This window comes from Phyllostomus hastatus, unplaced genomic scaffold (assembly GCF_019186645.2).
Source record: "Phyllostomus hastatus isolate PE091 unplaced genomic scaffold, TTU_PhHast_1.1 phas_scaffold_317, whole genome shotgun sequence".
Classification (NCBI taxonomy): Eukaryota; Metazoa; Chordata; class Mammalia; order Chiroptera; family Phyllostomidae; genus Phyllostomus; species Phyllostomus hastatus.
The window spans coordinates 9,489,224-9,561,312 of NW_025334023.1; the positions used below are offsets into that span (position 1 = coordinate 9,489,224).

Consider the following 72,089-nt stretch of genomic DNA (forward strand, 5'->3'; position numbering starts at 1 on the left):
GAGGGAAGAGAATGCTCCCACATATGCAGATCAAAGGAAGTTTGAGTTGTCTACAATTAAATCCAAAGCACTTTAGGTTTTTTTTATTTATTTGTAAAGGAAATCCCTTATCTATTATACAGAAATATAACAAAATGATAAGAAAAAGAAAAGTAAAAAAGAAAAAAAAATGTCATTATATATTCTAGCACTTCTACATATTTTTTTCAAATTTTCTTTTATAATATTTAGTAGAAATGAGTTTCAGGCTTAAATTTATACTGTGGCCAACATACTTGCAAATCATTTAGTTAAACTTCTCATTAATAAAACCAAATATATTAAAAGGGAAAATGTAGTGAGAAGTTATTTGGAATTTATAAATATTTTTATGTGCCCATCCTCTACTTTCTGTAAAAGTATGTTTTTCTTATGCACATATTTTACTAACTATGAAGTTTGAAGAAATATAAAAAGTAGGGAAGAGTAGCAACAACATTTCAACTAAAACATAACAAGTAATTGGTGATTTTTAAATATAGATATATATAGAGATAGATATATCATGCATCTAGGTGAAACTAGAATTCAAATTACAAAATAAAAAATGTTAAAATAAATCTCATCAAGAATGTACCCAATCTATAAAATTATTCATATGTGTCTTTGAGAATCAACCATTGGTTATGAAGAGGGTGAGTCCTTTTGTAGGGAATGGATGAAGAACTATAATAGTGAGGAAAGGATAGTTGCTTGAAACAGGATTTTTTTCAGGGTTATATTCCTCAGTTAATTTATTCACCTCTCAAATATTTTAATATTTACTGAGCAACTGTTCAGAGCCAGCTACTTACTATCCAAGGAGTTGGAGATTTATTCATTCTAAAACTAAGGTTTCTGGCTTCAAGTGGGTGGGAGATTGGAGAAATATAAATAAAGAATCTAAATTTCACCCAAATGACTAATGTTATAAAATAATTAATGAGGAAGTGCATGGACCTGTAGAAGAAACACCTCAACTCTTCTCAAGATTTTATGTTTTTTAAAAGAGGTGATGCCTTAAGGTGAGGTTTGAACAAAAGAGCAGGAGTGAGCAAGCTGAAGATGGCAGAGGCAGAGAGATGGCAAAGGGGGAAGGTAAATACAAAGACATGAGGAGGAGAGACCATGGCTCAGTGTGGGAAATTCAAGTAGTTTATTGTATGAGTTCTTCAGAAGATCTGGTACCTATATACAATGGAATACTACTCAGCCATAAGAAAAGATGAAACAGTGCCATTTGAGACAACATGAATGGAATTGAGAATATTATGCTGAGTGAAATAAGACAGAAAAAGTCAAGAACATTATGAATTCACTCATAATGTGGGGTAAAAAACTGAACCAAACAAACAAAAATTCATAGACACAGACAACAGTATGGTGGTTACCAGAGAGAAAGGCAGATAGGAGGTTTTGAAAAGAGTAAAAAGGGTCAAATATATGGTGACGGAAGAATATATGACTTTGGATGGTGAACACACAATTCAATATAAAGATAATGTGCTACAGAATTCTACACTTGAAACCTATGTAATTTTATTACCTAATGTCACTCAAATAAATTTAATACATTTTTAAATATAAAAAATAACATAGTTTACTGATTAGATTATAGTGAGAATGTAGATTAGTGAGTGAAATTGATTTTTAATGAGGCTGGAGAGATAAACAGAGACCAGATTATGAAGAAATTTATAATTAAAGATAAGACATTTCATTTTTATTCCAAGAGTATTGGGAAGCCATTGGATTATTTTAATCAGGGGAATTAGGTCTCTCAGTTCCAGAGGGTTGTTGTGGTTTCTTACTGTCAGGCTAGCAGGTCAAATTTCATCTGGACATGGTCAGCTTTCCTAAATAAACTCATTTCTCTCCCTAATTCTGAGATCTTCATAAAGCTGGTGTGAACTATGATTCACTGTTTGGGAAGGCCACCACAATGACAGCCAAGAAACCTCCAGAGCATCTTTTCATACTAAGAGTACACAAATACAGATCTATTATCAACCTGGCAAAAGAAAATTATAGTCATATATCAGTGCACTAAAAATTCAGCAAAGCTAGTTGCAACACCTTTACCCACTTGGCTTTGAAATTCTAGTCCAACATATTCCAGTTTTTTAACTCTGAACTAACAGACTGGATAAAACTATCAGGATACTTGTTTGTGTTTATACTGTATTAAGAGCCTCTTCAGCAAGATGTGAAGCCATGTTCTCCTGACAGCATCTCTGTTATGTAATTCCTGTATCAAGGTGGGTTTGTGAGGTGTAAGTAGTCTATAAGAAAGGTTACTGGAATTGCACTTTTTTAAAAATCCTTCCTCAAGGATATGTATTTTAAAGAGAGAGGAAGAGCTGGGAGAGAGAAAGAAAGAGACAGGCAGAGAGAGAGAGAGAGAGAGAGAGAGAGAGAGAGAGAGAGAGAGAGAGAGAGATTGGTGTGAGAGAGAAACATCCATTGGTTGCCTCCTGCATGTGCCCTGACTAGAACCAGACGCACAACCTAGGTATGTTTCCTGACCAGGGATTGAACTGGCAACCTTCTGGTGTACAGGTTAATGCTCCAACAAACTAAGCCACCTGGCCAGGTCCTGAGCTGTACTTTTAACAAATGATTCTTAACTCTGAATATTCTTGTCTCTTATAACACCTAACCTTATCTATTCCTTTCTTTAGCTGATGCTACCTAAAACTCTTTCCTCTTTGTGCTAAGTCCAGACCTCTATAGGAAATCATTCCAAATTTTGTTAAAACCATCAACTCTTTTTACATCTGGACCACAGGGTACTGGAGGGCAAGGATTGTGTATTGTTCAGAGTAGAGGTACATTAATTGGCAACTGAACATCCCATCAAGAAGCAGGAAGAGTAGGAAGTCAGGCTGTCCAATTAAGGTAAGACCCATTGCCAAGCCACAGGCCCTGGACCTGATTTAGCTCCAGCAATGGCATGCTCTCCTGGATAGTACTTCACAGATCTCTGGTGCCCCAGACTCCATTATTTTCTGTTCATTCATCTCTGCAAGCAACTTATGACACCCCTCACCACTACCAGCACCAGCCTTGATCCCCAGACTGGCTTCTTTTTATGCTCAGCCCACCTGTCTCCTCTCTGTTTTGGCTTCATGGTTCAAGAAACCAGTTAAAACCTTAGCATCTTCCAGACATTTTCTCTTGTTCTATAATTTAACAACTGCAGATGATACAAATATCAGGAAAATCACAGTGAAGGAGAAAATATGTGAAAACAAATATCTGACAAGGCAGGTTATTTTCCATTATATACACGTGTATGTGTTACGCAGCTCAGTATCAAATGGCAAACGCCCATAAAAAGAGACAGGAGTTTATGATTGAACTGAACGAGAGTATGACTTCCAGATGCTGGTGATTTTCTACTTCTTTAATTGGGTGCTCAGTATATGGGTTTGTTTCTTTTATGAAAATTCATTGAGTCATTCATGTCATTTGTGCTTTTGGGTTTGTTTCTTTAATTTAGACAGAAGTGTAAAACTAAATGAAAGTGAATTTATAATATTTCCTAACTGAAAACTGCCGTGCAAGTTCCTGGCCTACAGTAGACATGTGTAAACTATTTTTGGATGAAAAAGGCAAATGATTAAGCATAAGTACTTAATAGATAAATTCTCTCCAAATTTCCAAGTTATACTCATGAGAGTCCTATTTTACTAAGACTTGTGCTCAAGTTACTCTTTCCAAGGGACTAGGACACAAAGATCCAAAGAACTTTTGTTTATTTTTGATTCTACAACAATTGTCTCAAATGTTATTTTTTAAGTTGACACTTGCATTGATTGATTGTTACCATTTCTGGGTTAACTCTTCAAATTGGTAGGACTATGAAAACGATTTTTCTTTAAGGAAACAGGAGATGTAATTTACAATTAGATGTTCTTCATACATGCTTAGTCCAACTCTTGTTGAGACTTTTATCTGTTAACAGTGATTCTGATGGGTCCTTCTTGTTCATGCTATAGTCTATACTACCTTTAGGCTTATTAATAGTTTTCTATATTCATTCCCTCTATTTAAACACTATACAGAGAACACATATCCTACTTTTAGTAAAACTATACTTAACAATGACAACTGAGCCTTAACTGATAATGAACCTTGGCAGAAAACAACAAACTAAATTTAATATCTCCCCCTTTATATGTATGGTAGTTGAAAACTGAATAAAGTCACACAATTACAAATGGGAGACTCAGAATTCAAAATTACTCCTCTATAGAGAATCTAAATCCTCGGCTTTTATTCCTATCACTTTACTTACCAATAGACCCTTACATGGTATGTGGACTTGGCCTTATTATTACTTCAGCTAGGCTTTAATTTCCTCATTTTAAAAATAAATACCTTAACATTGATTCTATATGTATTTTTATGATTGTGAAAACAAAGTCATAGATGTTTTATGATGCATAATAGGTAAAATTAATACTCAAATATTATCTATTATTATTGAACTGTGTTTTTTAACTCCTGTTAACATTTCACTGTATGGTTTAATTATTGTTTTGTCAGGTTTTTTCCCTCCTGTAATCTATGAACTGAAATGTTAGAGAAATTCCAAGGGACACACATTTAAAACATACAAAAAAGATATAGCTAAAATTACAGTCTCTCGGGATTTTTCAATTTTTTTAAAGGATTTTTTATCAGTTCTGTCATGTTAAAAGATGAATGGATGGCTGATTAGTTGATGTGCTTTTCTCTTAAAAACATCTTTAAAAATTATAGCCTGAAAAAATCAATGCCTCGAATCATTGTCAGTTATGTGTGATATCAAGCAGTAGGTAGCCAGAGTAATTGAATAAATTATGCATAGCTTTCTGTATTTGTTAGTAAGCCATGTTGAATCTCTAAAAGTTGAAATAGGCTGAATCTAAGATGATCAGCAATGGGCTATTATAAATAAAAGAAATTTTGCTACCTTTATATTATGTTTAATATTTTTCAAACTCATACCTGGCATAATAATTTATTATATTTTAATGTCCTACTGAAGTCAAAAAGCACATAAATATACAGGAAATACATATGAGACCATTATTTTTAAAATACATTTGTATTTATTATCTTAAAAATTTAAGATTAGTCTTAAATTCATTTTAAAAGTCACTTTATGAATACTATGTTGTGGAATAATAAGAAATATATATGCATATTTGAGCCCTGGCTGGCATAGCTCAGTGGATTGAGCACGGGCTGCAAACCAAAGTGTTGCAGGTTCGATTCCCAGTCAGGGCACATGGCTGGGTTGCAGGCCAAGGCCCCCAGCAACCACACATTGATGTTTCTCTCTCTCTCTCTTTCTCCCTCCCTTTCCTCTCTAAAAATAAATAAATAAAATCTTTTTTAAAAAGTGCTTAAAAAAAGAAATATATATGCATATTTGTCTCTGCCCCTGGTTCCTACTAATATTTGGCCTTTGACACCAGTTTCTGTCACAGAGCTCCTGAAACCCTTATAATTTCTTGAGTGATAGGAGTGTCTGACACAGATGTCCTAAAACCCTTGGGATTCCCTGGGTGATAAAAGCTTCTATTTTTCTAATGAGTTGATAATTCTTAGTGGACTCTTAGATGTGGGCTAGTCACTAGAAAGACTAAGCCATGACTAGAAACTTGTAACTTTCAGACTCCCTCTCCATTCTTCCATGGAAGAATGGAAATAGAGTTAATAATCATTTTTATGTGGTGAAGGCTCCATAAAAGTCCCAAAAGTATGGGGGCCAGGGAGCTTCCATGTTGGTAAACATCACCATGTGCCATGAGGTTGGTGTACCCCAACTCCATAGACACAGAAACTCTTGGACTTGAGACCCTTCCAGACCTTGCCTACATATCTCTTCATGTGGCTGTTCATTTGTATCCTTTAAAATGCTGTGTGTATTAAATCAGCAGGAGTAAGTAAACTCTTTGTCTATATCCTGTGAGCCTATCCAGCAAATTATTGAACCTGAATAGAAGGTGACGGAAACTTCCAATTTGGAGCCAAGCTGGACACAAGTTGTGGGTAAGATAGGAAATCACTACTTATGATTGGCATCTGAAATGGGCGCAGTCTTGTGTGACTGAGCCTTTAACCTATGGGGTCTCTGCTAACTCCATAAAGCTAGTGTCAGAATTAGTTGGTGTGAAAAACCCACATATCTAGTATCAGAAGTGTTTTGAGTACGGCTAGAGAAAAATAGTAAGTTTTCCCCAAATACACATAAAAAAGCTGAGATATTCCCTCCATAAGATATGCATTTTACATATTTCTCTTATTATTCAAATTGTATATAACCATATGTGGGGGAGTTCTGTCTTGCAGAGCCCTCCCAGGCACTGCGGATGAGAATGAATCTACCAAGACATGACCTGCTTGGGGAGGAAAGGTGGCCAGTCTTTCAGAGGAGAAGGGCCTCAAGCCTCTTTCTCAATGAGCTTTTATTGGGTTTAGTTTGCATAGGAATACAGGGCATATACATAAAGCTCATCAATCATTGTCAGGCAGTAATGATCCAGGAATAGATAATATTCAAAAAACCTTATAAGGGTTTATTCTGAGTCAGGGTCACATAGATAGAGTGATGCCAGAGGGCCATAAAACTTTAGGAAACAAACTCATTTTATGCTTGGACTCTTAATATTTAAATTGAGGGCATTCTTAGCAAAGCAGGTTTCACAGGATTTTACACATTCTTTCTTAGGTCTGATTGCCCCAGGGAACCACCCTTTCCAGCACAGGCCTGCACCCCACTTTGGCATTGTTTCAGGCTTGAATCAGGCAGGGGAAGCAAGGCAGCCAAGAGATTAGGAGACATTTTACAGATAGAAAAAGGACTCAGACTATGATAAAGCCAAGGAGTGAGGGTCTTTTGTCCCTCCTCCACAATCCCTTAAGTCCTTCCCTGATGGCCTCTTTGAGACTGTGCCTGTCCCACATTGTTCTTTCCTTGAGGAATCTTACCCATCAGTGACTATCCAGCCATCCTCCAGGGGCCAAGCAGGGTGAAGTAAAGGGGGCAGAGGCCATGCCCTGCCAGTAGAATAAGTTCTATCTCTTTAGTAGCTTATGGACCCAGGGTCCCCTAGCTGTGGGGCCTTTTCACCTGTTGGCAAGGTTACAGCTTCTGAAACCAGGCAGGACGATTCCCAACAACCATCAATATCTAGCATAGATGTCACTTTAAACAAGATGTTTCCTAGATTCTATCAAGTGGAAGCAAATAACCTTTTGTAGAATTTTCTTTTTTACTCTCGCTTTGGAGATTAAACATAGTTCAAATAACACATAGGTTAAAGAAGAAATATCAACAGGAAATTTTAAAAAATTGAACCAAATAAAAGTTAAAAATACAACTTCTCAATATGTGTGGGATTTAGCTAAAGCAGAACTAAGAAGGGAATGTATGGTGTTAAATGCTATGTATTAAAAAAATGGTGAAAGGTTTTCAGGAACAACTATAAAGGACACATGGACAAAACTAAGGTGGCGTGGGATCAGGGGAGTGAGGTAAGAGGGGAAGAGGTTGAGAGAAAAGGCAGACAACTGTACTTGAACAACAATATAATAAAAAATAAAAAAAAATAAAAGTAAAAAATGAAGAACTATCTAAAATTAGTAACCTAAAATTCCAGTTAAAGAAACTAGAAAAAGGAGAGTAAATGAAATCCAAAGGAAACAGAATAAGGGGAATAGTAAAATTAGAGTAGTAATTGATGAAGTTAAAATAGGAAATGTATAGAGAAAATTAATAAAACAAAAAGCTAATTTTTTGAAAACTTTTTTAAAGATCAATAAAATTGATAAGGCTCTAACTGGGTAACAAGAAAAACACAGAGAGAACACAATTAGAAATAAAAGGGATATCACAATAAATCCCCTGGACATTGAAAGAACAGTAAAAATACTATACCTGTAAATTTAATAGCCTAGATGAAGTGGACCAATTTCTTGAAAGACATAAGCTGCCAGAACTAATACAAGAAAAAATACTCTAACTAGGCCTATACCTATTAAATAAATTGTATCAATAATCAATAATCTCCCAAAACACTAAGCACCAGGTTCAGATTGAATTACTGATGAATTACACCAATCATTTCAGGAGTAAATTGTATTGATTTTCTACAGTCTCTTTCAGAATACAGAAACAGAGGAAATACTGTTTAACCCATTCTATGAGGTCAATATTACCCTAATACAAAAAGCACACAAAGAAAATTACAAACCAATATCTCTCATGGTCATCAATGTCAAAATTCTCAACAAAATAGTAGTAAATCAAATCCTACATTACATAAATTTAATTATATATCATGAGCAAGTGAGATTTATTGTGGATATGCAAGACTGGTTCAACATGCAAAAACCAGTAAATGTAATCCATTACATCAACAGGCTAAAAAAGAAAATCACATGATCATATCCATAGATGCAGAAAGAAACATTTAACAAAATCTTACACCATTAATAATAAAATCTCCCAGTAAACTAGGAATAGAGGGGGACTTTCTCAACTTGACAAAGAATATCTACAAGAAACCTATAGCTAAGGCATTCTTAATGGTGAGAAACTAAAAGCGTTTGAACTAAAATGAGGAACAATTCAAGATTGTCCCATGTTATTATTTTTTAAACATCACACTGGAAGTTCTAGCTAAGGCAATAATACCAAAAATGGGGCAAGGGGAATATGAAGTATACAGATTAAGAAGGAAGAAACAAAAATGTTTTTGTTCATAGATGACAAATCTCTTCTCTGTAATATATCTCAAATGATTGACACAAAAAAAACAATTCTGGAACAAATAAGCAATAGATAGCAAGATGGCAAGATACAAGGTTAATATATGAAATACTAAATAGATAATTTTTTCTATAGAACTCAGGCTAACATAAGGTGAGGTATACCTACCAGCTTATACATGAGTTGGAAGAGAACGGGCTGATACTGAAACAATTTTTTTCATTCCCATGTACCACAGTTGGCTGGATGGCTGTTGGACCAAAGTGGTGATTAGACCAAGAGTCTCATCATCTAACAGAAACCTTAAGCTGTTTCTAAAGTAGTAAATTTTTAAGACCAGGAAATGCAGAAGCTACAAAATATTCTGAGGCCCAGGCTCAGAAAGCCACTTCCACTGAGCTAAGCAGAAAGTAGGAAAACCCCTTTCCTACTTTGTTTGAACTTTTTTCTTCCTGCTGTTTTGAATGAATGTTTTTTTGATTGATTGAATGTGTTCCAAATCATTGATTTCATTCTCAGCTTCATGCCTCCTCCACTACTGGTTCCCTATAGACTTTTTTTTATTTACATGAACTAAGGGGAGATTGCTGGAGGGAATGGAGTTTCCGGGTAGAAGGAGACAAAGGGGGTAAATTGGAACAACTGTAACAGCATAATCAATAAAATATATTACAAATAAAAATAGCCTGGCTGGCATAGCTCAGTGGATTGAGCACAGGCTACGAACCAAAGTGTCGCAGGTTTGATTCCCAGTCAGGGTACATGCCTGGGTTGCAGGCCATGACCCCCAGCAACCGCACATTAATGTTTCTCTCTCTCTCTCTTTCTCCCTCCCTCCCCTCTCTAAAAATAAATAATAAAAATTTAAAATCTTAAAAAAAAACAAAATAAAAATAAACAAATAAAGACATGGTTTGATCTAAAATCCAAAAAATTAAATAAATAAAATAAAAGGATGGTAATGTAACACTTTATTTTTTTATTCTCACCTGAGGACATTTTTTTTCATTGTTTTTTAAAGAGAGAAAGAGGGAGAGAGACTGAGAGAAAGAGAGAGAGAGAGAGAGAGACATTGATGTGAAAAAGAAACATCTATTGGTGGCCTTCTTGTATGCGTTCTGACCAGGGATCAAACCTGCAACCTGAGTATGTGGCCCAACCAGGAATGGAACCCACAACCTTTCTAGAAGTCTAAGAAACAGATGATGCTCTAAACAACTGAGCCACACTGGCCAGGGCTATAACATGGTTTTAAAGTGAATTATCTGATATATCCTTACCAAAACAAAATATTCCCTTTAGCTATCTTAAGTGTATCTTTACTTTCTAAAAACAAACAAATAAAAATCCTACACTAAGATGGACACTTTAGTATAGTTTAAAAAAGTTGAAAGACTCAAAACCACCCATTGTCATGAAGGTTAATAAGGTAATTGGAATAGTACATGGCATGTGCTAAGATTTAATGGACCAGAAAGGAATTTAAAATCTTTAGACATGATCAAATCTAATGTCACAAAATAATGGATTCATTAGAGTGAGAATGTTTTAGACCCTTTATGGCTATAATCAATGGATTAGCTGAAATTTACTTAAAAACAAACAAAAAGATATAAAGATTTCTAGCTTTCTTTCTAAAATTGTCTGTAATAGAAATGTAGCCATGTACTCCATATTTTAAAATGACATCCAAGTTGTGGTCATGCATAATACATTATTAGAATCTCTAACCTAATTCAATCTTTCACAGAAGAAACTATTTTTAAAATGCCTTTTAAGAACTTAACTCTGTAGAGGAAAAAAAATCCTTCAAACATATTTAACCATTAACTCACAATGACACAAATTTTGGCATAAAATCTACACTACATGTGTAGACTGAAGAAAACAATAAAAAGTTTAATTTAAAGAGATTTCAGAATGGCAATGTCCTCATATACCTGAAAAGAGCAAATGCAAATTCCCTGACCATATATTAAACTTCAAACTCAAATTACTCCCAAACACAAATTCCATGGATATTAGCTTATAATATTTGTTTAAAAAGTCATAAAACACAGTAGTCACCATTAGCAAAATGAATAGAAAAAAATCACTACTGCTGCCATTAATTAATATATATTGAGTTTGAAATAAATGTACTTAAGATACCAAATAAAAGGGAGATATTATAATTAGAAAGTAATAACTTGTTTTCAAAAATGACTGGGCATATTAAAATCTTTAATAGGACTCAGAAGATATGAACAATAGAGTAAGATAATTTAATGTATAACTCATTGAAGTTTTAGAAAGAATGAATAGTGATAATGTGTTCCAAAAAATATCCAAAAATTATTAATTGAATATATTCCATATTCAACAATACATTATTATTGAATCCAGTAATACAATTTCAAGAAGAATAAATTTAAAAACATCCACCTGGTAACATATATTAGAAAATCTTCAGAACACCAAAGACAAAAAGAAGATTAGAAGTACCCAAGGTGTTGAGATACACTATATACACAGGAATGTCCAAATAATCTGACAATTAAAAATGCAACAGCAATACTGCAACTTGGAAGTTTAATCAACAAAATCATCATTGTGCTGAATGAAAATAATTGCAACTTAGAAATTCATATCCAGCAAGACTACCAAAAAAATACTAGCAACAATAAAATAAAACAAAGAATTTACTATTAACATATTTCACTATTTTCACTAAAGATATTTCTAATAATATTCCATGGTAGCAAGAAAAATGGTTCCAGAGAAATGTAGAAGAAGAGAGAAGAAGAGAAATTGAGAACATGTAACTAAAAAATGTACAGGTAAATAAACATGTAAGTAAAAAATAACCAATGAGGGTTTAAAATAATAAGAATAATATCTGATTTGGCAAATAATCATCACACAACTAAAATACTGCCCATATAAGTTAGTAGAGATGGCAAACTGTCATGAAAAGGCTGAGTGTTGATTGAAGGTAACTATTGATTTCTTTTAAATACATCATATTATTTCTAAATTGGTAGAAAGAAAATACCCAATAACAACAATAACAATGATAATAATAAACTGAACCAAATGAGAATAAAGGAAAAAAAAGTTGAGAGGAAACAAACAAAATAGGTCAAACAAGTGACATCAATTAAATTAATCACAATAAATGTAAATATAGTTAATTCATCAGTGAAGAGGCAAATACATTCTAATATGCCCTTTTTAAGTACAAGTCTGGTATTTAAAAGGAACATACCTCAAAAACGAAGACACAAAAATTTGAATAAAAAGGACTGAAAATATAATAAAAATAAACTTGAAGTAACTATGTTAATATCAGACAAAATGAAGTTCAATACAGGCAGAAATATTATAGATGTATTAATGAGAATTTACCTAACATGTAACAATGTGAACTTGAATGAATAATACAATTTTAAAATATATAGTTAATAAATAAAAATTGAAAAAAAACTAGGTAAAATGAGTACATTGACCATTCTAGTGGAACAATAAAACATACCTCAGAACCAGAAAGATAAATCACTTAAAAAAAAAGATTTGTTTTTAAATAGATAATTAGTAAGTTTAATCTACTAGAATTATAAAGAAAGCTCCAAGCAAAACAGAGCTCATGTATTATTTTCAAATATAGATAGAATATTTATATAAAATATTTTTTGTTGCACATTTCTCTATCAAACCACACAGAGTTTTGTTCCCAGTGACTTTGTGTGGTGTTGCTGATGGCTTTTCACATTGCTTACCAGCCCTGTTTCCTTCCTTCACGAAAACTTCCTGGAAATGTCATCAATTCCATAATGCTCTTTTCTCCTTAGAGACTCTTCCTGGACACTCTTTCGAACACCTTCTAGATTTGCCTTCATATAAATGGCGATGACCTCAGTGATGATGATAACAACTACTACTACCAAAATAACTATCACTTTAATTTAAAATAACCACATTAAAACAATAAAAGTATGTCAAACATTATATTGTGCTTAACCCTGGAGGCATAATACGAATAAATCTAACATTTGTCACCCAAGAACTCAGAGTAAAGTGGTGCTTCTGTGACATTTACTGGGCTCATTGTACCATCACGAAAGATTTCTTAAGGTTGGCATTATTCCTATATCTCATTAAAAAATAGGAAAACAAGGCACAGGAAATAAGTCACTTACTCAGGTTCACACAGGGAGAAAGGGCAATAGTCATAATTCAGATTTCCTTGTCTCATAGTATATAAATAAAAAAAGAAAGAAGCAAGTTTGCATTTTACCACTTTACTACACTTTCCCTCCTACATGTCAGACATTATTCTAGGATGTTTAATGGACCTAGAGCTTGAAGTAAAATAACACAGCTGGGAAATAAAGAGGAAAAAGGACATTCCAAACAGTAGCAGAACATCTTACAGAAAGATATTAAGTTGTGATATGGCCAGATATATAGCCCCAGAAAAACATTAAGTGTTCACAGTGATTGAAATAAAGGGCCCCATTGCACTTGTGACAGAGGAGGCAAGTAAGGAACACATTACAGGTGTGATTTTTAATGCTAAGCTGGAAAATGTATTGGATGTTTTCAAGTAGGAGAGAAGAATGTTCTAATTTGTATTTAGGAGAAATGTTCTATCCTGCCTACCAACAATAATACTGGAAAGAAAATTTAGTAGTTTTGTCTTTGAATCTGAAGCTAAACAAAATTTTATATCCTTATCAATTTGTATAGTACTGTCAGCATCAGTAAATTTCCCAGTGGAAAAATAAATGTTAAGAAATCTTGAGTCCTGACTTTCAGAAAAACCTAGTTTGATATTTAAGAATCTCATCATGTTCTAAAACTTAAATTATTTTTATCAATATATGTTTGCTTTAGACATTTCATCATTAGTTGGCATTCTTGACTTTGAGCAGACATGTCTTATTAGAATGGCCCATAGCACTATTTTATGGTTTCTTCTAGTGCCACTATAAATTAATGGAGTATTGGTGCCTGCAGCATGGATTCCATGTTCAGAAGATCAAATCGAAGACAATGGATGGCTTCTCTAAGGACAAGGTTTCCCAAAGTTTATTCTGTGTTATAAGGGATATTAATAAGTTTTAAGTAATTTTACCAGAGGATATCTCAATGCCTTTAATATGTTTATATTCCTCATATATCAAGGAGAGGCTGCCAAAACACATTTGCCAAGGGATACTTTCATCCTAAGCAACTTGAGACTATACATGAAGAAAATTCTATTGTAACAATGATCAAGTCACAACATATCAGACATTTACTCTGTTACTAACATTCTGGTAGCAAATTTACTTACATAGTTTCATTGAATGTAACACTTAATATAACTCTATACAGCAGGCATGTAATGATTTAACAGTGAGAAACTGAAGTTCAAAGAAGTTAAATGCATACATTTGTTGGCATAACTTGTATTTGGAATTTAAGATGCATAACTGTAAAATTTCTTGTCACTACACTTCAAATAAAAGTTTACTGAACCTGTAAATATACTGACAATTGAAGGAGGTGGCAATACCAAAGGTACAGGCCTAGAGAAAAATGGATCTGCCTTTTGACCCAGCAATCCCACTTCTGGGAATATGAACAAAGGAAGCCAAAACACTAATTTGAAAGAACATAAGCACCCATCTGTTCATTGCAGAATTATTTACAATCATCAAGATATAGAAGCAGCACCATCGTGTCCATTAGTAGATGAGTAGATAAAACAATTGTGGGACATTTACACAATGGAATACTACTGAGCTGTGAAAAAGAAAATATTACCCTTTGCAACAGTATAGATGGACCTGGAGAACATCATGCTAGATGAAATAAGTCAGAGAAACACAAATACCATATGATTTCACTCATTCATGGAATCTAATGAACAAGTTGAACTAACAAGAAAAATAGGAAGAGACTCATAGACAGAGAGCAGGGGACAGCTGGTTGGGAATAGGTTAGGGGGTACAGGGGTTGAGCACAAAGGAAAAAGGACTCATGGACATGGACAACAGTGTGGTGATTGCTGGGGAGATAGGAGTATAGGGGAATAAATGGTAATAGAAAAAATACAATAAGGAATAAATTTTAAAAATCAATCCAATAAAAACAATCTTCAGTTATTGCTGTAATATAGTTGGGCTACCTGAACAGTCAGAATTCTTTGGTTCAAAGCTGGTAAAAGTCTGGTTTGAATGTTTTGTTATCAACTTGCATATATGTGACACATTAAATTACCTTAGAATATAAATGCAAAGTAAAAAATGTTAAATTGAAAAAAATTCAATAAAAACAAAATGTCTACCTGTGGGAGTCTAATGTAACAGTGAAGTCTTACAAGGCAGGATGTTTGAAATATACTTGGGGTTCTGTTTAAAGACCAAAGGCCCATCTCTAAGAGGAAAAGAGAGAAGGAAGTGGAACAAGAAACTTCAGGGTCTGGGAAGTTACCATATTTTGCCATGCATAATACACACCCAAGTTTTTGTGTGCATTATACATGGGATTATTACAGCCACTATTATACCACAGCATGTAATCATTTACCCATGCATAATGCCCATCCTTATTTTTCCCTCAAATATTTGGGCAAAAAGTGTACATTATACACAGGGAAATATGGTAAGTGAAGAGAGCTGGAGCCTAGGAAGAAATTGGATTGTAGCCACAACAAAAGAAATAAAACCGGGTGAACATTACTACCTGGAACAACACCTGGAAGAAGGTGTGGAAGAAGAATTGTAAAGAGGGTAGAGTTCTCACTTTGAAGACCTGAATTCAAATGTGGATCTGTCATTTACCAGCTTTAGTTAACCATCTTGAAACTCAGTTTATGAATCACAATAATAATATATTTCTCCTGTGGTGGTTGTTAAAAATGGAGACAACTGTATAAATGTGTTGACTATAGGACCTGGCAATTAAAAATGTAAGAAAATGATAGAACTAGCATTACATTAAAGAATTATGTACATTCATTTGACCAAAATTGTTACACAGAGCAAGATCTACTCAGTAGCAACACATTAATATTTGTTGGAATTGATCATTTTTTCTTTATACAAAGTGTTAGAAATGTATTTTACATCAATATAGACTATATTGAGATGTCATTTAATTTTCTCTATTAACATATCTGATTTACTATACTTGCACAGTAGAATTTTTGTACTATCCTGTATCATATTTTTAATCTGTGTATTTCTGCCTGAACTTTTGTGCAGAGTTTTGAAATACTGGGGAGGGAACAGGTTCTCTATGTCTTGGTGGATACATAGCCCCATGTTGTATATGTTATAATTGTTCAGTTTTTTATTAAAACTTCTGTATATAAAAATCCATAGATTTTTAAGCATACAGTTTGATTAGATCCAACAAATGTATATGCTTTTATTAACATGTTGAACACTTCTATAACCCTAAGAAGTTTCCTTGTACCTATTTCCAGGCAGTTTCCCTCACATACAATAACCAAATTGCACTTGTCTCATGATAGATTAGTTTTGCCTATTCTAGGACAATATGTAAATGATTGATAATGATATACTTTTCCCTGTAAGATTTCTTTCACTCAGCACAGTGAGTTGGTTGCAACCATTTTTCTCTTCCTCTAGCAATGTGTGGGAATTCTCATTCTTCTACATCCTAATAAATATTTAATATTTTTAGTCTTTTTTATGTAAATATGTTTGCATGGTATCTCATTGTGGTTTTAATTTTCATCTTTCTAATAATTAATGAGGTTAAATATTTTTTGTACTTAATGGTTATTCATAAATCTTCCTTTGTGAGTTGTCATGTTTAAGTGTTTTACTTATTTTTTAATATCAGGATGTTTTGCTTTGTAATATTGAGTTGTAGCTTTTTAAATATTTATAATAGAATTTTTGTGAGATATATGATTTCTGATTATTCTTTATTATACTGTATATTTGGATCATGCTGTTTTATATGATTTCTAAATCTCTGTTTTTTTAAATCTGGGATGTTAGATCATTTGCATTTGATGTGATATTTTTACATGGTTCAATTTAAACCCACCATTTTATTTGTTTTCCATTTTTTCCATTCATCTTCTATTTCTTTGTATGAATCTTATGTATTGCCTTCCCCTCCTCCCTTCTGCTTTATTTTGGACTAATTAAATTTGTTTTATGATAATTTTTATCTGCTTTGTTAGCTTACTAGCCATACTGTTTAATTATTTTAGTAATTGCTTTGGGTTTATTTTATACATATACAACTTAACCACAGTCAACTTTCAACTAACATTATAACACTTTTCATATAAAACAGAAATCATGAAACAGTATGCTTCATTTTTTTTCTTTTGCCTTGAGACTTTTCACTTTTGTTGTAATACATTTTACTTCTATTTTTGTTTTTAATTTTGTTTTTAAGAAGTTCATCAAAGTGCATTAAAATGTCCACAATAAATATTGCATAATGATCATTTGGACAGTCCCTGGCCTCCTGAAAGCAAGATATCCGTTATATCCAAGATGAGGCACCTAACGTTTCAGTGACCTACTAAAGACTTTAATTTCAGGTGAGTATGTAGTTCACAACTAACACTGGTGGATAATTTCAAATATCCTACTACCTTGTTTCCTCTAGTGCCACTTGGAGCTTAGCAAAAAGAAGCAGAGGAACCATAATCCGGATTTCTTGCCTCCTCCTTCTGTGTTCTTCCATGTTGCTGGAGGCACTGGCTTTACCCCTCTACATTTTAGTCATAATTTCAGTATCTGTCTATCAAATGTGATACCTTATTTTGCTATATTAGCTCCCAAATACAAATATTTTCCAAACATCAGCTTATCGTCACCCTAGAAATCAAATCTATAGCCAATGTGTATAATTGGTGTTATTTTATATTACCTTTTAAAAATGTATATGAGCAAGCAGGTGATTTTCTAAAAACTGAGGCTATCTTCACTAGATGAAGATAGTGTTTGTTTATCATAATGACAGGATGTAAGATATGTTAAGGAAAAGAAACAATAGATTGAAGAAAGGCTGCAAACCATAACTTTAACAGCAATGTAGTTAGGAAACCCTAACTGCTGAGCTATGAAAGAAAACCAACTGATGGTGGGAGCTCTGAAACAAAAAATCACAACAAATCTTAGAAACAATTAAAACTGATGTGATAATAAATCTGTTCCATAAAATTCAGGAAAGACAACTTTGTGGGAGTGACTGATAAAGATAATCAGAATAAACACTGGGAGAAAAAGTAACGCATTTCCCTATTATGCCACAGAGAATAGGCAAACTGAGTTAGCCTTTATATAACAAGTTGAATGAATAGGGATTATTTTTCTATATAACCTAAAATTGCATTAGGCTCTACCTGAAGAGCTATGTCTCTATAGAAATTAAAAAGGCAGAATCTCAGTTGCAATGGGAATGAGCCCAAACACTTCTCTTTCTGCTTTTGAGGGGTGGGGTATTTGGTAGGATGATAGAAGAGGCGAGGAAAATATCTCTCTCTGGACTAGAATGTCAGATTGTCCTTCTTCAGAGGTCAGAGTAGCTCAATTAGATCAAATACAAAAATTTATTTTATATGTTTGTACATACTTTATAATAAATAAAAAGCAAATATCGTAGTTGCTAATTTCCATGAGTTTTGGCTACCACCCACAGAACATTTATATCACTACAATAATTACTTATGTCTTTTCAGTCAATTCTCACTCATAAGCAGACTTGTCCAAATTTATATCAGATTGATTAGTTTGGTCATCCATAAGTTTCATGAAAATGGAATCATCTAGACTTCTACTTCTGGTCAAGACAAAGTAGCTGGGTTAGATCTAACCTCCCACTTAAAATTAAAAGTCAGAGAAAATATATGAATTAAAAAGGGGTTTTATGACAGTGGACATCAAGCAACAAAAATCAGTGATCCCTCAGACATAGGAAACAAATGAGTTGACCCTTGCAGGTGATCCAGTTTGCTGCCTTAAGAGAAATTTCAGATGGCTGCTTAAAGCTAAGGAACCAGGGCAGAGCTGGAAAAACTCCCTGAGTAAAGAACATAGTGCTGAATTCAGGGACATCAGAGTGTCTAGAGTCTGCAGGACATAGTACCAGGGACAGGATTTAGGAGATACACACAGGCCTTCCTGCTTTTATGTAGCAAAGTACTAATCAGATTATGTGCATGAGTGAAAAATGTCAAAGTAAAGAGCCACTATAAGTAATTAAAAGGAAGAGTACTTAGTACTGATACAGATCAGAAGTAGCCAGGTAGGAACAACTCATAGATTATAGGGTACTGGGTAGAGTACTCAGAAAGGTCTTGCTGCAGTAGAAAGGGACAATTATTCCTAGCCTTATGACTGCTCTGTCCCACATAACAATCATCAAGAGCAAGACCTGAAAGGATCAAACTGTTTCCAAGTAACATAACTGCATTCCAGGGACATAAATATATATTTTAGGAATATAAAAATATCAGCCAATGAATAATGTAAAATCCACAAAGTCCAGCATTCAATAAAAAAATTAGGCATGCAAAGAAAGAAAGAAATGTAGTGGAAAATCAAGAATAGATCAATCAATAAAAATCCACTAAGAACTAGTAAAGCTGTTAGAAAATTTACATAAGGACAGATATTAAAACAGTAACTTATTACTGTATTAGATATGCCTTAAAAGATTGACAAATATTTAATGTATAAAAACATGACATAAATAAAAAGTAGAGCCCTGAGTGGTGTGGCTCAGTGGATTGTGTGCCTCAGTGGATTGCAGTGGACTGCAAACCAAAGGGTTACCAGTTTGACTCCCAGTCAGGGCACATGCCTGGGTTGCGGGCCAGGTCCCCAGTAAGGGGCACATGAGAGGCAACCACACATTGATGTTTCTCTCCCTCTCTTTCTTCCTCCCTTCCCCCCTCTCTAAAAATAAATAAATAAATAAAATCTTTACAAAAATAAATCTCTCTAAAAATAAATTAATCAAAAAATTTTAAAGTAGAGATGAAAACTACAATAATACATCAGGAGAAATTACCCACATCTGTGCCAAAATTTTCAAAAATTTTATAGGTGTTATCTACCTTCTTTTCCACTAAATTCCTTAAGATTTTGCAATCGTATATTTTGTTTGTTGGTTGGTTGGGTTGTTGGTTGGTTGGCTGGTTTTATCCTCTACTCATTGCAACATCTGGGTCATCTTTTTGTCCATTACTGTTGACTTTCCTTTCATGAGTGTGGGTCATAATTTATTATTTTTATAATTTTTAATTGAGTTCTGGATGTTTATCTCAACTCAGTGGAATTAAAGTAAATTATATCTATCTTCAGAAAATTACATCTCTCTTCTGACAGTGTGCTAGAGAAGGGGATGGTTTGATGTGTGGCAAGGTCCTATTGCTTTGGACTTTTGCATATTTAGTTTGATTCAGTTTCAAAAGTAGGATCAAAATTTTATCATGAATGTTAGCCAAAGTGGGAGAAATGTTTTTAACTTTCTGACAGGCAATTAAGATGTAATGTATGTTCTGGCAGAACCAACCCTATACCCAGATTTGAAAGCATGCTCTTTATAAGCAATGAAACCTTAACCTCCCAAGTTTCAGCTGTCTAATCCACAAACTGGATTTATTAATATCTCTATAGTAGGATGGGTACAAGGAATCAAGGAGGCAAGAGTTTTAAAGTGCTTAAGAGAGTATGTGGCTCCTAAAATTTGGCAAATGAGTAAATAGAATTCTAAACTTAGGCTGTCAGACACCAGTGCTGTATTCTTAGAGTCTTGGAGAATTGTGGAGGCAGGCTGTGGACATAGCCCCAGATGCTAAGGTATATGGTGGATGCCAAATTATACCATCCTCGGGGAGAATTCAATCCTACAAAGCTAGTAAGTTTTATATTCAAGTATTTAAATACAGAACTTCTTGAAAATGATCAATTTGAATATATTGGTGGTGGGAAAGAGCTTATGGAAGCCACACTATTGTGACAACCACAAGAAACCCATTCCATCTGGCACAGCTTTCCCCATGAACAAAATGAGGAAAATGGATCAGATGGGCAAAACTGTAGAACCTGCTGAAAGGCACTTAAAAAGAGAAAATAATTGGCTAATTTTTTCAACTTTGTGAGACCTTGACTTTTGATAAATTATTTAATAACTACAGGGATTATACACTTGAATCCCCCTCAAACAATTAACTAGCTGTAAATCCAGTTTGAAAAAGTTGTTATGTATGTGTGTGTGTCTATACAAAACAGTGTGAGTGAAAATTAAACTTTTGAAGTCAAACTTTCCTAGATCTCAATCACCAGCTCTAGAGCACACTATCTACATAACATTAGACACATGAGTTCACATCTCAGTCTCAATTTCTTTATATGTAGAGTGAGGATAATGGCAATAATAATACTCAGGTAAGTCTGATAGTGCCATGGCAAATAAGATAAACCGCATAAAATGTGATATATAAAAATATGCAGTGTAAATGCTTAATAAATGTTAGATTTTAGTATGGAAGTAAGGAGTGCCATCTATAATTTGGGATGAGGTACATATCTGGAAAGTGTATATGTATGTAATCCATATGTTTAAATAAAATAGAATTTTATTTAAAGGCCAGGTTTTAAATATTAAATATACAGTATAAAATATTTATATTTTTGTGTAAATGGGCCAACTTAATATTAAAGGATGCAATGATTTAATTTACATAGTAGTTTTCAAAGGAATTAGCTGTTCACTGCAATTTAGTACTGACCTCCCTCTATGGATATAAACACAGCCATAGCCTAAATCTACATTTTTGCCAATGGTTACTTATCTATTATTATTATTATTATTATTATTATTATTATTATTATTATTATTATTATAAACATTCATTCTTTTCACATAATTTACCTAACCTTATTTTTATATTCTTGTTTGACTAAGTTTTCCAGGTTCTAAAAGTATGTAATGATTATGTAAGAATAGTGTCCAGTCATCCTGAATTCTAACTCCAGGATGACTGGGGGCTACAGAGAAATCAAATTCTGAAAAAGACAAACATTTGATGTTTTTATATTTCCATGGACTTAAAGAATTGCCTCACAGAAATCATACTTAAACTGTAAGTTAACTAAAAAGAAATGGAAACTATTAGAAGATAATTATATAAAGAGGTCAGCAGAGTATGACCATTGGTAAATTTATATTTACTATTAGCTTTCATTTTTTAAGTTAGTTTAAACTTTCATTTTCAGGGTGCCAATTTTAAATAGTTTTATTTAAGACATCCACTTTATAATAAGTGCTTATAAAGTGCATCAATTTTTTCCCTGTGCACACAGTCCATGTTCAAGTATCAAGAATGCTCAGTTTTATTATACAACAGTTCAACTTTTAAAACTGCCATGTCCTGGCTGGTGTAGCTCAGTGGATTGAGCGTGGGCTGGGAATCAAAGTGTCCCAGGTTTGATTCCCAGCTAGGGTACATGCCTGGGTTGCAGGCCATAACCCCCAGCAACCGCACATTGATGTTTCTCTCTCTCTATCTATCTCCCTCCCTTCCCTCTCTAAAAATAAAAAATAAAAATAAATTTAAAAAATTAAAAAAAAACCCTGCCATGTAATTTGCTTCAAATCTGAGTTTTTCAATGTTTGGTGTGGAACAATGTTAAATCTATGCAAGAGGTTGGCTTTATCAACCCCTTCATTGATGGGCCCAGAGGAGGCACCCCCAGATTGGAGGGGCTCTACACCCAGGGAGGCCCCAGGCATTGCTCTTAGCATGCCTCCTACACTCCGATACACCTTAGTGATGACTGGGTTGCAGACTTTTTTCCAGCTCTTTCTGCTGATGTTTAAATTCTTCCTTTTCTGCAGCCTTATTCTTATCAAGCCAGTTGATGATTTCATTGCACTTGACAAGAATCTTCTGTCCTCATCACTGATACTGCTTTGAAGTTTTTTTTTTATCTTCAACATTTGCTTTCATGGTGAATGCATATGAGTCAAGTGAGTTTTTGGAAGACACCTTGTCTCACTGTTTCTCATCTTCAGCCTTGTACTTCTCAGCTTCCTGGACTACGCACTCAATGTCTTCCTTGCTCAGGTGACCCTTGTCATTAGTGATGGTCATCTTGTTCTCTTTTCCTGTACTCTTATCCACAGCAGAGACATTAAGGATGCCATTGAAATCTATATCAAAAGTGACTTCAATATGAGGAATGCCATGAGGTGCAGGAGGTGTGCCTGTGAGTTCAAACTCGCCAAGCAGGTTGTCATCCTTGGTCATGGCACGCTCACTGTCATAAACCTGAATGAGCACACCAGGCTGGTTCTCAGGGTAGGCAGGGTGAAAGTCTGTTTCTGGTTGGTAGGAGTGCAAGTATTACACCTAATGAGGACAGTCATGACTCCACCAGCAGTCTCAATGCTGAGGGAAAGAGGAATGACATCCAACAGCAGAAAATCTTGAACATTTTCAGATTTGTCTCCAGATAGGATGGTTGCCTGGATAGCTGCACCATAAGCATCAGCCTCATCAGAGCTGATGCTTTATTCAGCCCTTTTCCATTGAAGAAGTCCTATGGGACTTTCTGAATCTTGGGGATATGAGCAGAACCCCCCACCAGGACAGTATCATAAATCTGGGATTTGTCAAGCTTGGCATCCCAAAGGGCTTTCTTTACAGTGTCCAGAGTGCCATGAAAGAGGTCAGTGTTTAATTCTTGAAATCAGAGATGGTCAATAGAGGTATAGGAGTCAATTCCTTCATAGGGTGAATCAATCTCAATACTGGCCTGGGTCTTGGAAGAGAGAGTACACTTAGCATATTCACAAGCAGTATGAAAGTGATGAATAGCCCGCTTATTTTCACTGAGATCCTCATTGTCCTTGCACTTGAACTCTGCAATGAAATGGTTGCCCATTTGGTTGTCAGTCTTCCACACCTAAGTAGATGTCACCAACTATAGATTTGACCTCAAAGTTTCTATCTTCAATTGTGAGCACTGACACATCAAAAATGCTACCTCCCAAGTCAAAGATAAGCACATTTGTTTCAGCTCCAACCTTTTGTTTAAGCCATAAACAATAGCAACAGCAGTTGGCTCATTGATGATTCTAAGTACATTGAGACCAGCAATAGTTCCAGCATCTTTGGTAGTCTGACACTGAGAATCACTGAAGTAGGCAGGTACTGTGAAGAGAGCATTGGTTAACAGTCTTTCCAAGGCTTCTGTGATTTCCTTCATCTTTGTCAAAACCATAGATGACAGTTTTTCTGGATAGAAACTTTTGTCTTTCCCTTGTATTCTACTTGGACCTTGGGCTGGACAGTATCATTCACCACCATGAAAAGCCAATGCTTCATATTAGATTGGACAAGAGCATCATCGGATCTATGTCCAATTAAGCATTTGGCATAAAAAAAAAACATGTTGGTAGAATTCATTAGAACCTGATTCTTTGCAGCATCACTGATTAATCATTTGGTATCAGTAAAGGTAACATAACTTGGGGTGGTTTGTATTTCCTAATTGTTGGCAATTATTTCTATTTTTCCATGCTGGAAGACACCCACACAGAAGTAGGCAGTGCCAAGATCAAAGCCAAGTGTAGTTTCCCTAGACATGGTTACTTGAGTGTGCACACAGCTCCCAAAGACCTGGATCAGAATGGCTGTCCTGTGCTCAATCTAAACTTTCATTTTTAAATGCATTTTGGACTTACTGTAATCAACAGAAAGGAGAAAATATAGTAATATAGAAAGTATAGACTTGAGAAAGTTATCTAACAACATAGGTTGAATGTGTTTCCTATTCCATCTAGTATACTTGTAGACTGACTTTTATCTTTGATTTTCCAGAAAGACTAACTTAGACAGAAAATGTTGTTATCAACAATTGTTTTGCTAGGATAGCAGGTTTGGAAGTCAAAGAAAATGAATTCACACAAATATGTGATGAGGACCCCAGCTCATGGGGTCCACAGCATTGTGGCTGAGACAAAACAAATTCACATGGACTACTGGAGGTAGTGGAGGAAAAGGGATGGCACAGCCACTCTCGCAAGAGGAGAACATCTTGACCCTTGCCTTGACAAGCTTTTATTGCTTTTCTGGGCACATTACATTGAGGATGGTCCTCATTTACCATATTTTTTGGACCATAAGATGCACCTAGGTTTTAGAGGAGGAAAATAGGAAAAATAATTTTGAAGCAAAAAATGTGGTGAAATATTCAATAACATAAATAACATAATATTTCACCAATGTAAATGTAAACAGAATTCAACAGCAGCATTAACAACCATTATTCCTCCCAGATTGGGGGAGGTTGCATTTTATAGTCCAAAAAATACGGTACTATGCACAGCTTCACTTTAGGTGGTTACCTCTTACAGAAAACAAAGGAGAGGATGTTGCTAATTACATCAAAAAAGAAGGATATTTGCAAATGCAAAGGGAAAAGCTGAACTGGTTACACTGGTCCTTGGAAGGTTTAGCGTAGATTTTAGGAAGTTACTTCAAAGATGCAGTAAACATTTTCTGCCTCAATTCAGGGTGAGAGAGTTTTAGCAAAAAGCAAGTCTCAAAGTGGCCTAGGTACAATGCAGGCCTGATTCCCCATGGAAGAACCTATCCGTGGGTGTGGGTCCTGTGTGCTGGACATCACTTTCCACTGGCCTTTTGGAGTGGGAGCTGGGCCCATGCCACACAGAACAGTCTCCTATAAATATGTATGCATGTGTACTTCACATAATCACATAATGAAAAATTTACGTATACCATTACAGCCCTTGATAGGAAGAATTTTTAAAACTCAGTAATTATATAAACATTTTTCATCTAATCTTATCAGATTTCAGCTTTTAAAACAGTTTTCTCTATCTTAAAGTTTCTCTTTTGGCTGCTTGATTGCAAGAACCTCAAGCATACTTTTACTAAGAAGAATAACTTGAGAACTACAAGCTGATTTTAGATGATTATATATAGGATCTGAATACCAGAGTCTCTTATTTATTACTTTTGGTATTACCCAATAGCAAAGACATATTAGCTACCTAATTTATGTCTCACATGAAGGATTATAAAATGCTAATTTTTTGGAAAAGCTTACCTAGGATAGAAGAAATCCATCTACTTTGTATAGTATTTTCACTCTGTAATAATTCACTGGTCATAATATTGTACTAAGTGCTAAGAAAGAAATATGTTTTAGATTTGGGAAGCACCGTAGTAAGTGGATGTCTTTTACAAATGGAAATCCTGAAGCCTAGATGATTTGCATAACTCGTCTCAGGTCATACAATAACTTAATGACAGGCCCACGTCTAAAAACAGAACCAACTCATTTTCTTCTATATTTTTAGAGCATACTAAGAGATAACTCAGAAAAGAGAAAAGAAGTTTAAGGAGTTTCAACTTGTCTTGCACTGACTGAAAACTTAACGCACAACATTTCACTTCAGAAAAGGGTGTATTCTCAAGTTATCATGGTTTTCATTACTCTCCTATTGACCCATATATGAACCACTTTACCCAACTATAAGGTTATTGGAAATATTTAAATTAAAAATTAAAAGTTTCTTTTTCTAAGAAATAAAATAAACCCATCAAGGGTATTTGGGGAACTAATCTACAAGGACACATTTTTAGCTTTCAAAATATTATCCACTTATGGAGACACATCCAAGTTTATCTGAGTCTCCTAGTTGGATGGCATCATTTCATCCACCAAATGCTTGTAAAATTTGTTTTTAATTTAAAGATGAAATGACAATGTAACACATGTCAACACATTTTATTTTATTTTATTTTATTATTTTTCTCTTTTTCCTTTTCATTGAATTTATCGAGGTAACACTGGTTAACAAAATTATACAGATTTCAGGTACACAATTCTACAACACCTGTATGCTGTATTGTGTGTTCACCACCTCAAGAAGAGTCTCCTTCTATCACCATTTATCCCTCTACACCATCCTTAACCTCTCTCCCCTCCACTCCCCACAGCAATCACCACACTGTTGTCCAAGCTGCTTTTTTTAAAACAATAAAATGCTATGTTATTAGGTAATGTCCTATGTTCATCCTTTGCTATAGATACCAATTCTAATTTTCCTAGTAGCAGTGTTCCTTTATTACTGTTTTTCTCTTATTTCTTTCCTGCTCACCACATAATATTGTGAAATTCATGAGGAGAAAATTATGCATTATGTATTTCTATATTTATATTATTGATTTTTTCTCAATATAATAAGTAATCAAATGAATACGCTTTTGTTCAGTGTTCAAAAAGACATTTTCAAATGCAAAATATCAAAAGAAAGAAGATGAAGAAGATGAAGAAAATGGAGAAGCTGCTATAATATGTTAAATATATGTAAATAATCATATCTTGCACTTTTCAAATAAAGCATCTCTCAATAAGGTCCTTACTATAGTGAAAGTAACAAAAATTCAGGATATTTTTGGAGGTAGTTATGGCACAGTGCAAAGTGGGCTCACTAGATCTGTAGTTAGAAAATTGGTTTCACCTGGCTGGCATAGCTCAGTGGATTGAGCACGGGCTGCAAACCAAAGTGTCGCAGGTTCGATTCCCAGTCAGGCCACATACCTGGGTTGCAGGCCATGGCCCGCACATTGATGTTTCTCTCTCTCCCTCTCCCTCCCTCCCTTCGCTCTCTAAAACTAAGTAAATAAAATCATTTAAAAAATGGTTTCTAGTCCTTTCTTACCTATATTTAGTTCATTTCATACAATATTGTTCTTAATTTTGTTATCAGTGACATATCCTCACTGAACCACTTATTATACTCAATCTCTGGACCTTAGCTGTTATGTTTTGTTTGTTTAATATTTGTTGAATAGTGTCTACCTAATACAACTTTTCTATTGTTGCTCATAAAAAGTCATTTGTTAGCAAAACCACTGTTTTATTGTAAATAACCTGACTTTAGTACTCTGCAGCTTCACTTTAATCATGTAGTTGTCAGTTCTTTTTGTTTATCCTGCTTGAGATTTATTGAAATTTCTAAACTCCTGAATTAGTGTCTTACAAAGTTTCTGGAAAACTCTTGACTGTTTCCTCCTCAAACACTGCCTCAGCTCCATGTAGTTCACTTTCCCATTGCAATCTGAATCAAATATATTTTAGCTTTCTTATTCTCTCCTATTTTTCTTAACATTCATTCATTTCTTAGCAACTTATATAACATATTTATTCTCTATTTAGTTTAGTCTATACTTTAACTCATCTATTCTGTTATCACAATCATATATATGTGTTTATCTGTATATGCATATGTGTGTTTTGTGTGCATAAGCCATGTGTTTAAAAATATCTATTTTGCTTTTATTAATCTGCTAGTTCCTTATTATTTTTAGACATTTATTTTATTAAACATGTTAAATATAATTATTTTATGTTTTGTAACTTATGAAGCCTTTGAAGTTCAGATTCTATTTTATTTTTGCCCCACGTTTCACACTTCACTCCCACTCAGTGGCCTGGTTTCCTCCTGTGTTTTGTGGTTTCAGATACCTTGGAAATTTATCTAGGAGAAGTTTTTAAGGTCCAAATTGAAAATACATTATCCAGGGAAAATTTGTGTTTGTTTCTACAATTTAAAGCCACCTTAAATCAACTCTTTCCAAAGAGTTTTTTTGTACTATACAGGATGATCTTAAATTTATCTGTAAAGATTTGTGAAGACTGGCTGGGATTAGAAAATCTCAGGAGAAACTTCACTTCTTTCTTTTATCAAGTATTTCAAATAACATATGGACATTTCCTTGATTTGTTTTTCTGTATAATGTGACTACTTCCTGTTTGCCATTATTCTGATGGTAGAATCCCATAATGATGGGTGTGGCTTTACAGAGGTCTCTATATAAGATAATCTTGGTTAGGTACTTCATAAAAAATTGTATTTATGATGAATGAAAAATAGTAGTAAACTAAAAACAATTCTTTTAAATTATATTGGAGGTAGAGATTACTGCCGCCATAGCAACATGTATCAAATGTATTCTTTGACCCTAAATTCCTAATTTGTTGAGAATACATTATGTAGATATAATTTCACACACACAAAATAACAAATGTACACTGCTAGTCCTTGTAAAACTCTGTTAAAATAGTAAATGGTAAAAGATTATGGGCATATTTAATAATCTATGAAATGTGATAAAAATATGTTTCTGGAGAAAAAAAATGCAGATTTTATATAGTAACATGGAAAGGATCCAGAATTTATTAGGGAGAAAAATAAAGTTCAGAACTATGTATGCAAGATGATATGTTTTGTGTAAAATAAATGGAAAAACAAAAATGTAAATTTCAATTTGTTCATGTTTACATAAAGAAATAACTAGAAGGATACATAAGAAAATAATCTTATTTATGGAGATGAAGGTGAAAATTTTGTCAATGCAGTCAAAGGTGGAAGTGAATGTTTTTAAGATACACATTTTCATAAAATTTAGAGATTTTCAAACATGTTAATATATAAATAATTTAAATAATTGAAAATAGACATATTTAAATGTCAAATATTTTTATTTATTTTCCAAGAGCAGCTAATGTATCAGACTTCTAGAAATAGAAATAACTTTGTAAAAGGTTTAAAGCAAAGTATATACCTTACAAAACTAGAAACGAAAAATCACCCATCTGTGAAAAAATATAGATTTAAATTTGTTTATATTTACATATAGAAATAACTAGTAGCATAGCAAAAATATAACAAAGTAACTAAGTATAAGGATGACAATTATATCAATTGCCCCTCCCTGAATCATGGATGTTAACCAAGGAAATGGCATCATTACTTTTATCATACACAGATATGTACACACATGTGTGCATGTGTATATACATATATGTGCGTATACACACACATTAGATATAGAGAATCATTATATACACACAATCTAATAATTATATATACTATTTTTCTAAAATAGGTTTGTATTAGTTATACTGTTTTTTTCTTAATTACACTATGGGAATATTTCCATGGCAGTTCAGAGTATTCTAATATCTGGATGTATTTTTTCTCATTTATTCAAAGTGATTTTTTTGCTAGACATTTAAATTGCTAACCTTTTTAATTTACTGAAAAATGGTAATAAAATTTCATTTTTGTTCCATTTTCAAATAATATCTTTTTTTGCTTTCTTTAAATTCCTTCTAGAACAATGTAAAATATAAATAAAATATTTGAAAATATAGCCTTCCTTATAGAAAAATATTAAAACTGATTATTTGTTTCTCTATATTTTTATTAGTCCATAAGCTCATTGACAAAAGATTTTGTGAAATAACTTCATTTTTGTATTTTTTATTTCTACAGTAGAGTCTTCTGTAAAAAGTGTTTAATAAAGGTTTAATGAATACATGGCCACATTCTAACTACCCTAAGTAAAATGAACATCCACTTGTGTTCTCTGCCCTAGTAACACACACACATGCATGTTTGCACATATAAGTAAATATATATGTTACTGTTACTTTGGTATAAAAAAGGTATAATATTATTTACTGTTTCATTGTATTTTGTTGAGATCTGATTCATTAAACTAAAATACTTTAGGTATAAAGTAAAACTCTAATGCATCACAATTAGTCAGATGTAAACAGAGCTTGGCATGTTTCACTTTAGCTTTCTGTTTGAAAAGAAGTTATTTCATTCAAATATTTTTTAAATATTTTATTTATTTATTTATTTATTTATTTATTTATTTATTTATTTATTTATTTATTTTAGAGAGGGAAGGGAGGGAGAAAGAAAGAGAGAAACATCAATGTGCGGTTGCTGGGGGCTGTGGCCTGCAACTCAGGCATGTGCCCTTACTGGGAATCGAACCTGCGGCACTTTGGTTTGCAGCCCACGCTCAATCCACTGAGCTATGCCAGCCAGGGCTTAAAATATTTTTAGTTATAAAAAATTTCATTATCTTTCCACTTATAAATTTTAATACCTCTTTTCTTCAGGTATCTTCACTTAACTTTCAAAGAATTGTATTCATGAAATTTCAGTACAATTACAGTCTAAGTAGCCAGTCCAGCCATGGCTAATGATCAATATCTGAGCAAAAAAAGTAGTCATTCATCTTTCAAAGTCTGAAATTAGAGCTTTTTAGGACAAAATGAGAATTTGTTTTGATTTCAAACCAAATTGTTATTTGTCAAGAAAAAATTAATGCATTTTGAAGAACCACAAGATGAAAATCATTCTGATATAGGCTGCATTTTCTTTTTTGCAAGCTGGTATTTGTTTAAGACTATTTTGTTTTCACTGTGCATATTTCTGGCTTTTCCCTCCCAAGCCATTTGCTGTTTTATAGCAAATGAAAATATGTTTGAGGAAATTGCATATAAAACTGTTTATTGAGACTTAAATCTTCTGTGACTGTTTTTTTTAACTTCACAGTTGTAGTTTCTCTCTCTTTCACTTACTCTTTCTCTCTCCTTGATTCTTTCTCCTCCCCACCTGTCAACCTCTTACTCTCTCTCCAAACAGCTTTAGTATCATTAAAATCTCATATTATATATACCCTTGGTCTGTCCTTCATTCCTAGTTTGGCTAGGACACACTGAGGTAAAGTTCAACTATTTAATGCTGCTGAGTAGATGAGTAAAGAAACAATAGTTGCATGCCCAGGATCCAAGAACATTCATATTTTGCATATAACATAAGAAAGTCAATTTTGCATATTATATTGGTTAGAATTTAGGTATGGCTACATACAAAGTCATGATAGTGGCTTAACCAAAACAGAAGTGTTATTTTTTCTGTAGGTAAATCCAAGTGTAAGCGGGTTAGCACTAGTACTGCAGTGCCATAGTGGTTCAAAGTGGGTGGCTTCCACTTGACTGTTACGCCATTCCTGAAGTGCAGTCAAAGGATCTGGATAGAGAAAAATGGAGGAAGAACCTTGACCCCACCAAAAACAATTGCTCCAAAAGATGCACTGACCTCTCTTCTCTCTGATATTACCTTGACTGGAATTAAAATGTCTTACCTGGCTCCCAGGGAGTTATGAAAAAGTGGCAGATGGTTACAAACCCACCTAAAATTTAGAGATTTCATTACTGGAGAGGCCATAAATTAGCAGTCTCAGGAGACTCATTTGATTATTTTTTAGTAGGGAATAGAAAGACAGTGTCTATAAAAAGAAGAGAAATGGTAGGGTGACAAAATAAAACATGTGGAATGAAAAGTGTTTCTTAATTGGGGCTATTGTTCAATATTTTCATGCTGATGGGACTGATGTTTTAGAATGGGAAACTCTGTTGATATAAGATAGGAAGAGCATAATCACAGGAGTAGAGTTCTTGAACATGCCATGTGAAGTGGAGTAAAATAAGTAAAAGAAACCTGTATAATCCTGAGACAAACATGTATAATCTCACTTACATGTGAAATCCACAAAAATTGAACTCATAGAAATAGAGAATAGATTAGTGGTTCCAGTGGGCAGGGTGGGGGAGGTGGGAGAAATGTATGAAAGTTGTGAAAGAGTACAAACTTCCAATCATAAGATAGTAAGATCTGGGATATAACATAAGGCATGGTGACTATGGTTAAAATATGGTAGTGTATATTTGAAAGTTGCTAAAAGAGAAGATCTTAAAAGCTCTTACCATACAAAAAAAATGCATGAGATGTGAGATAACAGATGTGTTAACTAACTAACTATTATGGCATTTTGCAACATATACATATATCAACTTATGACATTGTATACAGTATTAAGTGTCAATTATATGCCCAAAAGCTAGAAAATAGTGTGACCCTTAAATAAGAACAGAGGTATTTCAGTGTTTCAGTGGAAGGGAAGGAAGCTAAAAAAATTTAGCCCTTATAGTTGCTGAGAGACATGTCAGTTCCCTTAATATGGCTTCTATTTTCTTTGTCAAAATAAAAGGTAGAACATTAGATAAAATGGAAACCTGGAGGGAATTTTTGGCGTTGGAAGTTTAACTGGGAGGAGAAGATGTCATTGCAGTTTGTTAGTCAATTGGAGGACCAACCTATTTAGGAACTGCAATATAACTATTAAAATACCCTAGCAATACAAGGTCATAAGTTTCAAATACATTGTTAGTACATTTGTTAGTACATTTTAATGAAGCATTTAGCTGCTCAATGGAAGAGATGGATAGCCACAGACTTGCAAATTATGATGGTTGGAGTTTTACCACACACATTCTCCAAAGAGGAAGAAAGAAACAGTAACAGGGTAGTAATGTTTTTATCAAAACTAGCGGATATTTGTTGGGTATGAAAGAAAGTAAAGATGTGAGGGGAGTGATAGGAAAGCTGGTCAAGTCAACTCACCGGAGTCAAGGACAGGGTTGAAAAATCTTTGGAATGTGGGGAATAGCTGGTGTGAGATGGAAAGTTAGAAGATAATGATAGAAATGAGATGTGAACCATGAGGAGAGATATGGAAATACATTGCTGAGGTGGGTCAAGTAATTAAAAACAAGGAGTCCAAGGTTATTACATGTCAGATGTTCTTGAATAATCTACTTAGTAGTTTACCATGAAGGATGACAGAAGAAAAAACAGAGCAAGAAAGACTATATCTTTGCACTAAAGTCTTTGATAACCTTGAGGTGACCAAGATGGCAAAAGATGACTGCACCAAGGGAGAGAAGTTGGTATAATTGGATGCCATTTGCTTCACAGGATCTGTGGAGTTTTGTGAAGAAGGAACAAAAACCATCAGGAGCAGAAGTGAGAATCAAGGGAAGCACTTACTCAACCTCCAGGGGCCATAACATTAGAAACGGTTCTATGGGAAACCATCTCCTCAGAGAACAATTGGCTTTCCATGAGAGCAATATGTGGAACAGATATTCAGGATAAGAGAGTGGGGTCCTAGAAAATGTTGCTGATGACAGACAATGAGCTACAGAGAGCAGAGTGGAATGAGTTGGCACCTAGGACATCTGAGTTAAATCAAGAGACATATAAAGCCCTGAAAGGCTTAGACTCCTTGTTTTGACAGAATTAACAGGATTGTAGGGTGTTAGGAAACAGCCACTCAAGGGAGGATAGTAATAAATTCTTATTATAACCATTGGAGGTAGGAGGTTGAACTCCTACACAGTTTGCTGTGATGCAACAGGGATCCTCTATATCATATATACAGGAGGTGTGGCCATGCAATCTCAACAGAAGCACTTATAATTTTGTAGACAACCTTTGAAATTTCGTGATGCAAAGCAAAGACTAGGCGAGTGGTGGGCTTGTCAGGAGAAGGTAGATGGCCTGGCACTTTTTAAGATGTGAAAATATTTCCTACATATTAAGACCTTAGCTAGGTGGTCCTGGAGACACAGACGAATTTAAAGATTCTCATAAGATGTACATTTTTAGAACTTTGTGTCAATTTGCTCACTGTATACTTACTACCTGGTGCAGGGTTTCTCATTTAATAGGTACTGACTATATACATAGCTGAAAGCCACCACTAATGCTTCATTAGGCTACACCTCATTTAATTCTCACAATAAACTAATGAGGGAGTAATGTGATTAGCTTTATTCATATTTTATAGATGAAGGGACTTCATTTAAAAAGTAGAAAGAAATCCTTCTCAGGTCATATAGCTGGTAAATGGCAAACCTAACGTAAGGCTGTATTATTATAATGAAAAGAAGAAAATGATACAGCACACAGCATTATAGAGAACCTCATATTCTGTCTGGAAGCAAAGAAAAGAAACTGCCAAATATAGCACAGTGTGACACAAATGGGCAAATAAATAATCACAGAAGAGATATCCTTTGAAATGAATCTTGAAGGACCAGTAGTTTTTTTTTTATTCCTGGTGAGAGGAAGGAGAGAGAGTAATCATTCCAAGCAAAGATATTAACATAGGAAAAGTTCCAAGGTATGAATAAACACAGTGAGGTTTTCAGACAGTAAGCAGGTTTTAGAACAGTGATTAAAAAGTAAGTGTGTGTAAAAAAAAATGTGTGTGTAAGTGTGTGTGTGTTTCAGGGAGATTAGAGGCACTAAGTGTAAATAACAATGAATCTTATATCTAATTCTAAGTAATTTGGACATTAACCTGAATGCTTTAAGGAAGTATTAAATACTTTTTTAAAGGTAAGGGATGGGTCTAAGTTTTTGTTTTAGAATTACCTCTTTGAAGGAATGTGTGAATGACAGAATGAGAAGGATTGAGGTCAAAGGTCGGGGACTATTACAAGATGTAAAATTGCCTATTTTGTGTTTATTGTTCACTAAATATTAACTAAGTCTGGAACCAATACAATTATTATCTGTTATTTCCTGTACAAGTGATTTGATTAACACTTTTCCCATCTCAACCTATCAACTAAAATTTACTGGTTGCAGGCTATCATAGTAACATGACTGCATATAGATAAGGTAATCCTGAAATAAGATTCAATAGGACACAAACGGCTCCTTAACAATATTTATAAATACTGCATAATGAAACTAGCACTTAACTTGTGTGTGTGCATGTGCATACACACGTGTGTGTGCATGCTAATTGGTGTGAGAGAGAAAGAGGTGTCAATGGACTCAGCAGAATGACAGGAGCATGTGCCAGTCTGAGAAAAGGTAGGTTTATGCCACACTGCAGATTTGCATCTAGTCTGTGGGGCTGCTAGGAAGCCAGCCTTTGATTTTCTTGTCACTTCAGTGGGAGACATATGCTGTATATCACCAAATATTATAGCCCGAATGGCAAAACACGTGAAACAATGGTTCTCACTTTTTTCCCTTATCTCACATAGCAGTTCATGTGAAAGAGCAATAGCGATTTGAAATGAAAAGGGGTTCAATGTTGTATGACAAGGGATATGAAATCTTGAGGAGTGGAGAACATCTCCTATGCTGCTCTGAGGTGACTATATAATATCTAGTGCCAGAAGTGACATTTTAATCACATTCTTGTATTGAACAAATATTAAAAGCTTTCTGTGTATCAGGTACTGTAGATAAAAAGATAAATATTGTAGAGCTCTGCACTCAAAATTCTTCAGTAAAATATACCAAGTATAAAGATTCACATAAAAGAATATAATTATTGCAATAGTGTATGATTGTGTCTCTAACAACAATAGGAATAGAAAACCAAAATGTAGAAGCCAAAGAACTTATATGTACAACCCATGGACATGAACTAAGATGGGGAATGTGGGTGGGGGTGCTGGTGGAGGGGAATAAAGAGGTGAAAGTGAGACAACTATAATTGTATAATCAATAAAATATATTTTTAAAAGGATATAAAACCATGAGAACTTGGTAAAGAAAGTGATTAGTTGTGCTTTGGGACAAAAAGAAATATTACAGTGGTTATGCTCTAGACACGGAGGTTGATAATTTGCGTATACTAAATATCAAGCTTGAGGTCAAACAGGTATTATTTAGATCTGGATTTCACATACAGCCTCTAAACCTGTTGCTACTTCAGTATATCACACTGCTTCCAATATATATGTTGTGTTGATTTATAGGATTTCACATGAGAAGATATTAGACCTAGATAAACAAAACACCAGGAGTACATGACTTCCAAGTTCTCTTAGTCTGTGAAGAGCCTTCATGTACGTACAGTAGATGTAGAACAATGGGCATTATACTTGGCTCCATGTGAAATAATATTTCTAATAGAACTGTCAGCAAATTGAAACATGCTTTTCATATGAGAATAAGCATTCTGCTATTGAAAATATTTGAAGATATTATTACTAGTGAGTCAAAGGTACAAATAATTTCTAAATACCCTTCAAATTCTACTCTTTTTAATTATATGGTTAGCCAATAAAAAATGAAAATTTGTATGCAAGAAACATTAAAGCAAGTTCCAAAGTAGAAACACAGTAATATCAAAATATAATAAACCTTAGAAATTGCTAAATTCAACTCCATTTTTTATTGTGCAGATAAAAGAGTAAGAAGTAAATCGACTAAAAGATGTGCCAGTGGGCAACTGTACTCTGTTAGCACTATCACAAGCAAGGTCTGGATATATGGGACATAACCTGCCAAGAATTAAAAACATGGCAAAGCATCTGCTGTGAGAAGGCCAAGGGTGTTATGCAGGTATCATAGTAACAGTGAAGAATTCTGGACAGAAAAGTTCAATGATGAGGCACTGGTACTTGAGAATTAATTAAATAAAAGAAGGAAAGGCCTATCAAAGGGATATCATATTCTAACCTCAACATCTTTAAAATTATCTAATCCTCAGCAAGTCATCCTGATCAAGGAGTGTTTGTATGTAGAATTCAGTGTACCAGTGTGAAGGCAGGCTAAAGTGGTACCTCAATTTACACACCATGTGATATTCTCTATTAAAGTAGCTATGGATTATTCATATTTTAAACAAATGCATGAGCAACTCTGTCATACACTAATGAATTCCATGGATTTTCTCTAATGTGAAAATTTTCCTGGTCCAAAGCCAAAGATATCCATAGACATAACCAATCACATCTAGCATTGTATGTAAACTTAAGACATGCATTTGGGTGCACAATTAAGGACTAGAATGTTTCCATAGGTTTTCATTTCATTCACTAACTGGATTATGCATTGATTAGAAGAATCTTACTATAAGTGAAAAACATGCCAAATCAAAATAATTTCAATAATATCTTAGCACACAATTTATTAGATTGTTATATATTTAACTTTGACAATATTGTTTAACCTCTCAGAGTTGTGGTTTTCTTCTCAGTACCACAGATATTCTACTTGCCTTAATAGTTGCTGAAATCAATCAATAAGACATATTTTTATTATTCTTTAATATATTTGTTTACAGGTTACAGAGCAGCTGAATAAGTACCATATTCTGGAACAGACATTTGGTACATAAAAATGAGTAATACACACAGCACCTGAATGAACGGCCCTAGCACAGGGCCAAGGAGCTATTTTCAGTCCTCAAAGGAATTTTGCTATATGGTTCATGTAATAGTTCTTGAGTAAATATTTGCTAGTTGAATTTTAAACTTATAATGAAAATTATAGAATGACCATACAATTATTATAAAATATAGAGATCATAGAAGTGAGAAGTCAATAACTGATGATTAAAATTTATATACTGTTTTACCATTCATTGTCTACTGTCACATGATTCCATTTGTTACTAATCTTGTGGGGTCAGTGATTGGGTTTTATAATATATCCTATTGTTTAGACAAAGAAGCTTAAGCTCAGAGAAGTTAAGTGGGTGTTTCAATACCACTTAGCTAATAAGATAGGGACTTGAGGTTATCTGAATTCAAATTCCAGTTGCTACCTTCTAAGCCAGGCCGTCTCCATGCAAGCTACTCTCTAATCAGAGATGGCTTCATACAGGAAGGGGAACACAAGTGTTGTCTGTGACTTGGCAAGGGACAATCTCATAAAAGAGATTATTCCAGTTTTGATAATAACTAGAAATAACTAAACTGCAACTACTCCTGATCTGATGTTATTTTGCTTGTGAGGTGTCCATTTGCCTTGGGAACTAAGTAAAATTCTCCATTAGCCTTTTTACCCATTTGTCTTAACTGTCCTCAAGGGAGTAATTGGAGATGATAAAATGTTTGCTTTAATTTTACTTATTTGAGGTAATCAAATCTGGCACCAAATGCATTTTCCCCCTTTGTCTTTAATTATTCCCACTACAGAAGATCTCCATTTCACACCATCTCTTTTTGTGAAGACCATTAAGGTGTTAAGTGCAAAGTTACTGTTGATGGAACAAGGCTCCAGACAGTCTGAGTTGAGAAAAACCAGCCCTGTGATTTAGTTGTCACAGGATACTGTTGATCAAACATTAGGTAACTTGGGAGTCAATAAAGGAAAAGTGCAGAGTAATTTAAAAAGGATATTTCAGTACAAAGTTTCAAAGTTATTGATAATTTCTTCAAAATCATAGAATACCATAATTTTGAAAAAGATTATATAGTTTATAGGGAAATAAAGGGCAAATTTTTTTCTTAGGTGATATTGTTGAAACAGTTTGTTATTTGTGCTTTTTTTTCAGAAGGTGTTTCACCTAAATGTGCTCATTTAAAAAGTAAAGCTAGTACATTTCAACACATTTAAATGTATTAAAATTTTAATCTACAACTAAAATCAGTAAAAATATTAATGACAAAATCTGTTATAAAAAAGTATTTAACATTAATTGTAAATTTATATTAGTTTTTAAAGTCCTTATTTGATAAATTTTTCTGTAGTTCTCCTTTTGAAATTCAGAAGTCTTCGTGCTTACTGTATAAACACTCTTTTACTTAATTTGTAACTTTTTAGAAAACAACTTAGATTTAGCAGTTTCCCTGTTATCTGCAATTCAGAGGAAACACTTTCATTCTACCTAGAAAGTTCTCCAAGGACTACTTTGGGGCTCTTCTCTTTGTGGGCAGATAAAAAGGTTCAGTTTTTTTTTCTCACATTTACACTTTCCACCCAAGTGAAAAGTCATCCCAAGAGCTCTGAAGGGAATTTTGAGATGAACTAGACAGAGAAACTTTCATATTCCTCCCAAAGGCTTTGCTTTCATAACAAAATCCTATAATTTGAAAATACAAGCCTTTTACTCTTAGATTCTCATGGCTAGAAACACTATTGGTATCAAAAACTTACTACAAAAAGACTACATATATCATTTGGGGATAAATCAACTGCTGCAATGAAGTTCAGCCATGGGGGAAGGAGTGTTACAGAAACTCAACAAGGGGGGTCTGGGACGATATACTATTATTGAAAGAAGGCCCCGGGTCCCTTATGTCCGCCGCCCAAGGAAAGACGTCTCTCAATGCCAGAGATTCGTGAAAAGGAAAGGAAATGTTTATTTAATGCTATACTAACTTAAAGTAGTGACCTAATGTCTATATCAAAAATCCTTAAATCCCTAAAACACCCACAAACACACACAGTCCTTCCTTCCTTCCCCCTTTACCCAGTCCAGAGTACTGTATCTCAGGAAAGGAAATAGAAGTCCATGGCTCAGGCAGTCCTCTGGTTCTTAGTTAGTACTCCATCTCGACTGGGAGACCTCCCTGGGTTCCCAGCACCCTCGGCTGAGTCGCCAGGATCTCTGCTAAAACCAGGTGGTGGTTCCCCCTTCTATAGCTGTGGGGGTCCCCACTCTGGCACAGGCACGTGGTCCTCTCTCCCAGGGCCACAGGAGTCCCCACTCTGCCAGGCCGTGTGGTTCTCCTCTCTCTCAGGGCTGTGGGAAGGGAGAGTCCCCACTCTGTCCAGGCCGCGTGGTTCTCCCTCAATGGCTGCCGTGTCTGGGTTTAAATCCCCCACGCCAATCTTCTGCAGCCCTATTTTCGACTCCTCCTACACTTGGGCACACTTGCCTTCAATCTGCTGTCTTCTCCAGCTTTTCTGGTCGCCATCGTGGGTCTGGGCAGGTTTCACCCCAAGTCATGGAGCCAATCTTCTCCCAGCTCCCACACAGGCGCTATAACTCAGGGGACCTGCCCCCCAGTCACATCTTGTGGGGGAGGTCCCTTTCCATCCCCCTGGCCTTGAGCATGGCCATAGCTATTTAGCATATCTAAGTGGCCAGCCAAAGGCTATAGGTATGCTAAATGACCATGCCATGGATTAGCTGCAAAGCTGCCCTGCATGTTCTTGCTCTGTGTGCCCCTTCCCCCAACTCACACCTGTGGGGGAAGGGGGTGAAGACACCTTAAAATCTCCTGGACACCTTGAGTTCTGGACCCCATTTCAAATGCCTATTTGGGGTCCCCCCTCTTGGCTGCACCCTGTAACAGGGGGAGGCTTAGTTCTAAAAGCTGAATTTAAAAAACTTGAATGTGAGTACAGCCTATGTCTAGGTTTACTGAGTTAACCTTCCAGTTACACAATCTGTAAAGCCCCCAAATTCTGTAAATTCTTAAATTTCCCATATTTAGTTTCTCATGGCTCTTTTTCAGAACTTTGTGTTTTCAAGTATTAATCATGTTCCTCCACAACAACCCTTGTGCAGAATTAAGCCTGTTACCCAATTTATACCAAAAACCCTTTCAGACCATGCTCATCATGAGAATTACACTTCCCCTCTCTCATCACAGTTTTCCATCTCTTTGTTTTCTCCCCAAATAAACAGAAAAAACCCTTCCATTTCTATTTAGTCAAGGAATTTAGGTCCTTTCCAATTTAAGACTCTAACTAGCAATGCACAGTGGAGAACAAAAGACTTTCAATTAAATAGTATTTACCAGTACTTCTCAAATGTCTTCTCATTTTGGACCACACAGAAAATCACATTTTTTTCAGTATTAGGAGATCAACCAAGAAGGAACTAGGAGCCTAATTTAAGTGAAGTGAAGCTACCCGAGCTCTGAGAAGATCAGCATTAGAGCATGACTGTAAGTCTTTGAGGTTCAGCAGTGAGCTCAGGCATGCGAACTATTCAGATCCAGACTACAGCCACCACAGAACACCGGTTAGATTATAGAGAAGAAAGAGAAAGACAGTGGCCTTTTCTGCATGTTTGAAGAACATGTTAGGGATTATTGGGGCTAATAACTAGATTTAACTATATTTAAAAAATCAATTATTACAAAATTTTAGAGATGAAATAAGGACATATTACACGTATTCTAATTAAGTCCAAATTCATATCTCCAATTGAGCCTCCTCTCTTAGCCATTTATACTAAATGGCTCTACTTGGGTTTTCCTCATGTTTCAAACTAAACCTATACTAAACTGATACCATTGTCTTTCTCACAAAAGTACTTTTTCTATGGTGTTTCCTGACCTCAGAGAATAGTGACATCGATGATCCAAATACTCAGGCCAGGAATTAGGGCTGCTCCTTCTGGCTCACCACCTAAAACATCCAGTGAGTATTAACCTTGCTCTACTCTTTTATAAATTTCTTTCATTCCTCCATTTGTATTCATCCCTTTCCCAGAAACCAGTTTAAGCTGTAATCGGCTCCCATCCCAACTACTACCACAGACCTTATTTGTCTCTCTCTACTCTCTTTATACCATCTTCCATAAAACAGCCAAAGTTGTCATTATAAAGGAGAAATATGATATTGTCATCCATAGACTGAACATTTTCAATGACTTTCCATTGGTCTAGAATAAAGTTCAAAACCATTTTCATAGCTTCAAAGCTCTCCACAATCTTGTTGCTGAATAACCCCTCAGCCAACTTTCTCTACATTTACTGCCATTAAGATCCTCAAAGATACCACATTTTTTTCACTTCTGACAAAGGTTGGTGGGCCAATATTCAACATTTAGCAGAATAAAAAATACCTGTATGTTTTGATTTCTCTTGGTAAGGGAGAGCTATGCTGCTTATGCATAGTTTCTCTGAGCTGAGCAGATTGCTACTATTACATAGGGTAATGGGACTGTGTAGTGTTCAGGGACTGGTGGATTTTCAGGGACTCATATTAGACCTAATTGGTTGCTTGCATTTTTAGGGACCTATTTGTGAATATTTAAATACTTCAGTGGAAATATTTTTTAACTGGTTGGCACTTTGAAATGTTTTCATTGGAGTATTTTTTTTCCCTGACTGGCTGACTATTAAATGTGAGGAACTATCCCTGATTCATCAGCTTCTAAGAACTTGTTCACTGAGGTAAGTTGTTACCATTGACTGAAAGAGTGTAGAACAAGTTTCTGGTGGCTACTTGTTAGCATGGCTATAAAAAATTAGATTTTTTCCCAGGAGTGTGGGGACTTGTTTTATTCTTATCTGGTCACTACTTACCCTTATTTGGCTAGCTTCTGTTCATGGTTAGGATTCAGCTTACTCATCATTTCCTCAGGGACAATTTTCCTGACATACTGATTAAGTTTCCCTGCTAAGCATCACCATTTCATTCTGTCCTTCTTGTTCCTAACACACATCATATTGGTAATTATTCATTCTCTTTCTTTCTTGCCTGTAGGACTATAATCTCCATAATGAGAGGACCCATATCTTTCTTACCAATACATATTTTTTCTTACCATAGGAAATTGAAGTTGGAAAAAGACAGCTTGCAATTATACACCAGGTCACACAGACTCTGAAAGACAGAGCCTTGTTTTAGGTCAATCCCACATTACCTGACCTAAAACCAGTACTCCTTCCACCAATACTCCGGGTTCCTCCTATAAACAATATTAAGAAGGAAATGACAGGAGTCTCTGAAAACTAATTTAAAAAGTCATCCTCATTCTTCTATTGAACATGGGTAGTTTTTCTTAATACCATAACAAACCTCCTTTACAGCAGAAGACAAGCACCCTTTGTAAAACTTTCAGCAGGGAGTAGCCACTATCTCTCTCTAACACACTGTGCTGTTAAATTATTATCACATTATTATAGCAACAATGGGATATGCCAGGAAGTGATGGAATGCCAACCAGCTTCTACAAATAAGAAATATATACTTATATTCTGTAAAAGAAGGCAGTCAAGCAGAGACTTTTTCAAATAACTGGCATTGTACCAACCCTTACTGAAAGCTGACTGATAGCCTTGTGATATAATTTATAGGTTACTGTATATATTTTCACCTTGATTATGTTTATTCTTGCAAAGGAAAATTAAATCTAAAAGATGTAAATCCATTGTATGTCATTTGAACAACTACTAAGCATCTTCACCTACTGTTATTAATACTAAGTCAAGGCTCTGTCCAAGGTAACCTTCTTCTTTATCAAAGATAACTTTATCCTTTTTAAAATATAGATTCCCATTTTGTTTCATGTACTAGGAATAGCAGTGATTAAATACTTTATCCAGTATGGCCCTATCCAGTATGGCCCCAAAACACCTTATCTGCATATTTCTGGTTTCAGTATATAACCTTTAGCTTCTATAATATAATAAAGGTTTTGATATTTTAAGGCTTAATTTGAAGTATATATAAACAAGTTTGCAAAATATCCCAAGAAGTTTCATAAACATAAATCAATCCTTGAAGAATAGAAAGCCATGAAGATAGGCTTAAAATAAAAGTAAGTTTTGCTATTGAGAGGGAAACATCTTTTTTAGGTGATTTCTTGGTGACAGTGTGCAAAAACTGTAAAATTATATGATAAAAATCATTTGTGTTCCTGATTCCCCAATCTCGTCCAATGGTAGAAAATTTTGAGAAAATTGTTTTCATATTAAAACAACACAGATTGTTGAAGAAGATGAATATAGTAAATATTTGCTTAAAGATGTACTTTCACATTTCTCTGCTATACGACCTGGCAAGGGCCTTTTAAGGAGCACTGGAGTATGCCTTGGTGTTTACTATATTTTTTTCTCCAGCCCATCTTCTCTATGATTTTGAGTAGTAAGTGGAAATACCTATAATTCTGAAGTCTTGAAGACCCAACTGACACATGAAAATATTTTTTTAGAATAGGAATGGGAATAGACAGAATTTTTGCTGTCAAAGACTGTTAGAATCTGTTGGAACATATTTTTTAAATATTTGGTACTGATCAATAAAAGGACACTACCACCAAATTGGAAATAAAGTAGTTCACCAATGGTTCCTAAAGGAATAACAGATGTCCATAGTAACCAGATACCATTTTCTTCACAGTAAGTTAGACACTCCATAAAGATTTTGGAACTGACTGTGGAAAGAGGTTGAGTTCTCCAAATCTGTAGCTGAGAGTAAAGTGAGAGAAAAACTTTTTTTTCAGTTTTATTTAAGCATAATTGACATATAAAATTGTAAGATATGTAACCTGTACATTGTGGCAATATGATATACACATTCACACACACTATATACACACAGGAGTGGGCAAAAATATGTTTATAGCTGCGAGTAATACAAAATACAGAGTTTACTCTTTTATTCCTTAACTATCATACTATTTGTTTGTATTATTTGTATTGTTATTATCTCATATTCTTATTTGTGATTTACCTTTTAAGTAATTATGGCTGTTAGTTTAACCTACTTTTGCCCATGCTGTATATAAATAGGGTTCAGCAGAAATAAGGCTTGCTCGAGTGTGATTGGTAAGGTACATGGATGTCTCACACGAGATGGACAGCAACTTGAACATTTTACCTAAAATGTCACATGGTGTGCTTGAGTATGATATTGTTATGTTACAGAATTATATGCTTATTATTTTGTAATAAAAGATTTTGTAATAAAAATGGGCATTATTTGTGCTAGACCCTGTATTTTTGAAGGGATTCTTCCTTTTTGTTAATTAACACATTTAATACCTCATTTATTTCAATTTTGGGGGGCTAGAGAACACTTAAGTTTTGCTCTCTTAGCAAATGTCTATTATGCAATACAGTCTTAGCAACTACAGTCACCATGATTCACATTAGATCCCTGGAATGTATTCATCGCATAATTGAATGTGCGTACCCTTGAACCAACATCCCCCTGTTCACCATACCCTCTAGCCCCTGCGACCACTTTCTACTCTTTTTTTTTCTGAGTTTGACTTTTTTTTCTCTAGAGAAAAACTTCATTGTCAAAGTTTTCTTGGGAAGGATGACTTGTCTGGATGTGTGAAGGGAGTGTTACCCATACAGATTGAAGAATATGAAATTTCCTTTTTTATAGGAAACTATAAACCCAACTGTGTAATTAATGCTGTTACATATAGGCAACTGCTTCTGTGGAAACATGACTAATGATGGATGTCTTAGTCAGACTGTGGGATCATAGAATTCTCAAAAAGGACACCAGTTGACTTTGAAAAAGAAAATGAGTCAGAACTTTGAAAGAGGAAGTTTGATTCATGCTAAATAATAATATTTGATAAATTATGGAAGCTTAAAATATGGAAAGTAATTTGGGGGATTATACATAATTTACTTTATGACCAGTGCTTATGAAAGATAGTGTTGGGAACCACCCTGACTGGTATCAGGAGCTGAAACCCCCGCCTAGGCTAAGGCTAAGGAAACGCCCTTGGAACCCTAAGCCAGCAAGGAGACAAAAGCTTATCTTCCTGGCAGGAATGCTGCTTCTGCTGCTTTATTCATAACTGAACCCCAAAAAGCTTGGTTGGTTAGCCAAAGACGGGTAAGATTCCCCACAGGGGGAATGACCTAAGACAGGCACGATCACTTTGGGAGGCCCCCCAAAAGAAGGACTTGGGGGGCTGCAGCAAAAGGGGGTGATGGACCCTCGCTCCTCGGCTTTGACATAGCCTGAGTTCTCAGTATCTGGGAAAAAACCTCCTTGTCTCCCAGTTGCCTTAGTTCCCTTGCTCCACCTAAGCCTGAAACAATGACAGGGTGGTGCAGCTCGGTACTGAGAAGTGCGGATTCCCTGGGGTGATCAGGCCTGAGAAAGAACATGTAAATTACTGTGAAACCTTCTTTGTTTAGAATGCTCTCAGTTGAATGAGAAGGGTCTTAGGAGGAAGTTATTTTGTTCCTCAGTCTTACAGCTCTTTGACCCCCAACTCAATAGACCGGCAGAGTTCTTTGTTTTCTATGGTTACCTGAATTATTATGCAGAATGAGCCCAATAAAAGCAGGTATGGACTGTAAATCGGCGCGCTCCCCACTAGGGGGGGTGGCCATTTCGTCCCTACTTCCCCACAGAAACTAGTTTGTCTCTGTGCATATGTGTTTTTTCTCGCATGCTTATCGTCGAGCCATCCACAGCGTTCCGTGGTCACTGCTGGCCGGTGACCCACGCGCAACAAGATAGGAGTAAAAATAGTAAGGAAGAGTTATATTAGCTATTTTTGACTGCAAAACAAATTACCCCAAACTTTTGAATTCAAAACAACAGACACATTTCATCTCCTGGTTTCTGAGGATCAGGAATTTGGGAGCAGCTTATGTGACTGACTCTGGCTCAGGGTCTCACATAAGGTTGCTGTAAAGCTGCATCATTTGCAGCTGGGACTGAGGTTGGACAAGTCACTTCCAAGAAGACACACAGCTGTTATCTGGAGTCTCTCTCCTTACTACCTCTAGGCTAGATGTCTACATGTCATGATATGATCTTTTCCAAAGGACTAAGAATAGAGAGAAAGAGCCCAAATGGAGGAATAAAAGCCTCAGTGTTTCACACTCTGATCTCAGAACTGATTTTTCATCGCTTCCTGCATGTACATACAGACCAATCCTGCTCCTATGTGGAAGAAGACAAAATGGAGGTATGAACTGCAGAACTGGGGATCAATGGAAGTCATCTCAGAGACTGCCAATCACAGAAGGGTGCAGACAATACAAGGAAGACAATAAAAGACCATTTCAAATTAAGGTATATATAAATTACTAGTTTGAAAATAAATAGCTTTCACCAAATGTATACATGCTCAGCCTACTCTAAATATACATCCTTGAATTTCATATCTCAAATTCATATCTAGCACACTTTTGTAGTAAAAATAGAAAAATTTCATAATATGAATTAATTAAACAATAAGGAAATAAGCTATCTTTTCAATGCTATCTTATTTAGTTAAACTGTGTCAAATCACTTTTATTTCTATAGAAACAAAGTTTAAATGGCCAATCAGTTCATAGCAGCTATAAGGACACCAAAGTCCATGTGTGAACTGGAGTCACCAGGGTTTCACAACTTATTAACCAGCTCTGGTGAGAATAAAATTCCATCCTGTCTGCACCCTATTTTTCCTCTGCTGCCTCTTACTGCTTTCTTCACTGATATAATTGGACAATTATCCACTTGAATCTGCATACTTCTCATGATCGATTGTTGTACTCTCCATCATGGTAGCCACCAGCTACATGTAATTATTTCAATTGGTATTTAAATTAATTACTATCAAACAACATTTTAAATGTTAAAAAGTCAGTTTCTTCATTGTATCATGTGTATTTTAAGTATCCGATAACTTATTACAGTTAGATGTGACCATATTAGAAAGCAATTAAGTAGAACATTTTAATCACCACCAACAGGTGTTATTGAGCAGCACTGGTCTACAGTATAGCTCCTATGGCCCTTTGTTGTCCTTGTGAGGTATTAACATAGGCTAGATACTATGATTTGCCCAAATTCAAATATTATTTTTCCCTCTTACACCTAAATATCTGTGATATAGGTTAGTCTGTGGCATTTAATGGTTAATTAATTTTGAAAGGCCACAATGAAAATTTTAATTGGTTGTTCCACATCCTTTACAAAGATACCTACAACTATTTAATTAAATATCTTTCAGAGAACAATTAATTAATTAGGCCACTATGTAGGAAAACATCTCATCAGTCACAGAGCTCTATTCCTCTCCTTGTTTTTTTTTTTTTTTTAGGTAAAAAACCTAATTACTAGGATAAATTAATTACTTCATTTTCATTAGTTCAGACTCATATTTGTTACCTCAGCTTTTATAAAAGCCATCTATTTGGTTTCCCTGCTTTCATTCCATCTCACAACCATTCGCCCTCACCAGTATCAGATTCTTCTTTCTAAACACTAATCTAATCAAGTTCTTCCTCATCTTAAAGACTTTTTTAATCTTGATAAATTCCAACTCTTTAACATGCCATGCTAAGGCCTGCATAATCTGAAACCGACCTATCTCTCCTTGTCCACCACCACAGCTTCAAACTCATCATCTTTAGTCATTCTTTATTTCCTACAATAATACAGCAATTTCTTTATAGTCTTTGCATATATTCTTTCTCCCTTCTTTCCTTTGAAACTCCTATATATTTATAAGACTTAGTTAAATTATTACCCCTATACAAACTTCATTGGTAAAAAAGTTAATAAGCTCTCCTTTGCATTCCCATGGCTCTCAGTGATACACCAAGAATTCGTGATAGCACTTGCTATACTTATACCAAAATGTTTATACTCCTTCCAGCCTGTAAGATTCTAAATTACTGAGCTATGTCTTAATAATTATAGATAACATTACTGATAGCATCAGCTATCAAACACAGTTTGAAAGTAAATAATGAATGGATGGGATGGATGGATGGATGGATAGATGGATGGAAACATTAATGTTTACAAAACAGCAACCCAAGAGAAATTATCTGGGGTTTTTCATGCCTCTTTTTAGATTTAGCAGTGAATATCAATGGGAATTTGTTTCCTTCCATATGTTTCTGAGAATAGCACCTACCTCAAACTTCATGTTTACAGCCAAGAGTTCTTGAAAGAAATGTTCTAAAAATAATTGATTAAACCTCAATGGTCCAGCTAAATGAATGCAACTGGGCATCTAGTTAATGTTGGCCAAATTGTGACTTAATGATAAATTTGTATGTGAAATTAAGAGATTCTATCCTTGGTCTGGCTGGGGGGGGGGGGGTTGTTGTTGTTGTTTTTAACAAGAGAATAGATACATTATCAAATAAATCTAAAACTGGTTTTTATTACTTTATAAAAATGGTCCCAAATAATATGCCACCCATCGAAATAGATACATTTCAAGAAATAAAGCACTGCCATAAAAAACCTTCTGCTGGTATTTTAATTAAAAGATACCCAAGAACAGTCTATAATACATCCTCTGTATTTTACACCAGCAATCTAAAATTCAATCTCCTATCTTACATTTTTTTTCCTTTAAAGCTACATTATTTTTGTCTAATATTTTCCTACATTATTTCTGTCAAATCTTCCATCTCTTAGTGTATTCCTTATCCTCAGCCTTCTCTATAAGAGGTCATAGCTCTGTTAAAAAATTTATCTACTCATTTCCATATTACTGTGACAATTCAAGCTCTTTATTTGTATCTCTGCATGTATCTGGCATATCATTATAATATCAACCACCCAAAAGTGATGAGTTATTATAATATCATGTATTTAACAATAATCATACATTATATGTATGAACGTGCTTTGCAGCTAATGTTCTTTCAACCTGGTAATACACTGGTCAAGACTCAGTTTATAAAATAATACTGATTAGATTTTTGTGAGCTTCTATTGGCTCCCAAATATCAGTATAGCTCATTTTAGTTTAATGTGCATTTACCAAGGTGGTGTTATTTGCTTGCTCCTCTGATAGGTGTTTTATTCCTCAAGTAGGTCAAAATTTAGATAGGAAGATGTATACATGAATCGGCATTTGCAATAAACTCTGCTGCAGAGGTATGCATTACAGGTAGCCTTGCAAGCATGAATAAAAACATCAAGTTGTCCAATGGCATGACTAATGAGAACTATAAGAATTCTCTATAACTTGGGAATAGGCTTAAAAATGAATAATGGCAGAAAATGCTGGACAGATAGGCAAGTATACAATTGATGAAGGTCCTGGGCTTTATCCTTAGGTAATAAATATTAATTGAAGGGCTGCCAGTAATACTACAGGCTAAATGTTGTGTTTCCCTTAAATTCGTATGTTAAAATATAGCATTCAGTGTGTTGGTATTTGGATGTGGGAAATTTTGGAGATGATTAGTTCAGGAAGGCGGGGCCTTCATGAATGGGATTATTGCCCCTGTAAAAATATTCCAGAGATCCTTTACTCCCTCCACCATGTAAGGAAACAGCCTCAACGGACACTAAATCTGCCAATACCTTGATCTTGAATTTCTCAGCCTCTAGAACCATGAGTAATAAATTTCTGTTGTTGAGAAGACACCCAGTCTATGGTATTTTGTTACAGCAGCCCAAAGAAACTAAGACAAGTAAATATTCTATGTAGTTATGTAGTTATTGACATCTTTGCTATGTAATATTTTATGTTTACAAAATTACAGAAAAGTGATACATACTTAGAAAGTAAAATGTTCTGTATTCCCACTCTTTAGACATAACCACTGGTTAATACTTTAATATTAGGATTCAACATTTCCCTATATACTTCATATACCAGGTCAGGCAGAAGTAATGCCTACTTGAGTGTGGTTGGTAGGGTAATAATATGGGTATAATAACTTATAGTGTTAATTTGAACATTTCATCTAAAATGTCATATGGTGTGCTAGAGCATGATATTATTATGTTACAGAATTACATGCTTATATTTTGTAATAACAGATTTTGTAATTAAAAATGGGCATTATTTGTGCTGAACCACTGTATAATAAAAACATTGAATCTTGGTGCATATACACTTTTGCGATTTGTTTTTGTCAATTAACATAAATAGAATATTATTGTAGGTTATTCTGCACTCCTTTGTAATAGCTGCAGAGTAAATATTTCATTGTTTAAGCAGTTCTCTTTCAGTAAACATTTAAATTGTTCCTGTTTATTTATTCAAATGAAACGGAGGCACAAAATTCTCCCCATATTCCTATTCTGTTGCACTTTTCTTCTTCAGGATGAATTCTTGAAATTCTGAGTCAAAGGCAGTGCTACCACACTGAATGATTCCAGAAGACACTATTCTTATCATGATCTATTAGAAGGGTATCCCTGAAGCTGTGTAGTACACAGCCTCCAACTTCACAAACCACACTCTTAAAAGCTATACTATACTGCCCGTGGGTATGTGCCAAACATTATCCTAAATACTTCAGATACAAAAACTCATTTATTCCTAACAACCCCATAGACTAGATATTTTACACCCATTTTACAGAGGTAAAAATATGTACATGGTCATATAAACCTTCAGTGAACTTGGGTAGATAAATGCAGTGGAATGTCAATTTTGGAAAATCAGGGACTACCAAATGGCCCTCAAAACCTAGCATTAGAGCACTTTTATAAAGGCAAAGAAGTTAACACTGAGCCTGCAAAATTTATAGTAAAGAAAAAAAAGCCTTCTGATGAAATTCCCTCCCGTAACTCCCTGACTTTGCTGTATCAGAGAAGTGGAATGGAACTCTCAGGCAGACAGTGGAAACTGTAAATCTGGGGCTTGTGTCATGGCATTAAATTATAGTGTCAAAAATAAAGATCTAAAGCCCATCAGTGGTATAAATAACTAAAAAGAGATTACAGTCTAAAGCAGGCTGCATACATATTTAAAAAGTGCTGTGTATACTGCTTGGAAAAATATATGATGCTAAATCTAATAGCCCCATCTTGCTTCCTAACCCTTGAGCAGTAATTTAAAGCCCCAGGATTTTGAAAGTGGATGAAAAGGACTATGAGTATCATGAACACCTGTAAAGTTAAAATGCACTAATGACTTCTATGGTATAAATGAATGTCCATCTCTTAGAGCCATGATATTCTTTACTTTGCAATTAAATTATTAAATAAACAAGATGGTCCTGTAGTCCTTAAGTTTTAAGAATGATGTTCTTGTGGGTGTTTCTACCCCCTTCCTCTGTTTTATTGGGGAGGTAGGAGGTAGGATAGAGGAAATCCTTAAAGTTTATTTCAGCTTAAATGGATTATATAAATATATATCCCCAGAGAAATTTTTTAAAAAGTTTAATAGTACACAACAGTAAATTAATCTTACTGATAGAATACTTGCCCACAATATCACCATATTTTATTATGAAGAAAAAAATACAAGTTTAATTACTTGTTTTGACATAAAAATTATAAAGTTGCCCTTTTCAATATTTAAAAAAAATTGAAGTCATGAAGTATTAATTACATCTTGATGATTGGTATTAACTAAAGATCTCTGGAAACACGTTTTTTAAAAAAAATTAAGAGAAACCTGATCAGTAAAGAATATTCACTTTAAAGTTTCCATAATCCTCATGTGAAAGATGCTGTTTATGAGCAGTTGAATTGCAAATACTTTTAGTTGATAAGTTACAAGCTTTAAATGTCACCTCTAAATAGTCAAAAATTATTTCATTATTTTATCATAAGCAGATTTATTGCTGAGTACTTTGGGGAGACTTATGTTAGGTGGGAGAGCTCTGAATCTTCCTAAAACATCACTTCCCTTTGTTAAGAATTTGAAACAGTTCCCTTGTTTTTATCAGACTATGCTGAGGATCCCCACTGCATCATTGGAAGACTCTCACACAAATATGTAAACCTTATCAATAAGCTAGAAGAAATTTAAATGTGGGCCTATATTGGATTTTACAAGTAGAGGGAGGTAGATAATTTATGACAGTTGGGCCAGAGGATAGGAATACATGTAGAGTCCTTTTCACTGGAAATGCAATTTAAATGGTTAAGAGGTGAACACACTGAGAACCAAAATTTTAACATGGGTATTTTTGTCCACTGTACCACACTTGCCTTCTCTATTACTGGTTCTGCTTATATTAATGCAATGGGCCATTTCTCAGTTTTTCTCTGAAAATAGACCTCTTTTCAGTTAGCTAGGATCCTGGAAACAGATGGCACATTCAAAAAATTAATTGAAAAGAGTTTAAGGGTCAAGCTGTTTACAAAGATGTGGAGAGAAATAAGGAAATACACTGAAGGTAATTAAGCATCCAGACACTACTTATAGTAGGGAGCAACTGCCACCTGATTGGATGATCACAAGGACAGTGAAAAGGAAGAGAGTTTATGCAGTCTTATAGCTGTGGCCATGGCTGTGTAAGCATCTGATAGGAACTGTGGTCATGGATAGAAGAAACCAGCCACTGTCCTTGTAAAGCCACTGCTTTCTTACAGACAAGCAGGGAGGGAGTAGAGGATATAGATATCCTAATCTCTCTTTCCTTCCAACCTCTGACTTTCTGCTCTTGCCTCCCCTGAGCCAAATCAAAGTAACAGCAGTCTTTAGTCAGTGAAGAATGCAAAATGAGCTATCACCTCAAACCTGTTAGAATGGCTATCCTCAAAAAGGGAAGAGATAACAAGTGCTGGTGAGGATGTGGACCCAAGGGAAAACTTGAGTTCTGTTGGTGAGAATGTAAACTGATTCAGCCACTAAGAAAAATAGCAGGGAGGTTCCCAAAAATATTAAAAACAAAACTGCCATATGACCCAGCAATTCCACTTCCTGATATGTAGCTGAAGAATATATCACTATGGCAAAGAGGTATCTGTATCTCTATGTTCATTGCAGCATTATTTACAACAGCTAAAACATCTAAACATCTAAATGATCTGTGTTCCTCAGGTGGTGAATATATATACAATGTAGCCATGCAAGAGAAAGGCATTCTGCCATTTGTGGACAATACTGACAGACCTTGAGGGCCCTTTGTTTAGTGAAATAATTCAGGCAGATAAAGACAAATACTGTCTGATTTCACTTATATGGAGAACCTAAAATGAAACAAACAAATAAACAAAAAAAGCCCAAAACAAAAAAAATCACAGAAAAACAATTAGACTGTCAGTTGCCTGAAGCAAAATGTGGGAGGTGGGGGAATTGGAAAACGGCAGTCAAAATGTACCAGCTTGCATTGTTCTAGGTATTTAATATATAGTGTGGTAACTATAGCTAACAATACTATATGGTATATTGGAAGTTGCTAAGAGATTAAATCTTAAAAAGTTCTCATCACAATAAAATAATAATTTGTAACTATGTGAGGTGATCGATGTTAACTAAATTCATTAATCATTTTACAATAATATAGTCATTCCCCCATTATCTGCAGTTTCACTTTTTGCAGTTTCAGGTGCCCACACTGAATCATGGTAATGAAAATATTAAACAGAAAATTCCAGAAATAATTCATACATTTTAAATTATGGGCTATATTCAGTATGATGAAATTTTGCACTGTCCAGCTCTACCCTGCCCAGGACATGAATTAGCCATTTGTTCAGCTATAGCCACAGACTCCTATCTATATGTATCAAATCATTAGGTTGTGGCACTTTAACTTATGCAGTATTTTAGTTCAATTATATCTCAGTTAAATTGGGGGAAAAAGAATGATGAAGAATGATCTAGAGCGGCAGGCCCATTTTGTCACCCATCCACACTTTTTGTTCTTTTAGATAGGAAAAATCAAACAAATAAACCTGCACCCACACCAAGTGGAAACAGGGAGTCCTATCAGCCAATTATACTATTATTATAATTTCCATTTGCGAAACTAGCCACCTCCTTATGCTCTGCAAAGGAACTAGGAGAGAAGATTGTGTGTGGAGATAGCATGGGAGTGGGGACTATAACCTGACTAGGGCTCTGCTTTTGTAGCTAGTTACAAAAATTAGACTGGTAATCATAGATCCTTATTCCATTTATTTTTTTCTGTTCCTCCTTTTGCTGGAACTTAGCGAAGAGAGATATTTAACCTTATGGGATAATCATTATTTTCTCAAGCTCTAAGTTCTTTGTGGTATTCTTTTTATTGAATTATACTTTTTCATGTACTATTATTTTTGAATCTGGGAGTACTGAAATGTGTACTAATGAGCCTATGGATCCCTGGCATAATCTCATTCCTCCATTGTGGAACAGCCATAAACTTTTCCTCAGGTAACAGGATTCATTCCTCTTTTGAGCACTAGAACCTACAGAGTCACCAGTCTAAGATTTTAAGTATTGGAAGCAAAACTTCCTTAAGTGAGTGTTTAAAAAAGTACTACTAGATGTGTTGTCAAGATGTCTCTGGGTCTCAGTGGTTCTGGTTAATATGCCAGTGCTGCCCCTGGCTATGTGGATGGCACTGGCCAGTTGCCCTGCATCTCTGGATCTCCACTTTTCCATCCATAAATCAGAATAGGATTTTGAAGATTCTTTCTATCTCTGACATTCTTTCATTCTATGATTACAATACTAATTAATTTTAATCAAATACATCTAAATGTATTAGGTAGGCTTTATAAGAGGAAAAGTAAGAGAACATGAAGTAGTAAAAATAATATCAGCTAATAGTCATAGAGCATTTATTTTGTGCATATAACACCTTGCTAAATCTTTGCATGTTATCCTAATTGCCCAACAACCCTTTTGAATAAGTATTATTTTTATCATATGTCACTCAGGAAGCCAGCCTAAGGTACTGAGTTAATAATTTAAGTTTAGGCAATGGAATCTAGCAATCAGCCACAAAATGCTTTGGAACTAAAATGAATTGCCTGCTCTAGACCAGAGACAATTGATAGCTCAGCAGTCTTTGTGTCCATGGAGACACACAAAATGTTCATACAAATAGTAGACTGTTGAATCATATTAAAAGAATCAAATGAGAAATGCATCTGGTGCTTTAAAAAAACTGATCAGGGCTCCTATTTTCTATCTATTATAAAGCATGTAATATAGACTAGGAAATTTCACAGTAATGTATTTATTCATATTATATACAGCAATTTTATAGAATAATAACCATTACTAACTCCACTTTATAAACAAACAACTGAGACTCATAGAAGGGTAGTAACTTGCCCTAGTTCCTGCAGTTAGTAAATGCTGGATTCAGAGCTCTCCCTGAAATCTGATCTAACCTCAAAGCCTATTTTCAGCAGTGCTGGACTTCCCTTCATTGTGAGACAATATCTCCAATTGATCTGTCATTGGAGAAAGATAAGCTATGCTTCCGTAAAGTCAGGGCTCACCTTCAAGCAGGGTTCAAATGACTTCTCTAAACAACTCCATGCTGGATTTATAATATCAGACCCCTTCCTTACCCACATCTGTGTTTAAGTATTCCACACAGTCATAGTGGTCATTGGACCACTCTCTCTAAAATATCCCCAAATGCTTTTATTCTCAAGTTATCTAAAAATATGACAATCCGAATTGGAAATTTAAGAAGTGTTCATTAAATGTCCTTGCCCATAGGCATTCCCCACTGTCTTTTCAGTGGAATGCCATTTACAAGTTTTACAAATTTTAGCATAATAGCTTAATAGCTATGTGCAAGGTCTGGGGCTATAGGATTGGCCATCACTGATTACATGATTAGTTAAGGTATTTAAGCTCTCTAAACCACATTTTCTTCTCTTCATCTGTAAGATGTGGGTAATGTCTGTGCCTGACTGACAAGATATTTTAATATGAAATATATCCACTTATGTAATTTTCTTAGCAGAGTTCCTAACATGTAGTAGGTGCTATACAAGTGACTACTCTCCCTAAAGGTGAGTGTCTTGTCCTGCCTTTGGAAAACAATTTGTCCTTTTATGGGCAAGGTTAACATGTATGACCTCATTTAATCAAAAAGCCCTATGTAGTATCTCATTTTTCATATGTGGAAACTGAGGCACAAAGAGACTAAATCAAGTCATAACTCTAAATGTTAATGTTTAAAAAGATACCAGGTCTTCTGACTATTGGTTGAGTGAGATACCATGCCCCCCAATTTATAAAGTCATCAGAAATTCTATGCAGACAAGACTTCAGAGTGCAGACATGGTTAATATTTTACTCAGCAAACAACATCTTGTAGATTGAACAAATCACCAGACTCACAGCTCACAAAAACTTCTCAGCCTTTAGCATGTAAGGGGAAGTTCAAATAATGAGCAATCCACATATCTTTGTTTCCTAGTTAAAAGATGTAACCAATTTCCTATCCCCAAACTTTTTGATATGGTAATACCACGGGCTAGACTTCCAAGTGAATTTTCAGATATAATTACCTGCATAAAGCAGGTATCACACTTTTCACTTTCCTACCTGACTTATAAATCAAAGCTTCAGCTCAACTTGGACATCAAAGATGTAATTTAACCTTTCAAATATTATCTTTTATTGCTAAAGGAAACGGAAAACCTCATCACATCAGTTTTCAAATTACCTCATTATTACATTTCATTAAGTTTTTGCAACACAATTTTTTAATGTAGTTTCTCCACTGAGCAGTTTAGTGGGCATGCCTGCATGTGTTTGGGAAATGAGTGAGAATACAATATTATGCAAGTTAGCTGAAAAATGTAGCAAGATCTTTTGAGTGAAAGACACATTGACCCAACCCTCTAACTAACCCATCTCTTCCCTGATTCCCATGGAAAAGACCAAAGGATTCCAAGAACCAAGGACAATCTGAATTCACTTGAGAAATGTAGCTTGTTAATAAGTGATGCTATGATAGTTAGTTAACCATTATTCAAGTAAAAAATATTTGATCCCTACCTCATACAATAAAATGATACATTCCAAATGAACTTAAGAATTAAATTATTTAACAAAATAATAGAGAATAAAATAAAAGTAAATATGTATCAATATGGCCATTATTAAGCTCTAAAGAAACTAATATATCATGAAGAAAGATTAAAAAATAAATTACCAAAGTATGTCCTTTGTGATCCAACAAAATACTATAAATAAAATTTAAAGATAAAGAACAATCTTAACACACACATACACACAAATATTTCTAAACACATGATAAAAGTCAATATCAGTTAAAAAAGTATGTGCCCTACAAAAACATAAAGAAAGCAATAAAAAAGTGGGCAAATGAAGAAAATAAATACAAATCATCAATACACATATGGAAAAAGTTAATTTTCATTAGTACCAAAGGAATACAGTATAAAGCAATATTGAGAAATATTTTCACTTATCATGATTTTAAGTGAAATAAAGGTAGCAAAAAAATGGAACTGCACTTTGTTATTATATTTGGAATATAGTAAGGATGTAATCTCAAGGTATTGATAGTATCAGTGATTTTAATTTTTAATATAAGTTCACATTCTAAAGTAATTTTAATAATTATAAAAAATGAATGTATTATTATAAAGTTTCATACAGACAACACTAGGTGTTTTCACTAAGGCCAAACACATTTCTGTTGGTGATCTAGGTGATCACCAAGATTCATATCCACCACAAAATGACAGTTTGATGAGCCTTTGGTAATCACATACTCTGTGTTGAGTACCCAAGTGGGAAAATTCTTAGTCCATGTATATGCAGAGCTGACATTTTTGGTCACAGATCTTTGATTTTACTGACCATGGACAATTGCAGTTATTACCTAATTTAATACTTTCAACATTCAGGTAGCAAGTTCATGTCCACAGCATCACACAGAAGAGAGCAATAAAGGGCAAGCGCTTTGCCTAAAGCAATCTAAGGAAAAATAGTGGAGCCCAGCTTCAGGGCTATCTCTACCTGCCTCCAGAGGAAATGCTTTTAATTTTACTCCTGAGCTTCTCTGGGGGCATTAATCTCTAGAACTTATGTTTGATCACATTGTTTTCTATAAGACATGTTAGCATTGGTTATACAAGTTCAGAACTAACTCAAGCCATACCTCTTTCATGAAACTTTCCTGGCCACCTATTTCTCTGTCGACTTAGGTGATCCTCCTCTGAGTTCGAAGGGTATATTGTTTCTTCCGCTACCCTAGCACATGGCATTATCTTATTAATCATTTATCTTCTTTCTTAGGAAATTCTTATCACTTTGAGTATAAAGTTATACATCATTTTTATTTATCTTTATATACTTAGTATATATATTCATATATATATTTCAAAGTATGAGGTTTGTAGTAACTCAATTTTTTTTATTTTTTTCAAGAATCAGTCTATAACATTAAAAAAAGTTCAAAAAGCTTTTGTCTAGAAACCAGAGATGCTTTAAAAGGATATAATATGCATTTGGGTAAATATTCAGCCAGACCCTCTTCTGAAAGCTTTGTATTATTTATTTGTTCTAACCTATATTCTTGAGTGAAGTTTAAAGCATCCAAGTCTTTACTTCAGATTTACTGGTTATGACTAGTAGGTTGTAAATTATGAGATAGTCTAATCAAAAGCCTCATATACAGAGGGAAATCATAATTGTGTGTAAGGGGTTTGAAAGGACTGAGTGATAAAAATGCTACAAGATGAAAACATTAACAAGAAGTAAATATCTGCTATATTAAGTGGGAATATATACTGGGAGAAAAATAGGACAGAAAAGGAGGATATCAATATAAAAGGTAGAAAGTGGCTTGTTTATTTAGATTTATTAGGCTTTTATTAGATTTATTATTATGAGGTATATCTGGGAAGGCCCCATTAATATACTGCATTTGAACAGAGGACTTAGGGTGTAAAAAGCAGTCACAGAGAATTAGGTAGACGATACAGAATGATGGTTCTTGTATCCAATGAACTTGAAAAGTCTTCTGTCTTTTTAAGAACAGTGACATTTCAGTATTTCAGAATGGCTTCTTGGAGTGAAAGGCTATTTTTATTCATTTCATCAAGCCTAGATCCATCATAGGCCCTGTGTCAGTAATGAGTCTGAAACCTTAGCACATTCAAGGGCTTAGTCATTTATTTTGGTTCTGACCACCCGTACCATCTTCCTAGTGTGCTAGTCATTCCTAAGCATCATCTCTGGAAGGTCTTGCAGGGCAAAAGCTAGAGTACCTTTCCCTTAGGACCACCTGACAGTCATCTGTTAGGAATAGCACTTCAAATTCTCATTTGTACTGCAACTCCTGGCCTGAACTTGACCTAAACTCAACGACCTATTTCTGGACTTTGCCTCTGGAGACAGTTTGTCAGAGTGGAAAAAAAAATGTGAATTGTGGAATCAGGCAGACCTGAAGCTAGATCGCATTTTCAACATTGGTTGTGTGTGATTTCAGGCAGTGACTAAACTTCTCTCTCTGGGCCCTGACTCTCTTCAGATGATGATAATGATTACAATATTTACTTTTAGAGCTTCAAAATCATTTGGAAGACTGCTTAAAATGCAGATTTGCTTGGCCCATTTCTCAGGGTTTCTGATTCAGTAAGTCAGGGGAGTGGAATGCAGTAATTTGAATTTATCTACTAGATTATGCTCCTGCTGCTATGGGGGCTCATACTTTGAAAACCACTAATAAAAGACTCTGTATGTTATATTGGTAATATATTTATTTTTTACTATGTACCATTCACATTTCTAAAGACTTTATACAAGTAAAGAGCCTATTAATTGGCTTTCTACTACCAGAGCTAGGCTGTGATGACTCAGCATTCAAGCCTTTTACCTGAGCTTGGGCCCTGTGCCTCACTTTCTTCTACCTTGGTTAATGCTCACAGAGCAAACGGGCCATCAAACACTAAATTGTGAGTGGATTGGTTATGCGGGCCTCTGGGCCATAACAGGCTGGCTCCTAGGATTCTTGTTAATGCTTTTGTATTCTTCGGCCTTTAGTTGTCATATTTTTTCTTATAATATAGATGTATTTTATGAACAGACTTGGCCCCTAATTAATTACCTTTTCTAAATGACAGCAAGCACATACCTATGCACACTTATCTGTTGTATTCAAGCAGTTGGCATCATTTTATATTAAATTGCTAATTGTTATTAATTACTTTGGCATTTCTGGGAATAGCATTAATCTTGGCAGAGTCATTTGGTATTTCAGTAGGAACATCATTTCCCTCCCATCAGAAGAAATTTCTTTCTTGAGGGCTATTCATAAATGTGTCATTTATTGTAAATCACCACTTACAGGAATGAAATCCAACATCTGGAGGAACATTGGTAAGGTCAAAAATGTCAGAGCTAATTTCAGTCCCCTTACATTTAGATCAATCATTCTGTTCCCATGCAGCACCACTATATGAAAGAAAGTTGTTAGAAGAGAGTAAGTATTCCAAGACTAGAAAAATAGTCATCAAAGCTATCAATGATAGTAACAACAACCTTTAAAGAAATGTCTCAATTCACAATATAATTAGTGTTTTATATGCCCAATCATTTTTAATATTTATAATACCTTAATAAATTGGGTATTATTATTAATACATTTTACAGATAAGAAAATTAAGGTTTAAATAAACTGTTCTAGATACAACATCTGCTAAATAGAAAAAAAAAACTGGGACTTGAATCCAGATCCATTTTGATGACAAAATCTTAATAACCACAAATAATATATGGTCACTTGTCCTTGAAAAACTTACAGTTTCAATAAAGGAGGTGATGGATACATATGGTAAAGTACAAGGCTGTACATGAAATTAATATAGTATTAAAGTACATATGGTACAAGGCTGATTATGAAATTAATATAGTATTCAAAGATAAGGAACAACTGAAATCAAGAGAGAGAGAAGAATTGATTACATGGGGAAATGTTGGGAAAACTAAGATTTGAGCAGAGGTAGTTGGGTGTCTTTACAGTACATACTTTGCACAACACCATTTAACCCTCACTTGCTAATTGCTTTAAAAGTGGTACTTAATTTTACTTTGCTTCCTTTTCCTAAAAATAAGCATGGTGACATTATATATCATACACTGTATGGTGAAGATTAGAATACATCAAGATAAAATAATGATTTTAGAACAATGGCTGATGTTCTAAATGGTAGCTAATATTTGAACAGTATTACAAGTAATGGAAGAATACATTCAATAGGTAGATGGCAGTGAGAAAAATTCCAGGAGGTGATAGTCATAACAGCATGATCAAGGTAAAAACCACCACACATGTTTGAGGAGGATTGTTCACAGTAAACGCAGCCTAGAATGAATTGGGGTATGTGGGAGGAAGCACGTTGAAAGAAAAAGTGGCTCACGTGGAAGATACCTGTATGGCATGTAAGACAACTTGTATTTTATTCTACACTTAAAAGTGAACTATTAAATATTTTGTAGGAATAAGGTGTCATGATTAGAGCTATACTATTATAATATAGAGGCAAATGTAATGCAAAGACTGGTGCAGAGAAAATTAAGAGAGAGATATTACACAGGCTACTTCTCCAGTAACATACCAGAGAGAGGAAACCGTGTAATTGGAGCAATGGAAAGAAGGCAATGGGAGCAAAAACCCTGGAAGATGTGTTGTAGTATTTGGTGAACTGACTAAACGTGAAATGCTGGGAACAGGAAAGAGTGAAAGATGACTGAGATTTGGTATCCGAGTTTTGATTAAAGAGGAACACACTCCTTTAGAATAAAATTTGTGCTCATATGGCTTCTTTAATGGAATAGTAGTAACATTTTAGAAAATAAACTTTTACTGAATGCTTATAATATACTGGTTCTTCATCATTTTATTCTATCTTTTCTTTATGAAAACCTAACAAGGTGATACTACTCATCTCTTTGTTAGATATTAGGAAACTGAGCAGTATAATAATTTCCTCAGGAAGACACAATACCAAAGTCTGAGCGTAGTCTAGAATTACTTGGTTTTAGAGCCCAATACTCTATCGCTCCATTGCACACTTCAAAGAATAAGTATAGCATATCACACGCAAGTAACTCTATAAAGGTCTGAGTGAATATCTCAAGGAGATAGTCCTGAGGACAAAAAATAGAGCTATACCTTTTAATAGTCTTTCAAATTTAAGGTCTCCAAAAGCATAGTTGATGTACTTGTAGTAACTCCTATATTGTTATAATGTTTATAATTAAAAATTTTTTCTTATAGTTATAATTTCAATGCATTCTTATACTACCCTTATAAGGTGAGCAAGGCAGGCACTGTTATCAATATCAATTATTTACAGGTAAGAACAGTGGAGCTCATAGACAGATGACAAATGTTATCCAAAGTCATGCATTTAGAAAGTGATAATGTTGGATCCTGACACCAGTTTACAAACCACTCACAGTGCTGTTTCCTGTACTTTAAATAGTTGCAAGTGAAAGACAGTAACTCCTTCTGCCATAAAAAAAATGGGGCTATAAAGGTAGAATTCATGTCAGCAACCATAGATACTTTTATAAATAACATTTTAACAGTAGGTTGAAGGAGGGATTATGTTTTAAGACATTTTTTCCTTTCTGCATCACAGTAGTCAGACTCACACAAATGTTCTTTGTATCACTGGTCATTTCCCTTATGGGGGAGATTTTTGCTTCCCATCAAATAGAGTAATATGATTAGATTTATACTGCTGGAAACAACCAAAATATTTTCAAAACATTGGACCCGAGACAGAAGAATAGTGATATCTGAAAAACAAAATCAAATGAGTCCTGTGATTGACCCAGTTTAATGGCTTCAAATAATTTTTAGGCTACAGAGAAGAGAAACAGGACCTTAGGTAGAGCCCAGAAGACTTCCCTAGTCAAGGTTACAACCCTATGGGAACAGGGTTGTAACAAGGTAGAGTATGAAAGAGGAAAAAGCTGCACAGAGAGAGAAATCTAGATACAGGTTAATTGTCAAGCATTTAGTTGAGTACTAGTGAGTGCATAAGCTGTAAGGAAAACATAAAAAGGTATGAAAAAACATTCAAAGTATTAACAAGAGCAGTACCTGGCACTGACAGAGGACCAGGAATAGAGCCAGTTCCCACTAGATTCACTGGGTATTGGGTAGAGCCCACAAAAGGGACTTGGCTCAGTAGTAGGAAATAATTAAACATAGGATTAGCACTGTTCCAGTCCTACCTAATAAATTAAAGCCAGGTGTAAAAGGATGAAACTGCAGATGTACCTCGACTTAACTATGCAACTACATCTCAATAAACCCATTGTAAGTTGAAAATAGTATAGATGTAAACTGTAATTGAAAAAATAAAATGAATTTAGTACTACCACACCATAGCAGGGGTGTCCAGCCACAGCCCATGCAGCCCAGGACAGCTATGAATGTGGCCTAACACAAAATTGTAAATTTACTTAAATCATTATGAGACATTTTTTTGTGATTACATGTATTACAGTGTATTTAATGTGTGGACCAAGACAACTCTTTTGCTTCCAGTGTGGCCCAGAGATGCCAAAAGGGTGGACACCGCTGCTGTTGAGTATCAGTTGTTTACCTTAGTGACTGCTTGGTCACCTGGGAGCAGCAGCTCTCTGCTGCTGTCCAGCATCATGAGAGAGTATGGTGCTGAATATCGATCGCTACTACAGGAAAATATCAAGACACAAAATTCAAAGTGTGATTTCTGTTGAATGTGCATCACTTTCACGCATAGTAAAGTGAAAAAAATTGAAAGCCCAAATATTGTATGTCAGGGACCATCTATACTTAAAAAAAACAACTTTGTTCCAGAACAAAGCTCAAGACTATTTATGTGCATATACAAGATATCCAGCACCAAAAGGTAAAATATTTAGCATTCAATTAATAACTAGTAGTCACACAATATAGAAGGAAAACACAATGTTTTATGAATAACTAAATCAATCAGTAATGAGCGACACAGGTTTAGATTGAAGAGACAAGGGCATTCAAAGCGATTTAAAATTATATTCCCTGTGTTCAAAGAGTTAGAAGGTAAAAAAGTTGAAATAATCAAAACTGAATTCCTGGTGATGAAAATACTTCTGAGATTTAAAATTCTATCTACAGAATTAATACCAGATTAAATATTGCATAATAAAAGATAGTGAAATTGAAGACATAGCAATAAAACTATCTTAAATAAAGCACAGAGAAAAGTAAAGCAAATAAACAGAGTATAATTTAGCTGTTGGACAACATCAAGTAGCCTAATATATGTGCAATTAGAGTAATGGCAGGGATTATAGAGAGAAATATGAAGATACTACAGTTAAAAATTATAAACCCATAAATGCAAAAATGCAATGAACATCAAGTGCAAAACTATTGAGAAAAATGACACCAATCTACATTATAATCAAGTTGATTAAAACCAGCATATAAAGAAAAATCTTAAAAAAGACCTAGGTAAAAAGAAAAAATACACACACACGATCACATAAAGATAAAGATGACAACATATTTGTCAGAAACAATGTCAGAGATAGTGGAAAAACATCTTTATAAAGTACTGAAAAGAAAACACAAAGAAACAGTAAACCTAGAATTATATCCTTAGCAAAGTGAAAGTGAAATAAAATCTCCTTTATACACACAAAAACTTAAATAATTCATCACCAGGAGACCATTATTATAAGAAATATGGAAGCAGGTATTTTACATTAAAAAATGATGCCAGATGGAAATATGAAACAACACAGAGGAAAAAAGTGTGCTGTTGCTGGTAACTACATTGATAAAGTGATAAGATTTATTTCATACTTAAATGACGAATGCTTTAAAATGACAAATATCTGCTTATGATAATGGGGTAATATGAGATTTGTAAAACATGTAAAAGTAAAATGTATGACTATAATAAAGCAAGGGTAATAAAATTAGAAGTCTAATTACTATTTTACACTGGTTTTTACACTGTATGTGAAGTGGTATAATCTCACTTAAAGGTAGACTGATATGTTAAATGTATATACTATAACCCTAAAGCAACCATTAAAACAATAAATAATTTCAGCTAATAAGCCAAGATCCTAAAAATTAATTAAATTAATAACAGAACTTCAAAACATATGAATCAATAAATGATGGAATTGCAAAGCAATACAGAAAATCCACAATTTTAGACAGAGATTTAAATAACTCTCTCAAAAGCACAAATAGAAAATCAGTAAAAATATTCAAGATTAAAACACTATCAACCAATTTACTAATTGACATTCAGTAAACATAATATTCAAAAACAACAGAAAACACATTCTATTGGTACATGGATGAAAGTAGAACATTTATGAAGACAGACCATATTCCAGGCTATAAAATACTTTCAGTAAAATTAAAATAATTCATGTCAGAGTAAATAATGTTTCCTGGCCAAGATGGAATTAAATTAGTACTAAATAATGTACATATCTTTGAAAAATATTTTAGTTCTTAGAAATTAAATAACATTTGTTTATGTCGACCATGGATTAATGAAGAAATAAGAAGGGAAACAGAAAATTGTCTTAAACCGAAAACTACAACATTCATACCACAATACCACTAAAACAGTTTTGAGAGTACACAAATAGATCAGAAAAGAAGAAAAAACATCTCAAAGAAACAACCTCAGACTCAAGAAACTAGAAAAGAAGACTAACTAAACCTAAAGTAATTTAAAAATAAATAAATAAAAAGCAGAGCAGAAATTAATGAAATAGAAAACAGTTAATTAAATTCAAAGATGATTATTGAAGGAGATCTATAAAAATGTTAAACTCTACTCAAACTAATAAAAAAAGAAAGATGGAACAGATTATTTAAATCAAGAAAGAAAGAAAAGATATCACTAAATATATATATATATATATATATATATAAATACATTTACAAGTAGTAATGGAAATTATATAAAACTTTCTGTCAAATTCCTTAAGAAATACAACCTATTAGAGCTTACTAAAAAAAAAGTCAAACATCCATTAAGGAAATTGACTTTATAGTTAAAATCCTTCCTACAAAGAAAACTCCAGACCCAGATAGTTTTACTTGTGAATTTTACTGAAGATTTTTAAAAGACATTATACCAACTCTACACAAACTCTTATGGAAAATGGAAAGAAGTAAAATCTCAAAGCATTCTGTGACACCTGCATTACTCCATTATCAAAAGGGACACAAAAATTTATAAGAAAGGAGAACTACAGATTCCAAACAAAATCTTAGAAAATTGATTCTAACAATGTATGACAAAGAATGTTACACCTAACAAAGTGGTTCTATTCCTGGATATTGGGGTCAGTTTAGTATTTGAAAATCAAATAATATAATTCATTATATTAATAATATAAAAAGAAAGTTATATGTTCAACACAATAGGTGCAGAAAATCATTTGACAGGATCTGACATGCATTCCCGTTAAAATTCTTACCTAATTAGGAATTGAAGGGCAATACCTCAACCTGACAAAAGTCAGTGTGAAAAACCTATAACTGACAACATACTTAATGAAGGAAAACTGAATGATTTTTCCCTGTGATCTGGTACAAGACAAGGATATCTACTTTCACCACTACTAGTCAACATTCTACTTGAAGTTATAGCCATTATGAAAAGGATATTTTTCATATTAAAATGAAACAGTAAAAATTGTGTTAAATCACATCAATGACATGATTGACTATGTAGAAAATCCAATATACAAAAAAATCCAATATCCAATCTACAAAAATCAACTAGGCTTAATAGTAAGTTTAGCAAGGTTGCAGGACACCAAATGAATATGAAAACCTTGGGTGTATTTCTATATAGTAGCAAATAAATGATCAGAAACTGAAAAATTTTTAAATTCCATTTGTAATAGCACTGAAAATAGGAAATAGTTATAGACAAATGTGACTAAAGATATGGCAGACCTCTTCGTTGTACTTGATAAAGATTTGCTAGCAGAAGTTGGGTAAGATATAAGTTAAAGGCGAACTATATCGTTTACATGGGTTTAAAGATTCACTATCATTAAAATGTTGATTTTCCCAAAATATCTAAAGAGTCTATCTCAATCAAAATTCTAATGTATTTTAGAAGTTTGTAACTAGTTATAAAATTTACATGGAAATGCAGAAAACCTAAAATAACTCAAAACAACATTTTTTTAAAAACTAAAACTATCCAAATTCAACATTTATTATTAAGCTACAATATTCAAGACATTTTATTATTGGTCTACATGAAGATACACGGAGCAAAACACAGTCCAGAAACAGACCCCCACCTATAAAGACAACTTACTTTTATTCATTTACTTTTATTTGTTTTTAATTATAGTTGATGTGCAATATTATATTAGTTTCAGGTGTATAACACAGTGATTAGACATTTATATAACTTACAAAGTGTTCACCCCAATAAAAATAGCACCCATCTTAATTACTTCACATTTTGTACCCATTCCCCCAGTTATCCTCCTATCTGACAACCATCAGAATGTTCTCTGTATCTGTAAGTTTATTTCTGTTCTGTTCATTCAATTGTTTTTTTTTTAATTCCACATATAAGTGAAATCAACTGGCATCTGCCTTTCTCTGTCTGACTTATTTCAATCAGCACAATACCCTCTAGGTCCATCCTTCTTGTTGTAGATGGCAAAATTTATTTCATTTTTATGGCTAATAGTCCATTGCATATATGCAATACTTTATCCATTCATCTGTTCATGGACATTTAGGTTGTTTCCATATCTTGGTCATTGTAAATGTTCTGCAATGAATACATGGTGAATATGCCTTTTTGATGTAGTGTTTTGGGTTTCTTTGCATAAATATTCAGAAGTGGAATTATTGAGGTCTTTTTTGTCTCTTGTTACAGCCTTTGTTTTAAAGTCTATTTTGTCTGGTATAGGTATTGCCACTCCAGTTTTTCTTTGGTTCCATCCTCATGAAATATCTTTTTTCCATCCTTTTTTCAGTCTGTGTGTGTGTCTTTTGATCTAAGTCTCTTGTAGACAGAATATGTAAGGGTCTTGTTTTGATAGACGATTTATTTTTAAGCATATTTTTGGTGGTGGTGATATATTCATCATAGTAATTGTGATGAGAATTTTTTAGTGTCAAATTTATCAAATTATATACATTAATTATGCACAACATGCTTTATGGTAATTATACCTCAAAAAAACTGTTAAAAGTATATCTCCCTTTGTGCATAAGGAAGCTGACATATATGTTAGCTGGCATTTCTGCACCTTTGTTGTTCTTGCATGCCTCCTCCATTCCTCTGTTCTCTTCAAGCCTTCACTCTCCATATATTTCTTACATCCTACCTTAACCTCCTTAATTTTGTAAAATAGCTTCTGAAAAGTTGAAGAAAAGTTACATATTTATTTAATTCTTGTCAGTTTTCAATGCAGGTATTTGTACCTGGAGCCAACATGGCTAAATGTAATGAGGACAGCCTTTGGGTTAGATAGCAATAAGTTTATGTTCCTACTTCATCTCTTTCAACCTATGTGATTTGAAGTCACTTACCTTCAATTAGTCTTAATTCTTTATCTGTCAAACAAGAGTAATTATAGCTATTAAATAAGTATAATATATGGATTAAATTTGATAATGTGATTTAAACAAGACACTTCATCTCCTTGAGTCTCAGTTTTCTAATAAAAAATAGAAAAAATAGCTATTCTTTTAGTAATAATATAGGGATTAAGTTTAGGTAATGCATTCCAATATTTCTGGCCCTTACTTTAAACACAATAAGTTATCTTCCTCTTTTTAAGAAAGAATTGCCCCATTGCCTCCCTCCAAAAAGATAAGAACCCTAGTTCTCTTCCTCATGCAAAAGAAAAATTATACTTCTAATGTTAGAGTTGCAAGACACCTTAGAGATAATTTGGTTTCAAAGTGCTTGTTTCCATGATGGTAGAATGCTGAGGTTCAAAAACCCAAAAAGAAAATGGGTTAATTGAAGTCTGCCTAGAAACTTGTGAGGCTCACACACATTGTTCTTTGTGCCATAAATCCTATAAGATTGAGTAGAAACTTTCTTAGATCTCCAATAGTTCAGCTGCTCTGATTCTTTAGGAAAGCTGGTCAGTCACTAGTTCTAGGCTCACTTCATTAGTGTTGCTTGCTTTGAGAAGCCATTTCTGTCTCCCCTGCTGTTCTTTTCTAGTCTGACTGATCCAAGTAATGAGCCTTAACTGGAAGCCCCAATTTTTTCCTTGCTCATTGTAACTTTTTTTTGTCTTTGCCTGCCTGAGCTGCTTCTGTCAGTAGAAATCAAATTGAGAGCCAGTGTTTCCAAGCAGCCCCACCAAGCTCTGCATTTTTCAAATCATATCACCAGACATTGAACAGATCTATGGTTGGGCTGAATAAATTGTCAGAATAGTGTTGAAATATGTCACAATTTCACAGCTGGGACATTCACAGGGGAAGAACAGTAAATCTGTATCCTACAAAGATCCAGGTGGGTCTATTGATGGGCAGACATTAGTCTCCTTTCTCCCTGAGGTGGGATCTGTACCACCCAGTGGAACCTCTAACCAATTACAGTCACCCAGGTATCTTCAGCTCCGCATAGTTTAAAAAACGCATACTATCTACCTCCTCCTTAAACAGGTTCTTCTAGGACATCTCATCACTGCCATCTCATATCCTATAAAAGGGGAGGTGTTGAAGTCTCACCAGGTGAATGTAAAGGTAAGAAACTATAAAAGGAAAAGTGAAAGTGTCTTCTTGGAAGTAAAGCTCACCTAAGTACTTGACTACTATAATCTCTTACCATCAAACAGTTCTAGAGATATCATCATCCCTATTCCACAGATAAGGAAGCTGAGCCTTAGACAGCTGCGGTGACTTGCTGAAAATACTGACCAGGCAAAAATGTAATTGTTCATCTCATGAATGGCAATATAAATATATGCATTGTGAAAAAGTATTAAATTTTGTGATTAAAACATTAGGATAAAGTCATTTTATATTTAAATTGTGTCTTTCAATATATAATCATTGTAATATACTTAGTACATTACCAATTTGGCTATTGATTTTAATCAACTTAATATTCCACCAATTCTGTTTAAGGGTCATCATGTCCTTTCATTGTTCAACCTTTAAATTTCTGTTGCTAAAAAAGATCAAAACAACATCAAATAAATTCCTTTTAAATGATGTTGATTTCAACATCATTTAAATTCTTTGGTAGTCCCAAAGATTTTACCTAAGGAGGACTGTACCACAGTAGAACAAAAGTAAGTTTACAGTTGTGAATAAACAAAACAGAGTTTATTTTTGTATTATCATTCTTTAATTATTATATTATTTTCCATATTTCCATATTGTAGTCATATTTCCATATGAACAACTGTAAACCTATTTTGGCCTCACCCTATAGGGTGTGACTCAGAATAAAAATTTCTATTAATTGAAATAATTAACATTTATGCACTATTTTGCAGATTATCAAGCCAGTTCTTCTAGATCACTTCAGCCATCCTTACAAAAAAATATCATAAAAGAACATATTTAGTCTTTTTACAGCTGAAACTGAGGCATAATAAAGGAAAAGTGCTTTGTAATGCAGATATTCCCCTTACTTTTTACATTTTCTCTTCTTGAATTCTTTACATTTATTTGTCTCACAATTTTAAGAAACCCTTTTATGCTTCAATTACAGTTGACATACAATATTATATCATTTTCAGGTGTACAAACATAGCGATTCGACATTTAAATAACTTACAAAGTGATCATCCCAATAAGTCTAGTATCCATCTAACAGTATACATAGTTATTACAATATTATTGACTATATTCCCTGTGCTGTACTTTTACTTCCCTGTAACTGTTTTTATAAGTGTCAATTTGTACTTTTTATTTCCTTCATCTTTTTCACCCATGTTCCCATGTCTCCCCCAACTGACAACCATGAATTTGTTCTCTGCATTTATGTATTTGTTTGTTGTGTGCATTCATTCATCAAAATGTCCATTGATAGACAAATGAATAAAGAAAATGTGGTACATATATACAGTGGAATACTACTGAGTCATATTAAAAAATAATGAAATCTTGCCTCTTGCAACAACACGGATAGACCTAGAGGGTGCCATACTAAATGATAATACATGAAAAATGCAAAATTAAATAAGTCAGACAGAAAAGACAAATACCATGTAATTTCATCCCTATGTGGAATCCAAAGACAATAAATGAGTGTCTCATTGTTTGATGTCTATTGTGCAGAGTCTTAATACTTCCACACAGCTACTGTCCTGACAGATTACTAAAAGGATTCCAGATAAACACTGAAGAATGTCATACCAATTAATGCTTAATCTAAAAATTAGATCCCTACAAACCACATCATTAGGGAGACCCAACAACTGTAGCATGTTCTGGATTATCTCTTCTGAAGCTTTGGACAAGTAAGAAACAAAAGGGAGAATTGAGAATTTACG

At 34.3% G+C, this 72,089-nt stretch overlaps 1 pseudogene; it reads right to left on the reverse strand.

Annotated features, from left to right (window-relative positions):
• Positions 1–22,808: 22,808 nt before the first annotated feature.
• On the reverse strand, positions 22,809–24,404 carry LOC123805425 (annotated as a pseudogene).
• Positions 24,405–72,089: the final 47,685 nt, after the last annotated feature.